A 71,514-nucleotide genomic window follows, 5' to 3' on the forward strand; every position below is an offset into this window, starting at 1 on the left:
TTTAGCTGGTGGTGATTTAATGGACTCTGTCTTGATGTGCTAAAGTCACTTATTTACTCAGGTATTTGATTTTTAATATTTCTTCTTTGAGTGTCATTTTTATAAGGGTCTTGGGAGTCTTTTCCTAATTATATGCACCATTTTTTCTCAGTTTCTTTGATTTTGTGAAGTAGATTATTTGAGCACTGAGTTGGCTCTGATTTGTCTCTTTGATTTATTTATATGTGCTTTTAGCTGAGTTTGAAGGTGGGGAACATCTAGTCATGGTTGACTAAAGTTGGCTTTTAGTTTTATTTTTGTTCTACTTTAATGATTTTGATCAATGGTTACCCAGAATTGTGGAGCAGTTTCTGAATCCTCAAATCCGTTTCTAAGACCCAAAAGGAAATAGCATTATTTTATCCTGTTCACAAATCTGCCTGGTTCCATGCTGTATTATTCAGTATGTTTATTTGCATTATTGTTGTTACCAAGTACAAAGGTGTATTTCTCATTTTTAATCACTGTTTTTAATACCAGTGCTGTTATATTTTCTGTAGTTAGTGCAGGCATGTTCATCTGCTGTTCCCTTTATTGTGCCAAATTGTTTTCTCCTCCTTTTTGCCTCAGTCCTCCAGGGAAGTTGCCAAGTTGGCTGGTGTGATATTTTCAGTCTCTTGAACTGTTGGCAGGACAAAGTCAACAAACTCTAAACACCTCCTGCCACAGGCCTGGGTACGTAGAGGTGCCTCTCCCACACCCTTCACTCGCTGCCAAATCTTCCCAAAGCAGTGAAACCGCACCTTGCTTGTCACTAAGCGGATGCAGTTAAACAGCCTTTTTCCACGTGGGTGGCCACAGAAACACACCTGGCTTCGCAGCCTCCCGCAAGCCACATGATTGGATTTGTTCCGTTTAAAAGTTCAGTTCTGCCTTTGTTTTTTCTTTCTCTGTCCTGGTGCATCCCCTCCAAAAAGGTGCAGGAGGCGCTCCAGTACTGCCAGCGAGATGTTAGAGAGAATGTTTAGTCTGTGTTCCACAAGGTGATGCTGAAGACCTCTCCTTGAGTTCTGTTTCAGCAGAAATGAGAAGAGAGGGAGTCCCCCTTTCCTCTAGAAAAGTGTCCTAGGCAGATGAAGATACATTTTAGAGAGGAACTAGCAGGTGGTTTGTGCATGCATGGTTGGCTGAATTCCTTCAGTCCTTGCTGAAAGGTCTACACTGCTTCTTTTCAGAAGAAACTATCCAGGCCCTTCCAGCATAATTCTTGGTCACCAGAAAATCTCCATTTGTACTTTAACACAATTTCCTTTTTTGGGGAACAGCTCACTCTGAGCCTAGCTCCCAGGATGTCCACCTGATTTCATCACACAGTTATAGGAGGCTGTCTCCATAGCAAGGAGAGCTGGTTCCAGGAAACATCTGTCAAGAAGGTGACTTTTCTCTTAAAGGATGCGGTGGGCATCATGTTCTTCTGTGGACAGAACCATCCCATTCAACCCTTCTATCAAGACAGAAATGTTACTGGTTGTGTCTTCCCTAGAGACATTATAGATGATCTTAGGAAACGAGATATTTAAGACCAAACAGTAAGTCACAACCTTCACTATGGAGATGACAGCTAAAAGTAGTGATTTAAAAAGAGATCCATAATATCTGCTTGGGAAGAAAGGAAGGTACTAAGACAAGAAATAAAGTAGCATTTTATTTGTATTTATAGCCTTTGCAAGACATCTGACATTAGCCTGACAGGCAGTCTACTGTATTGAATGGCTCTTAGATTAATCCACTACAGTGATTCTTCCATAGAGCCAAATGTGGTAATCAGGGAAACTTTGGGGATAACTGACCTCCCATGTATCTCTAGCTCTTGTATAGGACACACAGGGCGTTAGACTTTTGCACTGGCCATATGGGACTGTTAAAGGGTGAGCAAGTCTTGCTGATCACTCCTTGGCTCTCCAGTCAATGAATCAGCTTGCGAAAGTCTAATGGAGAGTGGAAACTAACAGTAGACTATCGCGGCCTGAACAAAGTCACGCCACCACTGACTGCTGCCACGCCAGATGCGCTAGAACTTCAATACGAACTGGAGTCAAAGGCAGCCAAGTGGTAAGCCACCATTGATATCACTAATGCGTTTTTCTCGATCGCTTTGGCAGCAGAGTGGAGGCCACCATTTGCTTTTCAGTTGGAGGGGCGTCCAGCACACCTGGAATCGACTGCCCCAGGGGTGGAGGCACAGCCCTACCATTTGCCATGGACTGATCCAGACTGCATTGGAACAGGGTGAAGCTCCAGAACACCTGCAAGGCATTGATGACATCATTGTATGGGGCAACACAGCAGAAGAGGTTTTTGAGGAAGGGAGGAAAATAGTCCAAATCCTCCTGAAGGCCAGTAACACAAAGTAAGGTCAAGGGACCTGCACGGGAGATCCAGTTCTTTGGAATAAAATGGCAAGATGGACATTGTCAGATCCCAATGGCTGTGATCAACAAAATAACAGTCATGTCTCCACCAACCAGCAAAAAGGAAACACAAGCTTTCTTGGGTGTTGTGGGTTTTTGGAGAATGCATATTCCAAACTACAGTCTCATTGTAAGCCCTCTCTATCAAGTGACCCAGAAGAAGAATGATTTCAAATGGGGCACGGAGCAACGACAAGCCTTTGAACAAATTATAGAGCAGATAGTCCCTGCAGTAGCCCTGGGGCCAGTCTGGGCAGGGCAAGATGTAAAAAATGTGCTCTACACCACAGCCGGGGAGAATGGCCCTACCTGGAGCCTCTGGCAGAAAGCACCAGGGGAGACTCAAGGTCGACTCCTAGGGTTTTGGAGTTGGGGATACAGAGGATCCGAGGCCCACTATGCTCCAACTGAGAAAGAGACATTGGCAGCATATGAAGACGTTTGAGCTGCTTTGGAAGTGGCTGATAGTGAAGCACAGCTCTTCCTGGCACCTGCACTGCCAGTGCTGGGCTGGATGTTCAAAGGGAGGGTCCCCTCTACACATCGTGCAACTGATGCTACGTGGAGGAAGTGGGTCGCATTTATCAACCACACAACGGGCTCAAATAGGAAACCCCAGTTGCCCAGGAATCTTGGAAGTGATCATGGACTGGCCAGAAGACAAAGATTTCAGAATATTGCCAGAGGAGGAGGTGATGCATGCTGAGGAGGCCCCACTGCATAATAAACTACCAGAAAAGGAGAAGCAATATGCCCCGTTCACTGATGGGTCCTGCCATCTTGTGGGAAAGCATCAGAGGTGGAAAGCTGCTCTGTGCAGTCCTATACGGCAAATCGCAGAAACTGCTGAAGGAGAAGGTGAATCGAGTCAGTTTGCAGAGGTGAAAGCCATCCAGCTGTCTTTAGATATTGCTGAACGAGGAAAGTGGCCAGTGCTCTATCTCTATACTGACTCATGGATGGTGGCAAATGCCCCGTGGGGGTGGTTGCAGCAATGGAAGCAGAGCAACTGGCAGCGCAGAGGTAAACCCATCTGGGCTGCCGCACTGTGGCAAGATATTGCTGCCCGGGTAGAGAGCCTGGTTGTAAAAGTACGTCACATGGATGCTCATGTACCCAAGAGTTGGGCCACTGAAGAACATCAAAACAACCAGCAGGTGGATCAGGCTGCTAAGACTGAAGTGGCTCAGGTGGATCTGGACTGGCAACAGAAGGGTGAATTATTTCTAGCTCAGTGGGCCCCTGACACCTCAGGCCATCAAGGAAGAGATGCAACATATAGATGCGCTTGTGATTGAGGGGTGGACTTGACCATGGACACCATTGCACAGATTACCCATGAACATGAAACATGCTCTGCAATCAAGGAAGCCAAGCTGTTAAAGCCTCTCTTGTATGGAGGACGATGGCTGAAATATAAATATGGGGACTTTGTCCTGTTTAGGAATCTGGTTGAGAGAGTCCTTCCAAGGAGGACTCCCAAGGAGGCAGTCCTGAAGGGCAAAGGAGTCCAGAAAGGCTGGACATTTTTCAAGAAGAAAGTCTTAAAGGCACAGGAGCAGGCCATCCCATGTGCCGAAAGACGAGGTGGCAGGGGAGAAGATTGGCCTGACTAAACAGAGAGCTTGGGCTGGGACTCAGGAAAAAAAAGAGAGTTTACCATCTTTGGAAGAAGGGGCAGACAGCTCAGGAAGACTACAAGGTTATGCAGGGAAAAAATCAGAAAGGCAAAAGCCCAGGTAGAACTTAAACTGGCCACTGCAGTTAAAGATAACAAAAAATGTTTTTACAAATATATCAGTAACAACAGGAGGGCCAAAAAGAATCTCCATCCTTTATTGGATGTGGAGGGAAACATCGCACAAAGGATGAGGAGAAGCCTGAGGTACTTAATGCCTTCTTTGCCTCAGTCTTTAATAGTCAGGCTAGGTATTCTCAGGGTATACAGCCCCCTGAGCTGGGAGATGGAGATGGGATGCAGAATGAAGCCCCAATAATCCAAGAGGTAACAGTTAGTGACCTGCTCCTCCACCTAGATGCCCACAAGTCTATGGGGCCAGATGGGATCCACCAAAGGATACTGAGGGAGCTGGTGGAGGAGCTCGCCAAGCCACTTTCCATCATTTACCAGCCGTCCTGGTCAACCAGGGAGGTCCCTGCTGCCTCGAAGTCAGCAAATGTGACACCCATCTACAAGAAGGGTCGGAAGGAGGATCCGGGGAACTACAGGCCTGTCAGCCTCACCTCGGTGCCAGGAATGGTCATGGAGCAGATCGTCTTGAGAGCCATCACACGGCACGTGCAGGACAGTCGGGGGATCAGGCCCAGCCCGCATGGGTTCATGAAGGGAAGGTCCTGCTTGACCAACCTGGTTTCCTTCTATGACAAGGTGACCTGCTTAGTGGATGAGGGGAAGGCTGTGGATGTTGTCTCCTTGGACTTTAGTAAGGCCTTTGACACTGTCTCCAACAGCATCCTCCTGGAGAAGCTGGCTGCTCATGGCTTCGATAAGTACATTCTTCGCTGGGTAAAAAACTGGCTGGACGGCCGAGCCCAGAGAGTGGTGGTGAATGGAGTCAAATCCAGGTGGTGACCATCATGATTGGTGTTCCCCAGGGCTCAGTGTTGGGGACAGTTCTGTTCAATATCTTTATCGATGATCTTGACAAGGGGATTGAGTGCACCCTCTGTAAGTTTGCAGACGACACCAAGTTGGGTGGAAGTGTTGATCTGCTGGAGGGTAGGAAGGCCCTACAGAGGGACCTGGACAGGCTGGATCGATGGGCCGGGGCCAACTGTATGAGATTCAACAAGGCTAAGTGCCGGGTCCTGCACTTGGGTCACAACAACCCCATACAACGCTACAGGCTTGGGGAAGAGTGGCTGGAGAGCTGCCTGGCAGAAAAGGACCTGGGGGCGTTGGTTGACAGCCGCCTGAACATGAGCCAGCAGTGTGCCCAGGTGGCCAAGAGGGACAAATGGCATCCTGGCTTGTATCAGGAATAGTGTGGCCAGCAGGACCAGGGAGGTGATAGTGCCCCTGTACTCAGCACTGGTGAGGCCGCACCTCGAATCCTGTGTTCAGTTTTGGGCCCCTCAGTACAGGAAGAACATTGAGGTGCTGGAGCATGTCCAAAGAAGGGCAACAAAGCTGGTGAATGGTCTAGAGAACAAGTCTTGTGAGGAGAGACTGAGGGAGCTGGGGTTGTTTAGATTAGAGAAGAGGAGACCTGATCGCTCTCTACAACTACCTGAAAGGAGGTTGTAGCGAGGTTGTAGCGAGGTGGGGGCTGGTCTCTCCTCCCAGGTAGCAAGCAACAGGATGAGAGGAAATGGCCTCAAGTTGTGCAAGAGGAGATTTAGATTAGATATTAGGAAAAATTTCTTCACGGAGAGAGTGGTTAGGCATTGGAACAGACTGCCCAGGGAAGCAGTGTAATCATGGTCCCTGGAAGTATTCAAAAAACGTGTGGATGTGGTGCTTAGGGACACGGTTTAGAGGTGGACCTGGCAGTTAGGTTAATGGTTGGAGTTGATGATCTCAGAGGTCTTTTCCAACCTTAATGATTCTATGATTCTATGATTCTGTGATTGATTATATCGCACTCCCAAAAACCCACCAAGGCAAGTGCTATGTGCTTACAATGGTGGAAGAGCCGCCAGATGGCTGGAAACATATCCCATGCCCCATGCCACAGCCCGGAACACTCCTGGGCCTTGAAAAGCAAGTCCTGTGGTGACATGGTTCCCCAGAAAGAATCAAGACAGACAATGGGACTCATTTCAGAAAGAGCCTCATAGACACCTGCCCCAAGGAGCTGAGTGGGTATTTCAAATCCCCTATCATTCACTAGCCTCCAGGAAAATTGAACAATACAATGGACTCTTAAAAGACTACACTGAGAGCAGTGGGTGCTGGGACATTCAAACATTGGGATACACATTTAGCAAAGGCCACCTGGTTAGTCAACACTAGGGGATCTGCCAATCGAGCTGGCCCTGCCCAGTCAAAACTTTCACATACTGTAGAGGGGGATAAAGTCCCTGTAGGGACTTCCTGCTGGGGAAGACAGTCTGGGTTATTCCTGCCTCGGGAAAAGGCAAACCCATTTGTCTGGTTGCTTTTGCTGAAGGACCTGGGTGCACTTGGTGGGTGATGTGGGTGGATGGGGGAAGTCCAATGTCCACCTCAAGGGGATTTGATTTTGGGTGAAAATAGCCAATGAACTGAATTATGTGATGTTAATTACTGTGCGATACTGTATATCATCACTTCTATGGTGGCTATATGCCATATCAATGGTATTACAGTAAGAATCACCCAGATTAATGAAGAAGGAACTTTGATGAAACTGAGCAAAGTGCAGAAGTGATGGAACCCGAACTGGCTTCAGCATATAACAGCCCAACACCACACACCGTCTCTCCTGCCCTGAAGGACTGTTATGACAGGTGGAGCCCAAAGTCATGGACTGAATGAACTCAATGGACGTTTTAGAGGCATGGCCCATACACTAAGGGAATGATATCTGTGTGTACATGTGAAAAGACAGGAAAAGTGGTGGTGATTAATTGGAATATATTGGAAAGTGTTGGACCTGGGCATGACACAGATGGTGTAGAATAAGGGGTGGATACTGTCCTGGTTTTGGCCAGGATAGAGTTAATTTTCTTCTTAGTAGCTGGTATAGTGCTGTGTTTTGGATTTAGTATAAGAATAATGTTGGTAACACACTGATGTTTTAGTTGTTGCTAAGTAGTGCTCACACCAGTCAAGGACTTTTCAGCTTCCCCTGCTCTGCCAGGTGCACAAGAAGCTGGGAGGGGGCACAGCCAGGACATCTGACCCAGACTGGCCAAAGGGCTATTCCATACCATATGACGTCATGCTCAGTATATAAACTGGGGGGAATTGGCTGGGGTGCAGCGATCACTGCTCAGGGACAGGCTGGACATCGGTCAGCAGGTGGTGAGCAACTGCATTGTGCATCACTTGTTTTGTATATTCTTTTATCATTATCATTATTATTATTTCCTCTTCCTCTGCTGTCCCATTAAAACTGTCTCTATCTCAACCCACGGATTTTACTTTTTTTTCCCCAATTCTCTCCCCCATCCCACTGGGGGGAGAGGAGGGAGGGGGACCAATTAGCTGTGTGGTGCTTAGTTGCCAACTGGGGGTTAAACTGCAACAGGAGACATTTATGCAAATGCACTTCCATAAAAATCTACACTTCCAAACACAGAAATGAATGCTCAGTCCTTAGAATAAGAACATACATGTTTATTCACATGGAGCCAAAGCTAGGACTGCAGAGAAGAAATTTTTCATCATATCCTGGGAAAAATCATCTTGGCAGTGCAGCTCCTGGTACAGTGCCACTCTCTTCTCAAGTACAATTGATTGACTATTGTTATGTGCTGCTGCAGCATTGCTCTGAGACTCCCTGAACAATATGAGGTATCCAAATGCAATTGAGTTCTGTCTTTCCATGTTAAAATTTTAATTTATTCAATGCTCATTGTGCTTCCTCAAAAAAAACCAAAAAAACCCAAATGTCTTTCCCTGTCCCCTTCTGCCTGTGGGAGAGACCGAGAAGGAAGGAAGAAGGTTAACAACATGTTCATGGTTTGGTGTGTGCTGGTGGGAGACTCTGCTGCTGCTGCTGCTGCTGCTGCTACTGCTGCTGCTGCAGCACCTCTGTGCCTGCTTCTGGGAAAAGCCGGCCCAGTCTAGTCTTGAGAAGTCTCGGAAGAGACTTGCCTTGCAGCAACCACAAAAGACTGGACTGGATTTAATCCCTCTCCTTCCAGTTCCACCCTGGCCCTTCTGGTGTTTCAAGCATGGTGCCCTTTTCCAGCTCACTGGTGCTGCAGAAATAGGTGGCCCTGTCTGCAGCTGTGGGCAACAGCACCTCCAGTGACAGCTGGTTCCTGGAGGGGTCTGCAGAGCTGGTGACTCGCGTCTGCAAGGATGAAGCAATGTGCTGGAGTCCTGTGAAAGGATACTGCAACGCTATCTGCTGCAGCTCTCTGCCAGGAGCCTGCCGGATCCAGTCCCAAGCGTAGCTGCTGTCGCTGATGGGGACACCAGAGATGTGGCAGGTAAGCGTGAGAGACTCTAAGACCTTCCCTACCGTGGGGCCTCAGGCCTCTGTCTGCACCTGAGAAAGGGTACCTGCGACCCCAGAAGACAAGGAAGAAAAGGCAGGAACAGCTCAAGCAATCACTTCATCTACTCCACCACTTCCCTGGGCTTCTGCTTGTGATCTCCCGGATCCAGCAGCTGCAAACACATGCTCACAAGCTCTTGCTCCCATTATAGTCTCAGAGCTGGGAGAGAAGTGCACAAAAAGAAACAAACAACTCAGAACTTGACCATGGGAAAAAGGAAGGCAGATTGGCTGGAAAGTAGATTTGCTACTTACACCTCAGGAGGAATAATTCCACACACCAGTATAGGCTGGAGGACTGCTGGCTGGGAAGCAACAGTTCAGGAAACAGCCTGGGCATTCTGGTGGACACTGAGTTAGCCAGCATGTGCCCCCGTGGACTAGAAGACTAATGTTTTCCTGGTTTACCTCTGTTAGGAGTAGTTTTGTCATCTGGTCAAAGGGATAATCCTTCCCCTCTACTCAGCACTGGTGATGTCATAACTGGAGTACTGGCTCCATTTCTAGGATCCTCACTACAAGAGAGACATAGACATACTGGGGAGAATCCGGCAAGGGGCCATGAAGATTATAAAAGGAATTGGAGCATCTCTCATACGAAAGAAGGCTGAGAGAGCTGGGACTGTTTATCTTCAAGAAAAGAAGGCACAGGGAGGGTCTCATCAATGTACAGAAATATCTGATGCGATGGTGCAAAGACAGTGGGACCAGGCTCTTTTCAGTGGTGCCTACTGACAAGAAAAGAGGCAATAAGCACAAACTGCAACACAGGAGGATTCATCTGAAAATCAGGAAACACTTTTTCACTCTCACGATGACCAAGCACTGGCACAGTTCACCCAGCTTATAAAGTCTCCCTCCTTGGAATATTCAAAAGCCATCTGGATGCAGGCCTGGGCCACCAGCTCTAGGTGGCCCTGCTTGGGCAGGCAGGTTGGACCTTCCCGATGAGTTCCATAAACAGCTTTTTACAAGAGTGTTGAGGAAAACTCACTTTCCTCTTTTGGCTTCCGGTTTCAATGCTGGAACTCAAGAGAAATACGCAAGTGATACAAAAGTAATATGGGTGGGTGAAAAAGAAGCACACAAAGGACTCAGGAAAGCTATTCAGCATGACTGGTTGCTGTATTTATGGGGTCTGCTGCATTTATGGTGTGTGGTCCTCTGTTAGATCTTATGGCATATTCTTCTTCTGTAAAATTCAGATACAGGTACGTTCTTATGCGATGAGGTTGCACAACTGCTTACACAAAAACAGAGCCTGGCTTTGGAAGGATGGGGAATTCATTCCCATTTGACCAGCTGACTTCCTGGAGCCTGAGAGGCCTACTGCTGGCCACAGCTTGTTGCTGGAGCCAGGGATCCTGGAGACAGTGGAAGGGAGGGAATTCATTTGGGAAATGATTGGTAGAGGTTCTCCTTTTCCCACTCACAGCCACCCAGAGGTCACTGCTTCAGGACTGCAGGGGGTACATGGCAGTATGTTGGTAGCACCTGAGGTCAGGAGGAAAGGCTAGAGGTCCTCTAGATTCAGAAACCCAAGGACGCAAGAGTACTCTGAGACCCCAAAGCTGTCTCTTCAAAGCTCTGGCTGGCCATCAGGCCTGATGCTGTCCTTTCAGGCTCCCCAGAAAGGGTATCAGAAAAGGGGGGCAGAAGAGGTGCCAGTTTTGCTCAAAGAATGGTAGAAGAGTTGAGGCTTACGGACCTCTGGAAAAGGTCTAGTTTAACCCTCCTGCTCGAAACAGGGTCAACTAGCGTAGGTGTGCAGGGTCTGCTTGGGATGGAGTTAATTTGCTTCACAGCAGCCTGTATGGGCAGCTGCTATGTTTTGGGACCAAAACCATGTTGATAACACACTGATGTTTTAGCTACTACTGAGCAGTGTTTACACAGCGGCAAGGCCTTCTTTGTTTCTCACATTGCCTCACAAGCTACACAGTCGATCACAACTGCCCAAAGTGATATTCCATACTGCATGGTGTCATGCAAAGCTGTCGTGGTTTAACCCCAGCTGGCAACTAGGCACCACAGAGCCACTCACTCACTCCACCCCCAGTGGGATGGGGGAGAGACTCGGAAGGGTAAAAGTGAAAAAAATCATGGGTTGGGATAAAGACAGTTTAATTGGTAAAGAAAAAGCCGCACACGCAAGCAAAGCAAAATAAGGAATTCATTCATGACTTCCTATCATCAGGCAGGTGTTCAGCCATCTCCAGGAAAGCAGGCTTCAATCACACATAACACTTACTTGGAAAGACAAAACCCATAACTCCAAACATTCCCCCTTCCTTCTTCTTCCCCCAGCTTTTTTTATGGCTGAGCATGATGTCATATGGTTTGGAACATCCCTTTGGTCAGTTGGCATCAGCTGTCCCAGCTGTGTCCCCTCCCAGCTTCTTGGGCACCCTCAGCCTACTAGTATGAGAAGCAGAAGAGGCCTTGACTCTGTGTAAACACTGCTCAGGAATAACGAAAGCATCCCTGTATTATCACCACTGTTTTCAGCACAAATCCAAAACGTAACCCCATACCAGCTACTATGAAGGCAAATTATCTTTATCTCAGCTAAAATCAGCACAAAACCAATAAAAGCTCAGGGAAAGCAGGAGGAAAGGGGGATATTTGGAGTTATGGCATTTGTCTTCCTAAGTAGCTGTTACATGTGATGAAGTCCTGCTTTCTTGGAAATAGCTAAACATCTGCCGGCTGATGGGAAGTAGGGAATATTTTCCTTGGTTTGTGCATGCAGCTTTTGCTGTAGTTATTATACTGCATTTATCTCAACATACAAGTTTTCCATTCTCTCACCTATCCCACTGTGGGTGAGTAAGCGAGCGGCTTTGTGGAGATTAGCTGCCAGCCAGGGTAGAGCCACCACAATAGGCTGTCCAGAGCCTTGGCCAGTTTGGTTTTGAATATTTCCATGAATGGAGACTACCCAGCCTCTCTGTACAACCTGTTGCAGACTTAAATCACCTCAACAGTAAAAAAATACCAGGAGGCCTGCATGGATAAACAAGCCTAGGGAAAATACAGAGACCCACTGCCGAAAGGGGCACAGGACCTGGTGATACAGGACATGGAAAAGGGCTGAGGTACTGAATGCCTTATTCACCTCAGTCTTTACTAGTAAGAGCGGCCTTCAGGAGTCCCAGGTGCCAGAGACTGCAGGGAAAAGCTGAAGCAAGAAAGACCTCTTGGTGGAAGAGGATCAGATCAGGGAATGCTTCATCAATCTGGACATATGTAAGTCCATGGGCCCTGATGGAATACACCCATTCACGTCACTGCAAGGCCACTCTCAATAATCTTGATGGGGCAAAACTTCATGTGTCATGCAAGGTCTTCAAGAATCCTAGGTCCCACAGACCAAGGGGAAAGTCTGGACCAAGGTCATTGCCAGACTACTCTCAATAATCTTTAAATGACCACAGTGATTGGGAGAGATGGCTGAGGACTGCAGGAAAGCAAACGTCACTTCTGTCTTCAAGAAGGGCGAGAAGTGTACGATCAAGAGAACAACAGGCTCGTCAACCTCACCCATTTCCTGGAAAGATGATGGAACAACTAGTTGTGGGAAACATTTCCACGCACATGAAGGACGATAAAGTCTTCAGGAGTGGTCAGCATGGATTCACCAAGGGGAAGACATGCTTGACCAACTTAATAAATTTCTGCAATGAAATGACTGGCATGGTAGATGAGGGGAGAGCAGTGGGTATTCTGTACCTGGACTTCAGGAAGGCTTTCAACGCTGTCTCCCATAAGACCATCACAGAGAAGCTGATAAAGCAGAGAGTAAGGTGGATTGAAAACTGGCTTAATGGCCAGGCACCGGGGGTGATAATCGGTGGCAAGAATTTACTAGAGGCCAGTAATTTGCAGTGTATTCCAGGGGTCAATACCAGGTCCAATCCTGTTTAACATCTTCATTAACGATCTGGATGGGTCAGAGCAAGTTTGCAGTCGACATGAAACTGGGAGGAGTGGCTGATATTCCAGATGGATCAGCCATCAAGAGGCACCTCAACAGGCTGGAGAAATGAGCTGACAGGAACTTCATGAAGTTCAACAAAGGAAATACAAAGTCCTGCACCTGGGAAGGAACACGCCAAGCACCAGTATGTGTTGGGAGCCAACCAGCTGGAAATCAACTTTTTAGGAAGCAGCCCTGGGGTCCCTGAACACATCAAATTGACCATAAGCCAGCAATGTGCCTTCGTGGCAAAGGTGACTAAGGGTGACCTGGGTTGCATCAGAAGTCATGTTGCCAGCACACAGTGCTGAAAGTGCAACAAAATTCAGAACACACAACATCCACTGCTCTCTCTTCATCCATCAAGACCATCATCTCATTGTAGAAGGCTTTAAAGTTGGTTAAGCATGATTTCCACTTCACAAACCATGCTGACTCTTCCCAATCACCTTTTTGGCCTTCATATGTTTGGCAATGGTTTCCAGAACTATCTGCCCCATCACCTTTGGAGGATGTCGGGGTTTAACCCCAGCCAGCAACTATGCACCACACAGCCACTCACTCACTCCCCCCCGGTGGGGTGGGGGAGAAAATTGGAAGGGTGAAAGTCAGAAAAACTCGTGGGTTGAGATAAGAACAGTTTAATAATTGAAGTAAAATGAAATAGAATAGTAGTAGTAGTAATAATAATAATAATATAATACAATAATAATATACAAAGCAAGTGATATACGACACAATTGCTCACCACCCACCGACGATGCCCAGCCTGTTCCCGAGCAGTGATTGCTTCCTCCCCGGCCAGCTCGCCCCAGTTTATATACTGAGCATGATGTCATATGGTATGGAATAGCCCTTTGGCCAGTCTGGGTCAGATGTCCTGGCTGTGCCCCCTCCCAGCTTCTTGTGCACCTGGCAGAGCAGGGGAAGCTGAAAAGTCCTTGACTGGTGTGAGCACTACTTAGCAACAACTAAAACATCAGTGTGTTACCAACATTATTCTCATACTAAATCCAAAACACAGCACTATACCAGCTACTAAGAAGAAAATTAACTCTATCCCACCTGAAACCAGGACAAGGAACTTAGATGAGGCTGAGAGGCCTGGACATCCTCAGATCCTCCCTCTTGACAACGGGACTGTTCTTTTCTTTCTTTCAGTCCATAGAAACCTCTCCCAATCTCCCAGTTTTTGAGAGCGGCCTCACAGTGGCATCAGCCAGCTCCCTCAGCACTCATGGGTGCACCCCATCAGTTCCCATAGGGTCATGTCCCTCCAGGTTCTTTAGCTATGCCTTGGCATTATCCTCCTCCACTGACATAAGTCTTCCCAGCTCTGGACACTCTGAATGGGGTCAGAGACCTGGGGTTCCTGAAAGCCAGTATTACCAGTACAGACTGAGTCAAAGAAGGCCCTGAGTGCCTCAGTTGTCTCAGTGTCTTTTGTCTCCAGCTCCCCGGCCCCAGTCAGCACTGGGCTCACATTTTCCCTAGTCCTTCTTTGCCTAATAATGTACCTCTTGAAGCCTTTTCTGTTGCCATTCACTTGCCTCACCACAATCAGCTCCAGATGGGCCCTGGCTTTCCTAAACCTAATCCTGCATAATCAGACAGGGTCTCCAGATCCCTCCCAGACCACCATTGCTTAACTTTCTGTTTTGACACGAAGAACCAGTCTGGAGATTGAAGAAGGTGATCTCTGAAATCAAGCAGCTCTCCTAGACCCCTCTTCTGTCCAGGACCATAACCCATGGGATTCTTCCAAGCAGATCCCTGACGGGCCCAAATTCTGCTCTCCTGAAATCCAGGGCTTCTGTCCTGCCAGCAGACATTTGGCATGGTTCAAGTCCCCCATGAGGACCAGGGCCAGTGAACGTGAGGCTTCTTCCAGTTTTCTGAAGAGGGCCTTATCTACTTTTTCTTCCTGGTCAGGTGATCTCTAGTAGCCACACACCACAATGTCACCCATGCTGATCTGTCTCTAATCCTGACCCATACACAACCAGTTGGCTCATTGTGCATCCCAAAGCAGAGCTCCATGCATTCCAGCTGCTCTCTCACAGAAAGGGCTGTTCTCTCACAGAAAAGACCTCCTCACCTTCCCAGCCTGTCTTTCCTAAACAGCCTGGCTCCATCCACTACAGTACTCCTGTAAGCTACTGCACTGCATCTCCATGATCCCAGAGCTCTGCAACCAGCCATGAAGGAAAAACTGAGCTACGCTGGAGAGGAACCCAGACAATGTGCACTAACCTGCACTTCACCTTACAGCCCCTGAAGTCCCCAGAATAGAAACATAGAATCATAGAACAGCCCTGGTTGGAACGGACTGCCAAAGATCATCTCATCCAATCTTTCATAGGGAAGAGCTTATCTTGCACCTTGTCCATTTGCATCTTGAAAAACCTCCAGTGATGGGGATTCTACTAAGCCCCTGTCCCGGTTTCAGCTGGGATAGAGTTAATTTTCGTCTTGGTAGCCGGTATGGGGCTGTGTTTTGGGTTTAGGATGAGAACAATGTCGATGGTACACTGATGCTTTGGTTCTTGCTAAGTAGTGCTAAACTGTTGCTAAATAGGTGCTAAGTGGCGCTCACACCGGTCAGGGACTTTTCAGCTTCCCCTGCTCTGCCGGGTGCACAAGAAGCTGGGAGGGGGCACAGCCGGGAGGGTGCTGACCCAGACTGGCCAAAGGGCTGTTCCATACCATATGACGTCATGCTCAGTATATAAGCTGGGGGAAGAAGAAGGAAGGGGGGACATTGGGCGTGATGGCGTTTGTCTTCCCAAGTAACCGTTACGCATGATGGAGCCCTGCTTTCCTGGAGATGGCTGAACACCTGCCTGCCGATGGGAAGTAGTGAATGAATGCCTTGTTTTGCTTTGTTTGCGTGCACGGTTTTTGCTTTGCCTGTTTAACTGTTCTAATTTATTTTACTTCAATTATTAAACTGTTCTTATCTCAACCCACTAGTTTTCTCCCTTTTACCCTTCTAATTCTCTCCCCCATCCCACTGGTGGGGAGTGAGCGAGCGGCTGCGTGGTGCTTAGTTGCTGGCTGGGGTTAAACCACGACAGCCCCTGAGGAGGTTGTTCCAGTGAATGATTATTCTCACTGTAAAAAGTTTCTTTCTTATATCAGAATGAACCTCTCCCAGCACAACTTGTAGCTGCTGTCCCTTGTCTTCTCCATGTGGCTCCTTGTAAAGAGAGAGCCTCTGTCCTCTTTGTAGCTGCCCTTTAAGTACTGAATATTGTGATGATGTTCCCCCTGAGCCTTCTCTTCTCCAGGGAGAAAAGACTTAACGTCTTCCATCTTTCCTCATAGGGCAGGTTCTCCAGCCCTTTGATTATCTTCGTGGCCCTTCTTTGGACCCTCCCCAGTCTGTCCATGTCTGAATCAAATTGTGGGGACCAGAACTGGACACAGTACTCCAAGTGCAGCCTGACAAGTGCTGAGTAGAGTGGGATGATCACAACTCATCTCTGCTAGTAATGCCCCTGCAGATGCAAACCAGGATCTGACTTGTCTTTGCTGCTGTAGCAGCACACCACTGACTCATGTTCAGCTTGTTGTCCACCAGGACCCCCAGGTGCCCTTCAGCAAGGCTGCTCCCCAGCAACACAGATCTTAGTCTGAACTGGGCTCTTTGGTTATTTCATCCCAGGTGCAGGACTTTGCACTTGTCTTTGTTAAGCTTCATACTATTCTTGCTAGACTACTCTTCCAGCCTGTCCAGGGCACTCTGTAAGATGGCTCTCCCTTCTGATGTGTCCACCTCACCATCCATTTTAGTTTCATCAGGAAACTTGGTGAGGGTGCTTTCAAGTCCATCATCCAGATCATTTATGAAGATGTGGAACAGTGTGGGGCCCATTATCAATCTCTGGAGGACCCCACTTGTGACAGGCTGCCAGCCTGACTAAAACCATTGATCACCACTCACTGAATGCAGCCTGTTAGCCAGTTTCCTATCCATCTCACCGACCACCCATCCAATCTGTATCTTGCCAGTTTGTCCAGAAGGAGCCTGTGGGAAATAGTGTTGAACACTTTGCTGAAGTCCAGGTAAACAACATCCACTGCTTCTGTCCCCATGTTGACAGAAAATGTTATTTTGTTATAGAAGGTGATCAGGTTAGTTTGGCATGATTTGCCCTTGGTAATTCTGTGCTGGCGTTTCCCAATCACCTGCTTCATTTGAGTAACAGTAGTTTCTAGGAGAACTCATTCCATTACTTTGCCAGGGATTGAAGTAAGATTAATAGGCCTATAGTTTCCTGGGTCCTCTTCTGGGCCCTTCTTGTAGTTAGGTATGACATCTGCCCTCTTCCAGTCATCAGGGATATCCCCTGACCTCCACAACTTTTCAAATATGATGGACAGTGACCTTGCAACAATGTGAGCCACTTCTCTTAACACCCCGGGGGCGGATTCCAGCCGGGCACATAGATTTATGTGGGTTGAACCCTTGCAAGATGCTGCAGACCAGCCCTTCCTCCGCTACTGGTGGGCCGACCCATGTGTTGTTGTACATACTTCATCCTGTGATCTGGGGCCCAGCTATGCTGGTAGAGACAGAGGCAAAGAAGGTATTGCAAACCTTTTCCTTGTCAGCATTATTAGTAACTAGCTTCCCTGCCCTGATTAGCAATGGGCCTATGTCTTCCTGAAGCAATGGGCTTCTGCTTACTGCTCATGTATCTGAAGTATCCTTCATTGTTGTTGTTGTCATCTGTGACTAATTTCAGTCCCAGCTGAGCCTTAGCCTTCCTGACTGCATCTCTGCATGCTCTAGCAAAGTTCTTGTAGTCCTTGATGGCTATTTGGCCACCCTTCCATAGCCGGTATGCTGCTGCTTTGCTTTTAAACACACCCAAAAGCTCACTGTTAAGCCAGGGTGGTCTCTTGTTCTGCCTTCCTCCTTTCCCTTTGTAGGGAAATGGCTGTTCTTGTGCTTCTAGGAGGCTGTTCTGGAATAACTCCCAGCACTCATAAGCTCCTTTGCCCTCCATGGATTCTTCTCATGGAAGCCCTCACAACTGGGCTCTGAGCATGCTGAAGTTGTCACTTCTAAAATCCAGGGTCTTTGTCCTATTACTGGTCTTTAGTATGCTCAGCAGGATCTTAAACTCCAAAATGTTGTGATTGTTGTGTCTTCTAAGTCTTGTTGGGTTGTAAACAGTAAATCTAGCAATGTGCTGTTCCTAGTCAGCACGTCCAGCATCTGTAGCAGGAAGCAGTCCTCCATGCATTCCAGGAACCTGATGGATGACTTGTGCACTGCTATGTTGTTTTCCCAACAAATGTCCGGGTAACTTAAGTCACTCATGAGGACGAAGTTCTGTTGGCCTGAGACTTCCCTGAGCAGCCAAACTACAGTTTCATCAGCCTCGTCATCCTGATTGGGATATCAGTAACAGATACCTAACATAAGATGCTCCTTGGTGATGATCCCTTTAATCTTGATCCAAAAGCATTTGGTAGAACTTTTGTGGTGTCCATAGCTCACCTCCATACACTCAAATTTCTCTTTTACCTAAAGTGCAACTCCGCCTCCTCTTCTTCCCTATCTTTCCAAACGAGTTTGTAGCCATCCATTGTGCTCTTCCAGTCATGTGAGACTTTCTACCAAGTTTCTGTGATTCTTATGAAATCATTACTCTCAGACAGCTCCAGTTCCCCTTGTTTGTTTCCCAGATGACATGCATTTGTATACATGCACTTGAGGTTGCTGAACTTAGGATTCCTGGCGTTGGAAACGGTTGGGGAGCATTCCTCACTACTCTGGTAGGTGTGCTTATCCATCCTGCTTGAAGTTGCCCAGGTTTTGCGTTACCACATGGAAAAGAAGTAGGGGATAGGAGTCTGTGCTTTTTACCAGTGGAGGCAGTCCCTCTAAGACACCCTTGGCTCACTTCTCTTGAGTGTATACCAGGCCAACAGATGGATGCCTTAGTGCCTCTCAGCAGAGAGTGACCCACTACCAGCACTTGCCGCTTCCTTTAGTACCTTTTAGGATGTGCTGATGGTGCCGTTTCTCCCCATGAATCTTGGTCACTGGTTTTGTCCTCTACCAAGGTGTCCTGCTTTCAGAGCACACCTAGTGCAGCTGTGCAAGCTCCTGTTGGATCATAAATGGTCTCAGCCCTTCAACCACACTTCTCTCCACTGCAAGCATGCCAAAAATCTGTTTCCTCCACCTGCCATTGCATGACACCAACCTCTCATTAGCAGCTGCTAGAAAGAAATGCTGAGAGATCTGTATTCTCTGTCAGTCGGGTTTTGGTCCACTCTGCTGCAGAGATGCTCCAAGGTGAGCCTAGCACCACACTAATACCCTTGCTTTGCTGCCTGCATCTGCAGCGTGAATCTGTTCTGGGAGCTCTCCACTGATCCCTTAAAGCCATCCTGGAAACCTTCTCCATAGTAATCACCCTCCCAGTAAATCCAGTCCAGAGAGCCACGTGGCCCCTGCTGGTACCAGAACATAAAGTAGCTACTCATTCTCTCTCCACTCCTGCTGCACTGGAAGATGACTCCGTCTACCTCTCGCATGGCCAGTTCCCTGACGTGTTGCTCCAAGGCCACCTGGCCAGTGACTGCAGAGAGGAAGAAGAAGCCGTTTTGACTCCAAGGCTCAGCAAAGGTCAGCACAACATTGGTGGAGGCATTGCGATGGCACTAGACTAGTGGAATAAATCCTTCTCTTTGAATCCAGCTGGCAAAGGTGGGCAGAGGAACACAGCTGGCAGCATGATCAGGGCTCACAAGGAGGGAGACACCACGTTCCCCTCCCTCCTTTTCCCTGACAGACAAGGAACTTTTTCTGATTTTCCCATTCAAAGCGGAAGGTTTTGCACCATGGGGCAAAAATCCCTTTGTCTTTGCCAAGATGCAGTGGCGATGAACCCACTCTCTTGTCCCTGAAACTGCTCTGAATGAGCAAAAGACCTTTCACAGGCAAGTGGGGCATGGGCCCTATGTTACCATCCTCAACCTGGTCACAGCTAGAAGAAGAGGAGGGCTGCTCCCACTGTGCTCTGCAGGGATGGGTGCGGAGGTCAAGCCAGAGGCACCTCAGGCTGCAAGCAGCCAGCACAGCTCCACAGACCTGTGTAAAGCACAGGGCCATGCACACTTCCTGAGCGGGGGCATCACCCCTTCCTTCCACTTACCTGCGATGGGCAATAACCCCATACAAAGGGCAGTCCACATGGCCAGGCGCGCTCTGGCTCACCTCTTGCCACCTTCACTCTGCCTGCAGAACAGCTCTGCCCACATCTCCCCTGGCTGTGCCTCTGTCACTGCAGGCAGTCCTCATCCCTCCTAGTCACTCCCTCAGTCTATGACAACAGTGAGGGCGAGAGGCGGGGGCTGGAGGAGCGGAAGAGGTTGAAGCTGCTGGCACACTCCCGGGTGTCTCTCACCCTTCAGGGTGCAATAACAGAGCGCTCGCTTGGCAGGAAAGCCTCTGGTGGGCAAAAGGTGATGTGTGGCTCTAGAGCCACCCACAGCCTTCCTCTGAGGAAGGACAGCAGGGTGCTGCTGGGACTGTGGACCTGGCCCTGGGGGTGGCAGGTTGTCCTCCCAGTGGCCCCCTGTCCCTTGGTGCTGCTGAGATGCTGCTCCTGGATGGGTCTCCCATGAGCCCAGCTCCGCTTGGACAGGACACTCCACTGGAGATGTGCTCCCCACCCTGCTCCCTCCACTCCAGCCCACCACCCTACTCCATTTCCTCCCTCGTGTTGACACTTCTCCACCTGCTTCTTCTTTGGCAAGAGCCTCACACACCCTCCAAGCAGAAAAGGCCCTACAGGCCTCTAGGCAAATGAGATCCGAGTTGCCCTTGGTGATGAAGGTCTGGGATCAATGTGCAGGCTCAAGCCTCCCAACTTATCTACCAAAACTCATGTGCACAGGACTCAGCAGGGACCAGGCTGTTGGGGCTGCTCAGCAGCGCAGGGACAATCCTTTCCCTGTGTCCCGATCCAGTGTCAGGGGAGGTTTTGATACGATCCCAAGGACGAGATTAAGACGCTGGAATCGGTCAGATGTCGTACAACCTTTCACTTTTATTTGAGGGGAGAAGAGAACGGAGGGAGGAGGGAGGGCAAGGGAGGAGACGAAAAGAATAGGGGAGAGAAGGAGAAGGAGGAGTTTATCACTACCACTTCGAGTCCGATGATCTTCCGCAGGGTCTTCAGTGGCCTCAGGCTTCATCAGGGACCAAAGCGGGGGGGTGGGGCCTTGAGGGTGCAGGAATGGAAGGAGTGGTCTCGCGCGCACCACCACCACCGCCCCGAGGGGCACGTGTGCTCCTTATATAGGGGCTCCCACGCACGCGCGGATCACAAATGTGTACGTGCGGTTCGCCACGGACGTGCTGCCCCCACCTCGGCTCTTTTCGCGCCTTTTTGTCCCCGCCTCGGCTCTTTTCGCGCCTTTAGTCCCTGCGCAGGCGCATGAGGTTGTTTTTCTCAAAACTGTGGAGAAGATGGTCTTTTCGAAGCGCGACGCTGGATGCCGCTACAGCGGCAATGTCGAGACAAAACCACATTTGGTACCAGTTCTCTACACCACCCAGTGGCTCGACGTTGCAGCTTGGTGGCATAAGGGAGAGAGAGAGAGAGAGAAAACAAGGGAGAAAGAAAGAAAACGCGGAGTTGAGAGAGTTGGGGATAAGGGTGGAGGAAAATTGTGGGAAGGAAAAAGGGAATAACATTGTTTCAGGTGAAGGAATGTGTTAACACAGATTAACTGAGGTTGGTTGTGGCTGATGGATGGTACAGATTTTTGTTACACCATCAGGTGGAGTGTTAGGAACAAATTGCATATTTGACACAACGTGTCGAATTAACTGAATAAAACCTGGAATTATACAGCATAGGAACAGTAAGGTGGCAGTTGCACATAGCAAATACAATATTAATTGTTTGACCCATGGTGCCCCTGGTAACCAGGACCACAAATCGCCGTTCCAACCACTCCAGGTTTGAACAGGGACATGGGCTATTTTCCTGGTATCTTGGATCAATTGGAGAACTACTTCTCCCACGTCATCATTTTTAGACAGCAGTTAGAGATATTTAATTTTCCACACACCTCTCCCTCCTCGGCCAACAAACAATCTAAAACCATACGGTGTTGAAGGATTGCCGCGCGCACCCGCTGAGACCATCAAGTTAATAGGTATGGCATCAGCGGCCCTGTTGGTGATAATTTCTAGGGCCGCTTGTAGTCCAATTATTCCATTTAGATTATAGATTGGTTCTCTTGCCCCTGCAATGGGCTCATTCGGATTCCAGGTTGCTGGCCCATAATGTTCAATTATTCGCTCGGGGGGCCATTCGTCACTTCCCCACTTTTGTGTCCCACCTAAATTTACCTTGGTAGACCGCGTCTTATGGGCAATACTTCTATCCCTGAGGTTATCATACACTTTTATGCCTAGTTGGGGTCCACCAGTTTCCGGCAAGAGGAAAAATAGGGGCCTTATGATTCCTATATAACAAACTCCTGACCACCCCGCGGGTAAGAATTTGTATGCCATATTCCCACAGATCCAATAATGCCGTTTTTTGGCTTTATTTCCCTGAGCAAATGGCCCATCTTTCCCTGGTGGAAATTGAAAATAAGTTGTGTCTTTGTCACCCAGAGGGCTGAAAAATGTGGTTGCCCCATCCCTTATTCGGCCGGTACAATACCAAGCCCCATAAGTACTGAACATTCAATATTTACTTTTTGCAAAGAAAACTAAACAATTACATTTTCTAAGCAAGTACAACATTTCATGTTACTTGGCTATTAAGTTTTCCTATATACAGGACTATTTAATGATGAAAATAGAGGAAGATCAAAAAAACTAAGAATTATATATATAGTAAATCATAGGTTGAAATCCTTGAGATGTCCAACATAAACAGGTATCATTGGAAAGTTATTGTGTATTTTTTCTTAAATAAGCACACATACATATATATGCTTAAATATGCACCAGATAATTAGATGTCTTTGTACTTTTGCATAAAGACTGTAGTGCACTGAAACATCTAATATTTAGCCTGTTTGCCATAAATATTAAATCTTGATTTATTCATAGAGCTGCAATTAAGTACAAACATGTATGCACACATATGGACCACCAATTATAAAAACTGATATACACAGTGGAATATTCTAATGGGTTGGTGTCCCTGAGTTAAAATGATCCAAAGTAGCAGGTGCATCATGGTCATATCACCGCCCTTAAAAAACAAATAGGAACAAACTCGGTCCTTGGGTTAGAAGGAGGGAATAACCCATTTGGTGTGGATTTTGTCGGTTCTCCCACTGGTATCTTTTGCTTTCCATGTATATTTGTTTAGGGGGGTATCTAATATGAGAGGCACAGCTCCCACGGTGGGAACCTCAACCAGAACCGGCTGGCTGGGGGAGTAAGATGATGCACCAGGGCAACTGGGGCTTCGAGAGACATGCACCATGGTTGGCCCCTGTGGACAAAATGCCGCAATTTTCGGGCACCTGTTTGTACCCCAGCGATTGGCCACTGCCTCCCCCACCCGCTCAGCCCATCCCGGTTGGTGGGGTTTAGTAGGTCTCCTTTATTATTGCAGGTGAGTTGTCTGACAAACATCCACCCTCCGCCTTCCTCCTCACCCTGAGGGGGTGGAGGTTTTAGTTTCCCGCCACTCTTTTCGTCCTTCTTAAACACTTCCTCCCTGTCCAAAGCTGGCGCAGAAGGTGGGTTCGGTTTGGGAGGGGGTCCTTGCCTGGACCACCTCCGCACCAGAAGCTTCAACTTTTTGGTGGGGAGCCCATCCATCAAGTCTCGGGGCACACCCTTTTGCAGTCCCATTTGCCACAATCCTTGTCAGAATGGGGGTTTCTCCCTTTTTGTTAGGTCGGGGCTCCCCCCGAAAAAGCCAGCGATTTATTTGCCAGCCTCGCTGCCCGCACGGCCCTAGTTTCTACCTTTTGGTAAGTCCTGCCTACCGGCCCATATTTCTTACCGTAGTTTATTAGTTCCTGAGCTATCTGCCCTCAGGTCCACACCTTCCTCCCCCACTGCCGCTGTTTGGGGGTTACCGTTCCCTCCAGGGCAGCTGCGATTCACTCCTCGCGAGGCACATTTTGGATTCTCCCCTGTAATTGGATCCTGATAGGTTTTATCGAGTTGGGGAGTCCTCTTATTAGCGGTGTCAGCCGCTCGGGGTCTACCGGTAGTAACATTGGAGAGCTTAGATTTGGTTTAAGTTCCCGGTCATACATCATTTGCAGGCATGCCGCCTTCTGTACGTTTTCTAGTAGTTGATCGACCGAACCAGTTATAGCCAGAGGATCCCCCCTCTCTAATGGGTTCAGCCCCCCTGCCCAATATGCAGCCCTCTGGGTCAGAGACCATGGGGCTCGGCGATCGCCCGTGGTGAGGAAGACGCCGGGGCCCCAATACCCCTCGGCTTCCTTTTCTGATAGCATGATCCCGTCCCCCCCCGGCAGGGATACCCTCCACACATATTCGATTTCGGACTCCCTCGCCGTCCTAGCAAAATCCTTTCGGAGTTTAGCCAATTCGGTGGCAGTAAAAGGGATTTCTTTGGTTACAACTTGGGGACGGTTGTCGCTATCGTCCTCATGTATGTATTCTGTCTTTACCAGCAGGCCCATATGAGGGGGGGTTATCCACAGTCTCCCTTAATCGCTTTAAATCTTTCTGGGGGTAGATTTGGCGTACCCCTTTCTCCTCCAGCATTACCTCCGCCTCAGCGGGGGTGTCTGCCTCCCTCAAGAGCTGAACCCTCAGCTCCTCCTTCATAATCATATTTTGGCGCTTCTCCTCCTCTAGCGCCCGTTTGGTCTCTAGTAGTTGCTCTCGCTGCAGTGCTATCGCCGCTTGCAACGAAGCGGCCACAGCCTCCGATTGGCAGGGTGCTCGTTTCTTGTCCTCCACCGCTGCTGCCAGACTCGCTCCTAGCACAGCACAAATGATGGCTTTCCCTTTCCCCTTCTTCACTCTAGCTTCTTTATGCAAAACCGCTATTCGGTCCATAAAACTTTGCAGTTGGAACCAATGGTCCCGTGCCCAATCTCGTCCCGGGGGTGAGGGGCGAGAGCGGTATGTTTCTAAAAACTCATATAATTTCTCTGTCTCTTCACAAAAATCGCCTGCCTTTTGGGCGGCCATATCCTACAAAGGGGAGTTCGTCCCGGGAGGGTCAAACCTTAGAAAAAACAAGTTTCCCCTATACGCTCCCAGGAGGCCAATCCGCACACTACTACAAGACAGAGACGAGCCTACAAAGGGGATATCATCCTGAGGGGGTCACACCGTACAATTCAAACTTCCCCTATACTCCCCCAGGAGGCCAGACCATAAACTAGTATGAGACAGAGGAGAGCCTACAAAGGAGATATCATCCTGAGGGGGGTCACATTATAAAATTCAAGTTTCCCCTATACGCCCTCAGGAGCTCAAATCACAAACTACTACGCACGTTTCAGTGCAAAGGTCTCAACACCCACTCCTTCCTTGCGCTTTGTTCGTCTCCAGCTGCTTCCCTCGTGGGAGAGCAGAACCGCGGATCGGAACTCCGTACTTCCTTCGTACTTGCTCGTATGTCTCGTTCACCCACAATCGCTCAGCACACCGTAAGGTTGTATGACACTCTCATCTCAAGGGATCCTGTCCGTGACGCCAATTAAATGTCCCGATCCAATGTCAGGGGAGGTTTCAATACGATCCCAAGGACGAGATTAAGACGCTGGAATCGGTCAGATGTCGTACAACCTTTCACTTTTATTTGAGGGGAGAAGAGAACGGAGGGAGGAGGGAGGGCAAGGGAGGAGACGAAAAGAATAGGGGAGAGAAGGAGAAGGAGGAGTTTATGACTACCACTTCGAGTCCGATGATCTTCCGCAGGGTCTTCAGTGGCCTCAGGCTTCATCAGGGACCAAAGCGGGGGGGTGGGGCCTTGAGGGTGCAGGAACGGAAGGGGTGGTCTCGCGCGTGCCGCCGCCGCCCCTGCCGAGGGGCACGTGTGCTCCTTATATAGGGGCTCCCACGCACGCGCGGATCACAAATGTGTACGTGCGGTTCGCCACGGACGTGCTGCCCCCACCTCGGCTCTTTTCGCGCCTTTTTATCCCCGCCTCGGCTCTTTTCGCGCCTTTAGTCCCTGCGCAGGCGCACGAGGTTGTTTTTCTCAAAACTGTGGAGAAGACGGTCTTTTCGAAGCGCGACGCTGGATGCCGCTACAGCGGCAATGTCGAGACATAACCACATTTGGTACCGGTTCTCTACACCCTGTGCTCATCCTGCTCAGCAGGAACCCAGAGCTCCCCCTAGGGCCTTTGCAGCCACAGGATGAGACACCTACTGAGCCCTGACACAGTGTCACCATCTTGGCTGGGACCACCAGTTAGGGGAACACTGCCCACTCCACACTGGCCCTCCACAGACTGTCTGAATCCTTCCCCTCCCCTCGCTTTTCCTGGGAGCCCCAACATGGCTCCCTGAGGAGGGGATCCAGGGCAGGCGTGGGAAGGGGAGTTGCTGAGGGTAGAGGAGCCCACTGAAACTGGAGGCCTGAGGATGGGAAAGGCACCAGGGGGGTGCAGGACCGGGGTGGCCTAAGGTGCATGGGGACACTTGCAGCTGGCCCAGCATGGTAAGACATGCCGGGTTCCCTATGGCTCCAAGCCCATGGAGGGCTGGAGCTGTGGCCCCGGCCACCCTCCACATCCTTCTTGTTGGGATTCCCCTACAACATTCCCTGCTGGATCTCATTGCACACACATGAGCATATATGCACATGGAGCCAACACTAACAACACAACAAAGAGACTGTTCATCATGTCCAGGGGAAAAGACGCTCTGCAGCTCAGCTCCTGCTGTGGCACTGCTCTGGGGCTCCACAAACAACATCAGGTTTCAAAACTCAATTCAACTCTAGTTTTCCATGTTCACATTTGAGTTCTTCAATGCTTGCTCTGCTTCTTCCCAAAACAACCTCTTTCTCTCTCCCTTTCTGCCTGTGGGAGAGACCAACAAGGAAGGAAGAAGGTTAACAACACATTCATGGTTTGGTGTGTGCTGGTGGGAGACTCTGCTGCTGCTGCTGCTACTGCTGCTGCTGCTGCTGCAGCACCTCTGTGACTGTTTCTGGGAAAAGCCAGCCCAGTCTAGTCTTGAGAAGCCTTCTTGCGGCCAATCACAAATGACCTGGCTGGATTTAAAACCCCTCCTTCCAGTTCTGCCCTGGCCCTTCTGGTGTTTCAAGCATGGTGCCCTTTTCCATCTCGCTGGTGCTGCAGAAATAGGTGGCCCTGTCTGCAGCTGTGGGCGAGAGCACCTCCAGTGACAGCTGGTTCCTGGAGGGGTCTGCAGAGCTGGTGACTCGTGTCTGCAAGGATGAAGCAATGTGCTGGAGTCCCGTGAAAGGATACTGCAACGGAATCTGCTGCAGCTCTCTGCCAGGAGCCTGCCAGATCCAGTCCCAAGCGTAGCTGCTGTCGCTGATGGAGACACCAGAGATGGTGGCAGGTAAGCGTGAGAGACTCTGAGACCTTCCCTACCGTGGGGCCTCAGGCCTCTGTCTGCACCTGAGAAAGGGCACCTGCGACCACAGGAGACAAGGATGAACCAGCAACAAGAGATCAATCTATTGCTTCACCTACTCCACCACTTACCTGGGCTTCTGCTTGTCACCCCCAAGATCCAGCAGCTGCAAACACACAAGATCACAAGCTCTTGCTCCCATTGTAATGTCAGATCTGGGAGAGAAAGACAGACTTCCTACTACCTGAAGAGAAGGTGCACATAAAGACAGGGCCAGGCTCTTCCCAGTGGTTCCCAAGTGACAGCACAAGGGGCAATGGGCACAAAGTAAACCACAGGAGGGTCCCTCTCAACATCAGGAAACACTTTTGCACTGTCAGGGTGACTCAACACTGGCACAGGTTGTGCACAGAGGTTGTGGAGTCTCTATGCTCGGAGGTATTCCATAGCTGCCTGGGCATGGTACTGATGAACCAGCTGTAGGGGGCCCTGCTTGAGCAGGGGCGTTGCACCAGGTGACCTCTGGAGGTTCCTTCAACCCTAAACCATTCTGTGAAAACAGGGTTGCAAGAGCCTTTGGGCACAGAGATGGGCTGTGACCCTCCTGCACTGGGTTTCCACTGCAAGGTTTTGGTAGCCGGGCGCTGCAGCGATGGCCTCTGTGATGAGGCCAGGGACTGCCTCATGCCCGACACAGCCTGTTCCAGCCAGCTCGGCAGCAGACCCGTCGCTGGCATAAGCTGAGCCCAGCAGCAAAGATGGCAGTGCCTATGGGACAACAGAGCTAAGAGTGGTCCAAAGAGGGTGCAGCAGTGTGAGAAGTGAGGAAGAAAGTGTGAGAAACGATCCTGCAAACACCAAGTCAGTGAAGGAGTGGGAGACCCTCCACGTGCCAGAGCACAGATCGGCCAGCAGCCCGCGGAAGAGACCACAGTGGAACAGGGATTTCCCTGCAGCCTGTGCAAGATCCCATGCCAGAGCATGCGAAAATGCCCTGACTGGAACTGGGGCCTGTGGAGAGCCCAGGCTGGAGCAGGTTTACTCTGAAGGACTACGGCCCTTCGGAAGGAGCCACCCTGGAGCCATTGGTGAAGGACTGCAGACCATGGGAAGGAGGAAGGAGCAGGAGAGATGACGTGTTGTGGACTGACCCCACACCCCATTCCCCCCACGCACTTTGGGGACAGGACGGAGAGAAGTCAGGAATGAAGGACTGAAGTTGAGCCTGGGAAGCGGCAGGGATTCAGTGGGGGGGCAAGGTGTTTTAAGGAGGCATTTTTGTTGTTGCTCACAATTGTGCTCTAATTTAAGTGGCAATAAATTAGAATTCCCAAAGTGTGCAGTGAAGGCCAGGAACACCTGCGGTGCACAGTGGTGGCACCTGACTCCTTGGGAACAGCCCTGAGACTGCTCCCTCCTCACCCATGGCAACATTCACTTTCCCCACATCTAATGCACTCTGAGCTGGGCCCCAGCACCTTTCTGTTCAAGCTCAGCTGGATTTCCTGCCTCCGTGGGAACAGCACAGAAGTAGCGGGCAGAGTCCCGGGGGTGCAGGGCACGCAGGGACAGAGACGACTTGGACTGGGAATTGTCCCGGGACACCGTGGCTCGACCCTCCACTGCTGCCCCGTAATTCTTGGTACTACCCCAAATGTCGATGAAGGACACCCACTCGAGTGTGCCACCGGGTGCCTGACGGTACCACAGAACTGCATAATTCTGGAAGCTGAAGCCAGATCCTCGGCAGGAGAGGATCACGGAGTCCCCGGGCGCTCGCAGCCCTCCGCCGGCCTCCACCAGCCTCAGCTGCGCCCACACCCCTGCGGACGGAGAGCGCAGGCAGCCGGGCAGGGCGCGCCCACGGCCCGAGGACCTTCACCCGCCGCCCCGCCGCCCCCCGCCCCGGCACAGCCCCAGCCGCCACCCCCCTCTCTCCCGCCAAAGCCCCGCGCCCGGGGCAGTGCCCCGCCTGCCCTCCTCGGGGCTGAGCCGCGCCTGCTCCCGACACTGCGGCCCGACCCGCTGCCCGACAGCCTCCCCCTGCCCCGGACCCTGCCCCTACCTCTCCCGCCCACGCCACCCGCTCCCCGCTCCCCCGCTCAGGAAGGCGAGCGCCAGGCGACAGCGCGCCCGCCGCGGGAGCAGCCGCAGCCCCGCGGCCCCGCGGCCCCGGCACGGGCAGGGCCGCCCGCGGGCAGCCCCAGCCCCGGGCCCAGCCCCGGCCTCGCTGCCCTCCCCGCCCGCCTCTCACCTGCCGGCCCCGCGGCCAAGGACAAGGCCAGGAGCCACGGCCCCAGCCCGGGCGCCATCGCGCCCTGCCGCGCCGGGGACGGACGGGGCCCAAGGGCCCGGCCCCAGCCGCACAGGAGCCCAGCGGACCCGCGCTCCGCACCCAGCCTCAGCCTCAGCCTCAGCCTCATCCTGCTCATGCCCCTGCCCCTGCTCCTGCCCGCCCCGCCGCCTCGGCCCCTCGCCGGGGCGGCGCCGACGCCTCTGCCCGCCCCCAACTCACCCGGCCCGGCCCCCCGGGGCCGCGGCCCCTCCGGGCCAGGAGAAGGGCGGGCGCGGGGAGGGACGCGGGCCAGGGGCGTGGGCAGAGCAGGAGCGCGGCGCCCCGCCACCCCAAGGCTCCTGGCGCCTGGCTCCCAGCGCGGCTCCCACGCTCTCCCGGCTTCTCGCCCAGCGCCAGCGCCAGCGCCAGGGCCGGGCTGTCGGCCCGCGGCGGCCCCTCGCAGGACCCTCCCCGTGCCCCGCACCCCCAGCCCGCCCTGGCCTCACTCCCGTCCCCTGCCCGCGGCGACCAAGACACGCCGAGCCCTGGGCTGCCCCCCACAGGCACCTCCACAGCCTGCAGACATGGGCTGACAGGAACGGCCTGCCCTTCAACGAGGGCAACAGCAAAGCCCTGCACCTGGGGAGCAACACCCCCATGCACCAGGGCAGGCTGGGGGCCACCCAGCTGGAAATCGCATTCTCACAAAAGCACCCAGGGGTTCTGGTGGACCACAACTTGGTCTTGAGCCACAACTGTGTGCTTGCAGGAACGGTGGCTAATGATGTCCTGCCCTGTACCAGAAAAGGTGTTTCCAACAGGTCACGGATGTGAGCCTTCCCCTGTACTCAGCACTGCTGAAGTCACACCTGCAATACTGGGAGTAATTCTGGACCTCCATGCATAAGGGAGATGCGGACATTGAGTCTAGTGAAGGGCCACGAAGATGATTAGGAGACAGGAGTACCTCTCCATGAAGAAAGGCTGAGAGAGCTCGGACAGTTTACCCTGGAGAAACAAAGGCTCACGGGGGATCTCATCCACATACAAAACCATATGAAGGGAGGGTGCAAAGAAGGCAGGGCCGGGCTCTTTTCAGTGGTGCTCAGTGACAAGTCAAGAGGCCAGGCACACCAACAGAAACACGGCAGGATCCATCTAAACATCAGGAAACACTTTTTCACTGTCAGGGTGAGCGAGCACTGGCCCAGGTTGCCCACAGAGGCTGTGGAGTCTCCAGGCTTGCAGATATTCCAAAGCTGCCTGGGCATGGTCCTGGGCACCTGGCTCCAGCTGGCCCTGCTTGAGCAGGCGGGATGGACCAGATGCCCTCCTGAGGTGCCTTCCAACTTCATCCTTCCACATTCATGACTTTGCAGGTGACACGTGCCAGGGCAAAGGGGAAAAGTGAAACTCAGACTTTGCTACGTAAAGTCTGTTCTTTGCTGGCCAAGGTGGGGGGGAAGGACATTTAGCACAGGAATTTATTGTTCTATATTTTAGCTATGCCCATAGCGGTGCCCCAGCCTAATGCATGTTGGACCCCAACAGAGAGGAAACCACGGTTTATACCTGTGGCTGAGCAGTAACTATTGCTCAGGTAATTGGTATGTACTTGTGCTATGCTGGATCAGTACATGCTTGTCCCGTGCAGGTGGTACAGACGTATGGCCAGTGGCGTGTGAATCTTCATTGTTCTAAACCCATGTCCCGTGCAGGCGGGGGGCTTTATCCTGGATTTGGGTCGATTGCAGTTCTGGCTGTGGTTACATGCCGGGTTTCATTGAAGGCTAAATCTTCTATTATTTTATCATCGGTACTGGGTGTTCTGAGTCGGGAAGTGCTGGCTTTGGTTGGGTCATCAGGTCGCATCGATCCTGAGGTAAAAGCTCACAGTCTCAGGATGTGTTCGTTCTTCTAAGCCAGTGGTATTGCAGTGAGCATGTTGCCTTTCAGAGCTAGGGCCCTGATGACTGCCAGAAACAGGTTTTTACAGGAGTGCTGAGGAAAAAATCACTTTCCTCTTCTGGCTACAAGTTTCAAAGCTGGAACTCAAGAGAGAAATATGCCAGTGATACACAAGTAATATGGGTGGGTAAAACAGTAGCACACAGAGGACTGGGGAGAGCTATTCAGCGTGGTTGTGTTTGCTGTATTTCTGGCATCTGCTGTATTTCTGGTGTGTGGTCTTCTGTTAGAGTCTGGCTTCAGAAGCATGGGCAATAACATGCATCCCCATTTGACCGGCTGACTGGCTGCTTCCTGGAGCCTGAGAGGCCGACTGCAGGCCACAACTTGTTGCTGGAGGCAGAGTTCTTGGACAGAGTGGAGGGCAGGGAATTCAACCACAGCCAAAGGCCACTGCCAGAGGATTGCAGGGGGTCCATGGCAGAATGTTGGCCGTGCAGGAGGTCAGGAGGAAAGACTAGAGGTCTTCCCCCCAGTCAGAAACCCAAGGACGCAAGAGTACTCCCAAAGCATTTCCAGCTCCCACAGCTGTCTCTTCAAAGCTCTGGCTGGCCATCAGGCCTTAGACTGGAAGCTGTGTACTTTCACCCAGATACGCTGACCGTATGCTGAACTCCTACCTAGCTACGTGAGGGAAGGCCCTGAAACCAGTGCAAACAATGAAGATAAGGTAGCCGAAACCATCGGCAGAAGCTGCAGCTATTCTTCAGGATAAGAAAAGGAATGTCCTGCCTGGAGACAGGGAAAGGATCCAATGAGGAACAAGAAGACCCCAGACCCAAATATTACTATTGGACCCAACCGTCGCATGATGGGAGGGGAACTTAGACTGTAAGGGTATAATTGCCCAGGCATCTCTGTTTGGGGTCACTCTCCGGAGGCACACAGCTCGAGCTGCTCTTCACCGCTGTACCACTCAAGAAATTCACCTGGCGTATGCCATGGCGGAGACTCTGCTTCGGGGAAACCTAGGGTCGAGCCTGATGGGAGAGGAAGCGCCCGAGGGTGAGTGTGTGCGTGTGAGCGAGGAGTCGAAAAGGGGCACCCGTCAGCTCAGTGGAGCTGCCCGCTGCGAAGGGACTCCGGTCGTAGCAGTCTCGGGTGGTGTGTATGTGGCTCCCAGGATGGTGTGTGAATGCTCGGGCGGCTGCTGCTCCCTTAACAGTCTGGCACCCCAGATGGGACCCTAGGCCAGCACCCTCCGATCCTCCTACCTCCAAACATCCAACTGCAGGCAGCAGGTGAATTTACCTGGGACCTTTGGAGAGGGAGGCTCCAAAAGGTGAGTGTTAAAAATTCCCTGAGCAGCCTTGAGACTAGTGATTTAGGGGGTGCGTGGCCTGATCAGCGTAAATCGCACAGAAGGAAAATAAAAAAAAGAAAACAAGAGAAAAAAAAAGGGGGGGGAAAGGGGAAAAAAAAAAGGGGAAAAGAAAAAACAAAAAAACAAAACCCAAAGGTGGTGCGTGGCCGGATCAGCGTAAATCGCACATAATTCAGGAAAAGAAATGGGAAATGTACCCAGCGTAGAAAGGGCGACACCCTTAGCTGAGGTTTTACAGAACTGGGAAAAAATTTATGGTACAGCGGAATTATCTAAGAAGTGCACAACCAAATTATGCCAAGATGAATGGCCGTTTATTACAAGAATGGCAGGAGGGAGCTTCCTGCAGTCATGACCAGGGAGACATTGGAGACTGGAGCATAGGTACCCACACCAGATGGATTACTGGTATGATGTATGGCATGCATGACCTGGGGAGACAAAAGTCAAAAAAGAAAAAGGGGGTAATTGTAGCAGTAGCAGAAGCTACCACACAAGAAACTCCTGGAAGTAGTTCAACCCCACCTTATGTCCTCTCTCTCTTCTGATTCTCCTCCTGTTTACCCACCGGCTGCCGGGCTCTTTCCTATCACTATGAGTCATGTTCCTAATCCTACTGCTGTACAACCTGGGGCCTGGCGGAGACTGGGCCAGTGCTAACCTTTTATAGGCACCAGCCTTGGAAACCTAGTGATGTAGTGGTGTGGGGAAGTACGATGCCCCGCCTAAGGGAGGATGCCAAGAGGTGAGCCCAGCTACTCTCGAAAATACGTGCAGAGTGTAATGTGAATTGAAGTGACACCTGAGTACCATCAAGGGAACTCTTTCACCCTTATGAAAGAGAATAAATAATCACTAAGGATGCTGAATTGCCTCAACAGGCAGGAGGAAACAGAACCCCCTGGACAGCAACTGATCCAAACGGGGACTATAATCATGCAGGAGACCTGATGAGCCTCCTAGTGATTTCTGGGGACAACTCCGGCAAGCTCTGCTAACATACGGAGGAATGATGCCGCAGAATTTTAATGATGCGCTCACGATTAGCATCTTTATGGGCCAGGTGGTGCCTGATATAGGGGTTACTTTAAAGAACACATGCCTGGGTGGCAGGGAGAGAATTTGTAAAAGATTTTGAGTATTGCTGTGTTTGTATATGATTGAGGAAAGGCAAAAAGCTGAGGAGATTAAAGGGAAAAAAAAAAGAAAAAAAAAAGAAAAAAGGCATAAGAACAGGTGGCAAGTTTACTGGATGCGGCTTTAGTCATGAATTTGCAAGTGAGAGATGGGGGCTGAGAGGGGAAAAAGACCCTTTAGCAAGGAATTTGCAAGTGAGAGATGGGAGCTGGGGGGAAGAAGAGCGGATAGGAGGTCTGAGCTAAGACCAGGAAAAGAAGAAAGAGGAACGGGAAGGAATGCTGGAAAGGAGTGCTATTATTGTGGGAACTTCGGGCATAGAGAGTGGGAATGCCCACTCTGGCCGCGGGAAAGGACGAAAGAAGGAAATGGTCACCGGGAAGAATTCCTCAGGAAGATTCGCAATCACAATGACTGCAAGAAAGAGACACTGCGGATCTTGAATCAGAAAGATTAGAAATTTTTAATATATGGGTAACCCAATGTGGGTAACCCAAGAGACATATTATAGGTAAAGCTGAAGGTCGTGAAGTTGAAGTCTTGGTGGATACGGGAGCCACATTATCCCTTTTGAATTTTACCCCGAGACGGTCTCAGAATTCTGTCTCCACAGACAGAATTTTAATATGTGGAGCCACAGGACAAAGATAGCAGAATTGGAGTAAACCCCATCAGTAATTATGAGAAACAAGAGTATATGAGGGTGATTTGTATGGGCGGGGGACTCCCCAGCATGCCTGTTTGTTAGGGAGAGATCTCTTACAGACTCTAGATGTAGAATTACACTTGTCACCTGAAGGTACAGATTTAATAATCATGGGAATGACTGTAGTCACTGGAAGCCCAAATAATGAGCTAAAAATACCGGAGGTATTGAAACCGGTACCAACAAAGCTGTAGAGGAAAACTAGCACTGATGTAGGACTACTAGCTTCAGCTTAACCCGTAAACAAAGAAACAAACAAAAAAAACCCAAAGGGAGGAGACCCCCTTCCGGCTGTGAAACAGTATCCGATTCCTCAAGAAGCTGAGAAGAGCATTCAAAAGCAAATAGACCGGTATTCAGCCAAAGAGATTCTGAAAGTGTGTGTGTCTCACCGTATAATACTCCTAGACTCCTCGGAAAAAAAAAAAAAAAAAAACATTAGGTGAAGCTGGGGACCTGGAACATCATTTTGTACAAGATGTACGGGTGGTTAATCAGTACGTAGTGACTCCTCATCCAGCAGTGCCCCATCCCTCTACCATACTTTTACAAATATCGCATTGGGCAAGAGATTTTACAGTGATTGATCTAACTGCTGCCTCCTTTCACATCCCCTTAGGTGAGAACAGCCAACTTTTGTTTGCCTTTACATGGGAAGAGCAACAATTAACCTGGACTCCTCTCCCACAAGGCTTTGGAGGGTCTCCTACAACTTTTTTGTGAACACTGACAAATTATTTGAGAGATATAAAATTACCGGGCAAAGTGGCTCTTGTACCATATGTAGACGATTTGCTAATAGCGAGTAAAGATGAGGATGCCTGTATAAAAGACACTATACATCTATGTACTGCCTTAGCAGAGAAAGGTCATTGTGCATCTCCATCCAAACTTCAGCTGTGTCAGAAGGAAGTTAAATCTTTAGGGTTTATCCTAAGGGAAGAGCAGTGAGTAATAGACTCAGAAAAGAGCAGAAGCTGTAATAAAGCTTCCGTGTCCAGACACAAAGAAACAGCTGCGAGGCTTCCTTGGAGCTGTGGGATTTTGTTGACCATGGATTCCGGGGTTGGGAGAATTAACAAGATCACTGACAAAAGTAACAAGTAACGAGTAGGTAGAACCTATTGCATAGGGTCGGGAAAAGGAGCAAGCTTTTAAAACAACCAAAGGAGATATGGCATCAGCTCCCGCTCTTGGACTCTCAGACTATACTTTAACTTGTATGTACATGAGCGAAAAGGGATAGCCAGTGGAGTAATAACGTAACAAAGGAATGTCCTGCCCAGAGACTGGGAAAGGATCCAATGAGGAACAAGAAGACCCCAGACCCAAATATTACTACTGGACCCAACCGTTGCATGACGGGAGGGGAACTTAGACTGGGTCTAAGGGTCTAATTGCCCAGGGATCTCTGTTCGGGGTCACTCTCCGGAGGCACACAGCTCGAGCTGCTCTTCACTGCTGTACCACTCAAGAAATTCACCTGGCGTATGCCATGGCGGGGACTCTGCTTCGGGGAAACCTAGGGTCGAGCCTGATGGGAGAGGAAGCGCCCGAGGGTGAGTGTGTGCGTGTGAGCGAGGAGTCGAAAAGGGGCACCCGTCAGCTCAGTGGAGCTGCCCGCTGTGAAGGGACTCCGGCCCTAGCAGTTAAAGTCTCGGGTGGGGTGTGTGTGACTCCCGGGATGGTGTGTGAATGCTCAGGCAGCTGCTGCTCCCTTAACAGTCTGGCACCCCAGATGGGAACCTAGGCCAGCACCCTCCGGTCCTCCTACCTCCAAACATCCAACTGCAGGCAGCAGGTGAATTTACCTGGGACCTTTGGAGAGGGAGGCTCCAAAAGGTGAGTGTTAAAAATTCCCTGAGCAGCCTTGAGACTAGTGATTAAGGGGGTGCGTGGCCTGATCAGCATAAATCGCACAGAAGGAAAAGATAAAAAAGAAAAAAAGAGGAAAAAAAAAGGGGGGGAAAGGGGAAAAAAAAAGGGGAAAAGAAAAAACAAAAAAACAAACCCCAAAGGTGGTGCGTGGCCGGATCAGTGTAAATCGCACATAATTCAGGAAAAGAAATGGGAAATGTACCCAGCGTAGAAAGGGCGACACCCTTAGCTGAGGTTTTACAGCATTGGGAAAAAATTTATGGTACAGCGGAATTATCTAAGAAGTGCGCAACCAAATTATGCCAAGATGAATGGCCGTTTATTACAAGAATGGCAGGAGGGACCTCCCTGCAGTGAGGTGGGGGTCATTCTCTTCTCCCTAGTAACAAGTGATAGGATGAGAGGAAACGGCCTCAAGCTGCGCCAGGGGAAGTTTAGGTTAGATACTACGAAAAACTTCTACACTGAAAGGGTGGTCAAGCATTGGAACAGGCTGCCCAGGGAAGTGGTTGAGTCTCCATCCCTGGAGGTATTTAAAGGACGGATAGATGTGGTGCTTGAGGACATGGTATAGTGATGGACTTGGAAGTGTTAGGTTAACGTTTGGACTCAATGATCTCAGAGGTCATTTCCAACTTTAATGATACTATGATTCTATGATTTTACAATTCTATAATGACTTCTATGGTGTCGATATGCCATATTAATGGTATTACAGTAAGAATCACCCAGATTAATGAAGAAGGAACTTTGATGAAACTGAGCAAAGTGCAGCAATGGTAGAACTGGACAAGTGCAGCGATAATGGAATCAGAACTGGCTTCAGCATGCAACTGCCCAACACCACACACCATCTCTCCTGCCCTGAAGGACTGTTATGACAGGTGGAGCCCAAAGTCATGGACTGAATGAACTCAGTGGATGTTTTAGAGGGATGGCCCATACACTAAGGCAATGATATCTGTATGTACATGTGACAAGACAGGAAAAGTGGTGGTGATTAATTGGAATATATTGGAAAGTGTTGGACCTGGGCATGACGCAGATGGTATAGAACAAGGGCTGGATACTGCCCTGGTTTCATCTGGAGTAGAATTAGTTTTCTTCCTAGTCACTGGTATAGTGCTGTGTTTTGGATTCAGGATGAGAATAACGTTGATAACACTCTGACGATTTAGTTGTTGCTAAGCACATCACCATGTACCAGTACTTAAAGGGTAGTTACGGAGAAGATGGAGACTCCCTTTTTCTAAGGAGTCACATGGTGAGGACAAGGGGTAATGGGTACCAGTTACTCCCAGGGAGATTCTGATTAGACATGAGGGGAAAATTTTCCACAATGAGAACAGTCAGCCATTGGAATAATCTCCCCAGGGAAGTGGTTGACTCCGCTACACTGAACACGTTTAAGACTCAGCTGGACAGGGTGCTGGGCCATCTCGTCTAGACTGGGCTCTTGCCTAGAAAGGCTGGACCAGATGATCCTTGAGGTCCCTTCCAACCTGGTATTCTATGATTCTATGATTCTAGTGCTTACACTAAGTCAAGGACTTTTCAGCTTCCCATGCTCTGCCAGGGGCACAAGAAGCTGGGAGGGAGCACAGGCAGGACAGCTGACCCAGACAGGCCAACGGGCTGTCCCATACCATATGACGTCATGCTCGGTATAGAAGCTGGGGGGAGTTGGCTGGGGGGCAGTGACCACTGCTCGGGAACTGGCTGGACATCAGCTGGCAGGTGGTGAGCAATTGCATTGGGCATCATTTGCTTTGTAGATTCTGCTATTCTTATTATTACTACTACTACTCTTTTACTTTATTTTATTTCAGTTATTAAACTGCTCTTATCTCAACCCACGAGTTTTCTCACTTTTATTCTTCCAAGTCTCTCCCCCAGCCCACCGGGGCACGGGGAATGAGCGAGTGGCTCTGTGGTGCTTAGTTGCTGGCTAGGGTTAAACCATGACACTATATTACACACAGTGACCTGCTGTGACCACAAGAGAACCATTACTTAGAAAGAGACTAGTAATAACAATAGAAAAATAGAACCTTTACTGGGAATAAAAGTAGAATAACAGCCATTAAATACAAATCAAACCATGAAAAATACGATAGTGCAACCAATTAATTAAGCAATTATGGACCTTCCTCCCAATATTGGGAACTGGAGGCTTCCTAAACAATCTTCTGCAGTTTACTGCAGATTTGGACCATGAAATACTGTCCTTGCTGGACTCTGATGAACAATGCAATCAAGTAGAGGTAGTCAGCCTACTGAATGAGCAGCTAGCACTGCTGTTGCTACGTGGTGGGACATCTCTGGTGGTTTTACCTCCAACACCGCTGCCGTTCTAGGCCTGTTCTCATGCCCATTATTCGTTTCCCTTGCCACTATACTAGTATTGATTGCTCTGTACAGAAAAGACCTTCTGACTGCCAGGCTGCCTTGTGAAGGTGATGGTGCAACTAATCCTCAGAACCATTTCCAGGCAGGTGAAGGACAAGAATCCTTCGGCTGGGGCTGCACGGCTAGAAGGCGCGTCCCCTGGGTGGTGGATAGGGGATCCCTCTCTGGAGGGTGCACCAGATAAAATTGAAGAAGGTGCCGCGAACCAACGCAGCCTAAGGGAAGGCCACCCTGACAGAAAAACCACTGGCCCTCCAAGTCATGGGGGTTGGGCAGGAGGCCAACTACCTCCTCCCGGAAAAAAAAATAAAAAGTTGCAGAAATGACGAGCATCAACTGTCAAAAAAAACAGGGATGGAGAAAATCAGTAACGAAGTGAGGAGGAGGAGATGGAACTGGATCGGTCATGTCCTGAGGAAAAAAACGACAGAAGACTGCGCTGTGGCCCTTGGGTAGACTCCAGAGGGAAGAAGAAAGCTGGGTCGCCCAAAAACGACCTGGCGTCGGATGGTGGAGGTTGAGAGGAATGGTGCAGGCTGGAACTCTTGGGAAGCGGCACGGCATGCAGCCGCAGACCGATTGAAGTGGAAGAACAATGTTCGCGCCTTGTGTGCCTCCTGGCACTGAGAGAATTCAGATTCAGATCAGAAGGACAAGAATGTCATCAGGATTCACCTAGGGGAATTCACACATGACCAACATGACAACCAACTTCCGCGATGGAATGTCTGGCTTTGTAGATGGTGATATTGGCTACTGTGACTTCAGGAACCCTTTCAAGACTGTCTTCTGTAAGATCCGCCTAGAGAAGCTGTCCTGTCTTCGTAAGCTTCTCCTAGAGAAGCTAAACAAGTCTGGCCTGGATGAGCAGACAGCGAGGTGGATCAAAAACTGTCCAAATGCCTGGGACCAGATGGTGGTGATCAGTGGCACACAGCCTAGTTGGAGGCCGGCCACTAGCGGTGTACCCCAGGGGTCAATACTGGCTCCAGTCCTGTTCGACATCTTCCTTAATGATCTGGACGATGGGACACAGTGCACTCTCGCCAAATGTGCAGATGACACCAGCCTGGGTGGAGTGGCTGATATACCAGAGGGTTGTGCTGCCATCCAGAGGGACCTCGACAGGCTGGAGAAATGGGCTGACAGGAACCTCACGCAGTCCAACAAGAGGAAGGACAAAGTCCTTCGACTGAGAAGGAACAACCCAAGGCACCATGGAAGGCTGGGGGCTACTCAGCCATAAAGGATCTGAAAGTTCTGGTGGACAGCAACCTGAGCGTCACCCAGGAATGTGCCCTTGAGTCAAAGGCAGCTAATGGCATCTTGGGCCACACCAGGAGGTGTGTTGCCGGCAGGCTGAGGGAGGTCATCCTTCCCTCCCTCTTCAACACTGGAGAGCTCATATGTGTAGTACCGGCTCCACGTCCTGGCTCTCCAGTACAAGGGAGACATGAACGTACTGGAGAGAGTCCAGTGAAGGGCCACAAAGCTGATTATGGGACTGGAGAGAGAGAGCTGGTACGGTTTACCACGGAAAAAGGAAGGCTGAGGGGGGAATCTCATCAATGCTTAGAAATACCTGAAGAGAGGGTACAGAGAAGGCAGGGCCAGGCTCTTTTTAGTTGTGGCCAACGATGGGTCAAGAGGCAGTGCAGTCAAATTGAAACACAGGAGGCTGCTTCTGAAAAATCAGGAAACATTTTTTCACGCTGAGGGTGACTACCAGGCACATTCACGACTTTGTAGGTGATACGTGGCAGGGCAAAGGGGAAAACTGAAACTTGGACTTTGCTACTCCCCTTCCAGGGAGGATGACTTCCAGAAACAGCTTTTTACAGGAGCATTGAGGAAAAAACACACTTTCCTCTTTTGGCTACAAGTTCCAAAGCTGGAACTCAAGAGAGAAACATGCAAGTGATACAAAAGTAATATGGGCAGGTAAAACAGTAGCACACAGAGGACTACGGGGAGCTATGCAGCACGGTTATGTTAGCTGTATTTCTGGCATCTGCTGTATTGATGTTGTTTGATCTTCTGTTAGATCTTATGGTTCTTCTGTGAAGTTGCAGACACAGCTACATATGCATGTGACAGGGTTGTACTGCTCCGTACACAAACTCAGAGCCCGGCTTCACAAGGAATGAGAATAACATGCATCCCCATTTGACTGGTTGACTGGCTGCTTCCTGGAGCCTGAGACACCCACTGCTGGCCACAGCTTGTTGCTGGAGGCAGGGTTCCTGGAGACAGTGGAGGGGAAGGAAATCAATTGGGCAATGATGGGTAGAGGCTTTCTCACTCTCAGGGCTGGCAGCTTCTGCAGGCAGCCTGCAAATTACAGTATTGGTGAAAAATGGTCAACAGTATGTGGGTCAAGGGGCAGAGCGTAGTGGTGCTAACAGGAGGAGTCTTGCCCATCAGAGACCTAGGGATCCACATCACAAGACTCCCGGGATGGTGTGTGAATGCTCGGGCGGCTGCTGCTCCCTTAACACGGACACAGCTGATTCCAGCCAGGTCCAAACAGGATCCACCACTGGCCAAAGCTGAGCCCATCAGCTCAGCTGATGGCGCCTCTGTGAAAGCATATTTACAAGAGAGGTAAAAACCACTGCACAGTGGCTGTGAGAGAGAAAAGTATGAAGAGCTGTGAGATAAAAAACTCTGCAGACACTAAGGTCAGTGAAGAAGGAGGGGGAGGAGGTGCTCCAGGTGCCAGAGCAGAGATTCCCTGGAGACCATGGTGAAACAGGTTGTCCCCCTGCAGCCCACAGAGGCCTACGTCAGAGCAGACAGCCACACTGCAGCCCATGCAAGACCCCACGCCACAGCAGTCAGATGTGCCCTGAAGGAAGCTGGTGCACACAGAGAGCCCATGCAGGAGCAACTCTTCAGGCAGCAACTGTGGCCCGTGGGAGCCCGCACTGCACCACTCTGTTCCTGAAGGACTGTCCTCTGGGGAGAGACCCCACACTGGAGCAGTTCATGAAGGACTGTCTGCTGGGGGAGGGACCTCAGGCCAGAGCAGGGGCAAAATGGGAGGAGAAAGGAGTGGCAGAGAACAAGTGTTATGAACTGACCCCAACCCATATTCCCCAACTCCCTGCACTGTTTGGGCTGCGGAGGAGGTAGAAGACTCAGGGATGAAGGAGCGAAGTAGAGCCTGGGCATAAGAGGTGGCTGGGGGAAGGTGTTCTTGTCATTGCTTCTCCTTAGCCTACTCTAGTTTTTATGGGCAATACATTCATTTTCCCAAAGTCCGCTGTGCCTGGGATTGGTAAGCAGCCTACCTGTCTTTATTTTGACTCATGAGCATGTTCATCTTATTTTCTCCCCTTGTCCATTGCGAAAGGGGAGTGAGAGAGCAGCTTGGTGGGCATCTGGCTGCCACCCAAGGTTAACCCACCAGAATGGCAAAGGCAGGTAATGGCATCCTGGGTGGCACCAGGAGGAGTGTTGCCAGCAGGGCGAGGGAGGTCATGCTTCCACGCTACTCAACACCGGTGAGGCTCCACCTGCAGTATTGCGACTGGTTCCGGGCTCCACAGGACAACAGAGACATGGACCAACTTGGGAGAGTCTGGCAGAGGGCCACCAAGATGCCAAAGGGACTGCAGCAGCTCTCCTATTAAAAAAGGCTGGGAGCTGGGACTGTTTACCCCAGAGAAATGAAGGCTCGTCAGGGGATCTCAAATGTACAGAGATACCTGAAGAGAGGGTGCAAAGAGGACGGGGCCAGGCTCTTCCCAGTGGTTCCCAAGTGACAGCACAAGGGGCAATGGGCACAAAGTAAACCACAGGAGGGTCCCTCTCAACATCAGGAAACACTTTTGCACTGTCAGGGTGACTCAACACTGGCACAGGTTGTGCACAGAGGTTGTGGAGTCTCTATGCTTGGAGGTATTCCATAGCTGCCTGGGCATGGCACTGATCAACCAGCTGTAGGGGGCCCTGCTTGAGCAGGGGCGTTGCACCAGGTGACCTCTGGAGGTTCCTTCAATCCTAAACCATTCTGTGAAAACAGGGTTGCAAGAGCCTTTGGGCACAGAGATGGGCTGTGACCCTCCTGCACTGGGTTTCCACTGCAAGGTTTTGGTAGCCGGGCGCTGCAGCGATGGCCTCTGTGATGAGGCCAGGGACTGCCTCATGCCCGACACAGCCTGTTCCAGCCAGCTCGGCAGCAGACCCGTCGCTGGCATAAGCTGAGCCCAGCAGCAAAGATGGCAGTGCCTATGAGACAATGTATTTAAAGAGTTGTCAAAATTGGGTGCAGCAATGTGAGAAGTGAGGAAGAAAGTGTGAGAAACAATCCTGCAAACACCAAGTCAGTGAAGGAGTGGGAGACCCTCCACATGCCAGAGCACAGATCGGCCAGCAGCCCGCGGAAGAGACCCCAGTGGAACAGGGATTTCCCTGCAGCCTGTGCAAGATCCCATGCCAGAGCATGTGAATATGCCCTGACTGGAACTGGGGCCTGTGGAGAGCCCAGGCTGGAGCAGGTTTACTCTGAAGGACTACGGCCCTTGGGAAGGAGCCACCCTGGAGCCATTGGTGAAGGACTGCAGACCATGGGAGGGAGGAAGGAGCAGGAGAGATGACGTGTTGTGGACTGACCCCACACCCCATTCCCCCCACGCACTTTGGGGACAGGACGGAGAGAAGTCAGGAATGAAGGACTGAACTTCAGCCTGGGAAGCGGCGGGGATTCAGGGGGGGCAAGGTGTTTTAAGGAGGCTTTTTGTTGTTACTCACAATTCTGCTCTAATTTAAGTGGCAATAAATTAGAATTCCCAAAGTGTGCAGTGAAGGCCAGGAACACCTGCGGTGCACAGTGGTGGCACCTGACTCCTTGGGAACAGCCCTGAAACCTGCCCCCTCCTCGCCCCTGGCAACATTCACTTTCCCCACATCTAATGCACTCTGAGCTGGGCCCCAGCACCTTTCTGTTCAAGCTCAGCTGGATTTCCTGCCTCCGTGGGAACGGCACAGAAGTAGCGGGCAGAGTCCCGGGGGTGCAGGGCATGCAGGGACAGAGACGACTTGGACTGGGAATTGTCCCGGGATGCCATGGCTCGACCCTCCACTGCTGCCCCATAATTCTTGGTACTACCCAAGATGTCGATGAAGGACACCCACTCGAGTGTGCCACCGGGTGCCTGACGGTACCACAGAACATGGAAATCCTGGAAGGTGAAGCCGTACCCGCGGCAGGAGAGGAGCACGGAGTCCCCGGGCGCTCGCAGCCCTCCGCCGGCCTCCACCAGCCTCAGCTGCGCCCACACCCCTGCGGACGGAGAGCGCGGGCAGCCGGGCAGGGCGCGCCCACGGCCCGAGGACCTTCACCCGCCGCCCCGCCGCCCCCCGCCCCGGCACAGCCCCAGCCGCCACCCCCCTCTCTCCCGCCAAAGCCCCGCGCCTGCCCTCCTCGGGGCTGAGCCGCGCCTGCTCCCGACGCTGCGGCCCGACCCGCTGCCCGACAGCCTCCCCCTGCCCCTGCCCCTGCCCCTACACCTGCCCCTACCTCTCCCGCCCACGCCACCCGCTCCCCGCTCCCCCGCTCAGGAAGGCGAGCGCCAGGCGACAGCGCGCCCGCCGCGGGAGCAGCCGCAGCCCCGCGGCCCCGGCACGGGCAGGGCCGCCCGCGGGCAGCCCCAGCCCCGGGCCCAGCCCCGGCCTCGCTGCCCTCCCCGCCCGCCTCTCACCTGCCGGCCCCGCGGCCAAGGACAAGGCCAGGAGCCACGGCCCCAGCCCGGGCGCCATCACGCCCTGCCGCGCCGGGGACGGACGGGGCCCAAGGGCCCGGCCCCAGCCGCACAGGAGCCCGGCGGACCCGCGCTCCGCACCCAGCCTCAGCCTCAGCCTCATCCTGCTCATGCCCCTGCCCCTGCCCCTGCCCCTGCCCCTGCCCGCCCCGCCGCCTCGGCCCCTCGCCGGGGCAGCGCCGACGCCTCTGCCCGCCCCCAACCCACCCGGCCCGGCCCCCGGGGCCGCGGCCCCTCCGGGCCAGGAGAAGGGCGGGCGCGGGGAGGGACGCGGGCCAGGGGCGTGGGCAGAGCAGGAGCGCGACGCCCCGCCACCCCAAGGCTCCTGGCCCCTGGCTCCCAGCGCGGCTCCCACGCTCTCCCGGCTTCTCGCCCTGCGGAAGTGGGCTGCTGCCTCGGCCCGGCGCAGCTGGGACATTTCTGGCTTCAGGAAGCGAGTAGGGTGGGGGTGGGCAAAAAGCTGTGAGGTGACACTGCCACTACAGACGGCCCGAAATGAGCGAAGGCATATTCCATAGCATATGGTATCATGCTCAGCAGTGAAAGCCAGCTGACAGGAAGTAGTACATTAATTCCTTAGTTTGCTTGGCTTTTGCATGCAACTTTGCTTTACCTATTAAAATGTCTTTACATCAACCCAAGTTTTCTCTCGCTTTTCTTCTTCTGATTCTCAGCCCCATCCTGCTGAGGTGCTAGTGATTGAGCAGCCTGTGGGGCTTAGCTGCCTGCCAGGGTTAACCCACCACAAGGAAGGACTTAGCCAGCTACTCCTAGCAGAAGAGCCTCGAATCCACAACAACCTGGCAGCAGCAATGATGTCACTGGAACAGCTTTGGCTTTCTTTTCAAATGAAGCAACATGCTTTCCCTCTACAACACCGTGCTCCTAACAGATTTCTGCACAGTTTCTGAACACTACAATAGTGGCAAAGATCACCAGGGTAGGGGATCGGTGCAATGTGCCGTGCAATGTGCGATAAGGAGTGGCTCACCTGATGCTGCACCAGCACGGCGTTCCCAGCATCAGATCAGATGGAGGATTTTATAACTTCCTTCCCCTTTTTCTGGGATGTTCATAAAACAGCTCTCTGTTCTCCACCAGGGAACTACAGGCTGCTCAACCTCACCTTGAGCCCTGGGAAGGTGATGGAGCAACTAGTCCTGGAAACCATTTCCAGGAATTTGAAGGACAAGAATGTCATCAGCATTCACAAGGGGCTAGTCATGCTTGACCAAGATGATAAACTTCCAGAAGGAAATGACCGGTTTTGTAGATGAGGGGAGAGCAGGACATTTACTTTTACCTCAGGAATGCTTTCAACACTGTTTCACCTAAAATCCTCCTAGAGAAGCTGATGAACTGGATGAGCAGACAGGGAGGGGGATCAAAAACTGTCCAAATGCCTGGGACCAGATGGTGGTGATTAGTCGCACACAGTCTAGTTGGAGGCTGGCACCTAGCGGTGTACCCCAGGGGTCAATACTGGCTCCAATCCTGTTTGACATCTTCATGATGATCTGGAGGACTGGACAGCATGTGCTCTCAGCAAATGTGCAGCTGTCACCAAGCTGGGAGGACTGGCTGATACAGCAGAGGTTTGTGCTGCCATCCAGAGGGACCTCGACAGGCTGGAGAAATGGGCTGCCAGGAACCTCTGAGAGTTCAACAAGTGGTAAGGCAAATTGCTGCACCTGGAGAGGAACAACCCTAAGCACCAGGACAGGCTATGGTCACCCAGCTGGAAAGCAGCTTTGCAGAAAAAGACCTTGGGGTTGTGATAGAGACCAAGTTGGCCATGAGCCAGCAATGTGCCCTTGCAGTAAAGGCGGCTAATGGTATCCTGGGCTGCATTAGACAAACTGTTGCCAGCATGTCAAGGGAGGTGATCCTTCCCCTCATCCATGTGGTGTCAACCCTGATGCATGTTCTTATCTTCATACAGCTCCAGGTGCTGGGTAACTGTTATGTTGCTGCAATAGCTGGCTAATTGAACTGTTGTTACACCTCTTGCTCAGCCCAGAAGGATAGCTTCAAACTGGATGTGGAAGGGCGATGAGAGACTTCTGCATCATTGCTCAGCAGAGAGATATCTGACTGATGACACAAAGTATGAATAGGTTTTTCTAGACCCTGCTTACATTGGGATACGATTAAGCATGCACGGGAGTCCACATAATCCCCAGAATCAGAATACTTGTATGCCATCCGTAGTGCCTCATCATGCTATGGCTGCCAAGTTCACATGGGAAAGTCCTTGAAAAGGAATCGAATATCATCTCTCTTGCAGTTGCAGTGTACATGCCCTTGATTACCCCAAACAGCTAAGAATTACAGCTAGCAGTTCACTCAGAGCATGCAAAACATTGCATGAAGTAAGAAGTGTCTGGAGCGCTATGATTGGGAGGGGGAACCCTCTAGGGACTGTCCCTTGGGCAGTCAGATTCTGAAAGCCCACTCAGAAACTGGTCGGTCCGCTGGTGGCAAAGCAAGTCCACACATTGGCACCCACAGAGCTCAGACTGCAAACAGCTGCCTTAGCAGCATTGGCCAGCATGTAGACCACGGGATGCGGGGCTGGCATGGGCACATGCCAGAGCATGTGGCCTAAATAATACTACACAGCCTCCTTACATCGAAGCAGGCCACTAGCTGCTATGAAACAAGAACGGCCAAGTTGTGAAAGTCACAGCTGCTCCGTATCTCCAGGATTAATTATTCCATGGGTAGACCCCTCTACATCTACTTATAACATCAACATTGAAGAATGTCGGGAATGGGCTGTGACTATACGGGTGTCTCTCTGTAAACTGCCATGGAAATCCAATGCACACCCTGAGCCTCTTTTGTCCTCTGCACATCAGCAGACTTGTACCTTAAAAGCTGCGCAGGATCAAGTAACATCCCATGAAATGGGAAAACTGCTCTTGTAGTCTACCAGCAGTCCATGAACCTCATGGTAATATTCGTCTAGAGATAGTGGGACTTCACACGTTACACACAGTAACTTCATGTGACCACGACAGAACCATTACATGTTGAGAGAATGGTATCATTAATAGAATAATAGAACCACTAGAATCATAGAATACCTCAAGTTGGAAGGGACCCATAAGGATCACCGAGTCCAGCTCCCTGCGCCACACTACCTAAAACTAAACCATACGACTAAGAGCATCGTCCAGACACTCCTTGCACTTTCACAGCCTTCGTGCCCTGGCCACTTCCCTTGGGACACTGTTCCAGTCACTGACCACCCTCTCAGTGAAGAACCTTTTCTTGATGTCCAGTCTGAAACTTCCCTGATGCAGCTTCATTCCATTTCCTCGTGTCCTATCGCGGGTCACCAGAGAGAGGAGATTGGCACCTCCCCCTCTGCTGCCTGCCTTGAGGAACTTGTGGACTGTGATGAGGTCACCCCTGGGCGATGAGGTCACCCCTCAGCCTTCTCTTCTCCAAGCTGAGCAAACCAAGTGACCTCAGACACTCCTTTTAAGTCTTCCCCTTGAGGCCTCTCCTGGTTTCAGCTCGGATAGAGTTAATTTTCTTCTTAGTAGCTGGTACAGTGTTGTGTTTTGGGTTTAGGATGAGAACAATGTCAATAACACACTGATGGGGTCACCCCTCAGCCTCCTCTTCTCCAAGCTGAACAAACCAAGTGACCTCAGCTGGTCCTTGTAAGTCTTGCCCTTGAGGTCTTTCACCATCTTGGCCACCCTCCTCTGGACACACTCTCATAGTCTGATGTCCTTCTTATATTGAGGTGCCCAAAACTGCAGAGAGTACTCGAGGTGGGGCCACACCAGTGCAGTACAGAGGGGGACAATCACCTCCCTCAACCACCTAGCTAGGCAGGGCTTAATGCACCCCAAGACACGGTTGGCTCTTTTGGCTGCCAGGGCACACTGTTGACTCATTCAACTTGCCATCAACCCCAATCCCCAGATCTCTCTCTGAGGGGCTGCTCTCCAGCCTCTCATTCCCCAATTTGTACATTTAACCAGGATTGCCCTGTCCCAGGTGGAGAATCCAGCACTTGCTCTTGTTAAATTTCATACAGCTGGTGACTGCCCAGCTCTCCAGTCTAGCCAGATCTCTCTGTAAGGCCTCTCTACCCTCGAGGGAGTCTACAGCTCCTCCCAGTTTACTATCATCGGCAAACTTACTTCACGTACATTCGATTCCTACGTCCAGATCATTTATAAAAACATTAAAGAGCACTGGCCCTAAAATTGAGCCCCGGGGAACCCCACCGGTGACTGGCCACCAGCTGGATGTATAACCCCATTTCCTACAACTCTTTGAGCTCGACCCATCAGCCAATTGTTCACCCAACGTATTACGGACTTGTCTAGCTGCGTGCTGGACACTTTGTCCAGAAGGACACGCTGAGAGACAGTTTCAAAAGCTTTGCTAAAATCCAAAAAAACCCCACGTCTAACAGCTTCCCTCGGTCAACTAGATGGGTGACCTGGTCATAAAAAGACATGAAGTTAAGCAGGACCTTCCCCTCATGAACCTGTGCTGGCTATGACCAGTGACTGCGCTGTCTCTCGAGCATTTTTCAGTAACTCCTGGAATAACCTTCTCCATCCTTTTACCAGGCACTGAAGCGAGACTGACAGGCCTGTAATTACCAGGGGCTTCCTTCTTTCCCTTCTTGAAACTTGGGACAACATTTGCCAGCTTCCAGTCGTCTGGGACCTCTCCAGACTCCAAAGACCATTGAGAAATAAGGGAGATAGGTGCTGTGATAACATTGGCCAGCTCTTTCAGTACCCTCGGATGAATGCCAGTGGGCCCCGTAGATTTATGTGCATCCAGCTGGAGCAATGCAGATGAAATGTTATGAACTGACCCCAAATCCCATTTCCCATTGCACCCTGTGCCTCTCGGGGAAAGGAAAGGAATGAAGGAGTAAACTTGAGCCTGGGAAGAAGGAGGGCAGAGAGGAAGGAAGGTTCCTTTAGGCTTGGGATATTTTCATTCTCACCATTTCATTCTAATTTAATTGGCAATAAATTAGAATTCCTGCAGAGTGCAGGAAAGGCCAGGAACACCTGCGGTGCACAGTGATGACCCCTCACCCTCTGGGAACAGCCCGGAGGCCCCTTGGAACCAGCACTCTCCTGCCCTGCATCTCCCACACCCTGAGCTGGGCCCCAGCACCTTTCTGTTCAAGCTCAGCTGGATTTCCTGTCCTTGTGTGAACGGCACAGAAGTAGCGGGCAGAGTCCCGGGGGTGCAGGGCACGCAGGGACAGAGACGACTCGGACTGGGAATTGTCCCGGGACACCGTGGCTCGACCCTCCACTGCTGCCCCGTAATTCTTGGTACTACCCTCGTAGTTGCTGATGTAGGACACCCACTCGAGTGTGCCACCGGGTGCCTGACGGTACCACAGAACATCATAATACTCGAAGGTGAAGCCTGATCCGCGGCAGGAGAGGATCACGGAGTCCCCGGGCGCTCGCAGCCCTCCGCCGGCCTCCACCAGCCTCAGCTGCGCCCACACCCCTGCGGACGGAGAGCGCGGGCAGCCGGGCAGGGCGCGCCCACGGCCCGAGGACCTTCACCCGCCGCCCCGCCGCCCCCCGCCCCGGCACAGCCCCAGCCGCCACCCCCCTCTCTCCCGCCAAAGCCCCGCGCCCGGGGCAGTGCCCCGCCTGCCCTCCTCGGGGCTGAGCCGCGCCTGCTCCCGACACTGCGGCCCGACCCGCTGCCCGACAGCCTCCCCCTGCCCCGGACCCTGCCCCTGCCTCTCCCCCGCCCACGCCACCCGCTCCCCGCTCCCCCGCTCAGGAAGGCGAGCGCCAGGCGACAGCGCGCCCGCCGCGGGAGCAGCCGCAGCCCCGCAGCCCCGGCACGGGCAGGGCCGCCCGCGGGCAGCCCCAGCCCCGGGCCCAGCCCCGGCCTCGCTGCCCTCCCCGCCCGCCTCTCACCTGCCGGCCCCGCGGCCAAGGACAAGGCCAGGAGCCACGGCCCCAGCCCGGGCGCCATCGCGCCCTGCCGCGCCGGGGACGGACGGGGCCCAAGGGCCCGGCCCCAGCCGCACAGGAGCCCAGCGGACCCGCGCTCCGCACTCATCCTCATCCTCAGCCTCAGCCTCATCCTGCTCATGCCCCTGCCCCTGCCCCTGCCCCTGCTCCTGCTCCTGCCCGCCCCGCCGCCTCGGCCCCTCGCCGGGGCAGCGCCGACGCCTCTGCCCGCCCCCAACCCACCCGGCCCGGCCCCCCGGGGCCGCGGCCCCTCCGGGCCAGGAGAAGGGCGGGCGCGGGGAGGGACGCGGGCCAGGGGCGTGGGCAGAGCAGGAGCGCGGCGCCCCGCCACCCCAAGGCTCCTGGCCCCTGGCTCCCAGCGCGGCTCCCACGCTCTCCCGGCTTCTCGCCCAGCGCCAGCGCCAGCGCCAGGGCCGGGCTGTCGGCCCGCAGCGGCCCCTCGCAGGACCCTCCCCGTGCCCCGCACCCCTAGCCCGCCCTGGCCTCACTCCCGTCCCCTGCCCGCGGCGACCAAGACACGCCGAGCCCTGGGCTGCCCCCCACAGGCACCTCCACAGCCTGCAGACATGGGCTGACAGGAACGGCCTGCACTTCAACGAGGGCAACAGCAAAGCCCTGCACCTGGGGAGCAACACCCCCATGCACCAGGGCAGGCTGGGGGCCACCCAGCTGGAAATCGCGTTCTCACAAAAGCACCCAAGGGTTCTGGTGGGGCACAACTTGACCAGGAATGTGCCCTTGTGGCAGAGAAGGTCCATGGTATCCTGGGCTGCATTAGACAAGGTATGGCCAGCAGGTCGGGGAGGTGATCCTTCCCCTCTGCTCTGCACTGCTGAGGTCACACCGGCAGTACTGGCTCCACTTCTCTGCTCCCCAGTACAGGAGAGACTTGGGCATACAGGAGAGAGGCCAGTGAGGGCCAAGAAGGTGACAATGGGACTGGAGCTCCTCTTACCTGAGGAAAGGCTAAGAGAGCTGGCACTGTTTACCCTGGAGAAGAGAAGGCTCAGGGGGGATCTCATCAATACATAAAACCATATGAAGGGAGGGTGCAGGGAAGGCAGGGCCAAACTCTTTGCAGCGGTGCTCAGTGAGAGGTCAAGAGGCAATTTGCAGCCTAATGTGACTCTTTTCCACTGACCGAGCACTGGCACAGATTGCCCGGAGAGGTTTTTGGGTCTCCAGGCTTGGAGATATTCACAAGCTGTCTGGACATGGTCCTGGGCACCTGGCCCCAGGTGGCCCTGCTTGAGCAGGGGGCTTGGTCCAGATGACCTCCTGAAGTGCCTTCCACCTTCAACCCTTCTGTCATTCTGTGAAAGACTCACAGGCGCTTTCCTCTTTTGGCTACAAGTTTCAAAGCTGGAACTCAAGAGAGAAATATGCAAATGAGACAAAACTAATATGGCTGGGTAAACGAGTAGCACACAGAGGACTGGGGAGAGCTATTCAGCATGCTTGTGTTTGCTGTATTTATGGTGTTTAGTCTTCTGTTTGATCTTATGGTTGTTCTGTAAAGCGTACACAGGTACACGCAGGTTGTTCTGTAAAGCGTACACAGGTACACGCAAATGTGACAGGGTTGTACAACCACGTGCACACAGGAATGCAATGGGCTGCACATAGCTAAGGAGCTTCTGCAATGCTCTGTGTTGCACATTCCCCTGTCACAGGATGAACTCGGGTGTCAAATCATAGTGGAAGAGCCTGGAGTTGCCAGCCATGTGGTGTCAGCCTTGATGCATGTTCTTATCTTTACTACAACTCCAGGTGCTGGGTAACTGCTACGTTACTGCACTAGGTAGCTAATCAAACTGTTGTTACTGTTTCACCTCTCGCTCAGCCTAGAAGGATAGCTTCAAACTGGATGTGGAAGAGCGATGAGACACTTCCGTGCCTGCTCAGGACAGAGATACCTGACTGATGACATATAGTAGGAACAGGTCTTTCTAGACCCTGGTAAAACTTACGCATATAATTAGGCATGTGCGGGAGTCCACATAGTCCCCAGAATACTTGCATTGTACTTGTATGCCATCTGGAGTGCCTGGTCATGCTATGGCTGCTCTGTTCACATGGAAAAGTCCTGTAAAAGGAGAAACGGGTGTCAGCTCTCTTGGGATTGCAATGTAGGTGCCCTTAATTCTTCATATACTCCAAAGCTTTTACAGCTAGCAGTTCACCCAGAGCATGCATAAAGTTGCATGAAGTGAGACAGATCGGCACCCACAGCAGTCAGACTGCAAACAGCTCTCTTAGCCGCATTGGCCAGCGTGTAGACCACGGGATGCTGGGCACACAGAGCGTGTGGCCTAAATAATAGTACAAAAGCTCCTTACATCAAAGTAGGCAACTGGCTGCTATGAAACAAGAATGGCCAAGCTGTGAAAGTCATCACTGCCCAGTATCTCCAGGATTTGGAAAAGGTCGGCCATGCCTGTAGATCATGCCCTGCTAAGCCAAGTCTTTTTGCCAACACAACTGCAATACCGGGAGTCCAAGGGACTGATAAGCTCCCATGGACACACAGTAGGGGTGAGCAATTGTCCTACAGGTGAAATACAGCATGAAGAGTTTGTAGGCATGCATTAATTATTCCATGCATAGAACCCTCTACATCTGCTCACGCCATCCCACTAGACATTCAAGAACGTTGGGAATGGGCTGGGGCTAAATGGTGGCTAAATGGTGCCCCAGAAGACCCATGTATATCCACAGCTGATCAGCAGACATGTACCTTAAAAGCCTCAAGGGATGGAGTAACATCCCACAAAATAGCATAACTGCTCTTGGAGTCTACCACCAGCCCATGAACCTCATGTTCGTCTCGAGATAGTGGGACTTCACACATATTCCACACAATCACTTTGTTTGACCACAACAGAACCATTAGATATACACAGAGATTAGTGCTATTAGTAGAACAATGGAACCACTAATAGTAATAGCTATAGAATAACAGTCTGCCATTATAAAGAGAAACAGAAAAAATACCATGGTACCACCAATTAATTAAGCAATAATGGACCCTACCCTCCCCCTGCCAATATTGGGAACTGGAGGCTTCCTAAACAATCTTCTTCAGTTTACTGCAAATTTGGACCACGAAATACTCTCCTTGCTGGAATCTGATGAACAATGCAATAAAGTAGAGGTAGTCAGTCTGCTGAATGAGCAGCTAGCACTGCTGTTGTTGCCAGATGGTGGGACAGCTCTGGTGGTTTTACCTCCAACACCACTGCCATTCGACACCTGTTCTCATGCCCATTATTTGTTTCACTTGCCACTATACTGGCATTAATAATTATAGTAATTGCTCTCTGTCGTGGTTTAACCTCAGCCAGCAACTAAACACCACACAGCTGCTCACTCACTCCCCCCGGCTGGGATAGGGGAGAGAATCAAAAGGGTAAAAGTGTGAAAGCTCACGGGTTGAGACAGTTTAATAAGCAAAGAAAACGCTGCACACGCAAGCAAAGCAAAATAAGGAATCCATTCATGGTTGTTCAGCCATCTCCAGGAAAGCAGGGCTCCATCACGCATAACAGTTACCTGGAGAAACAAAAACCATAACTCAGAACGTTCCCCCTTCCTTCTTCTTCCCCCAGCTTTCCTTGCTGAGCATGATGTCATATGGTATAGAATAGCCCTTTGGTCAGTTGGGATCAGCTGTCCCAGCTGTGTCCCCTCCCAGCTTCTTGGGCACCCCCAGCCTACTTGCTGGTGGGGCAGCATGAGAAACAGAAAAGGCCTCAACTCTGCATGAGCACTGCTCAGCAATACCTAAAACATCCCTATATTATCAACACTGTTTTCAGCACAAATCCAAAACACAGCCCCATACCAGCTACTATGAAGAAAAGTAATTTTATCCTAGCCCAAACCAGTACACTCTGTATCGAAAAGGCTTTCTGGCTTCCAAGAAGGGCTGGTAGCTTCTGCATCTAACCTGCAAATCACGATATCATTAAGAAAGTTCAACAGTATGCGGATCAGTGCTGTGGAGAGGTGCTAGCGGGAAGACCCTTGCCCATCAAGAATGCAATCATCACAAATGCTCTGGAGCTGATGCAGGCATGTTCTGTGCCCAGCTGTACTGCCCATATCACCTGATGCATGCTCGATGCTGCAGCAGCATGGGCTTCCCAGCATTGGAACAGATGTAAGATTTCAAAACTTCCTATCGCCTTTCCTGAGATGTTAATAAAAGAGTTCTCTAATCTCAAGGGTGTTTATGCCTTTTCTTCTAGGTTCAGGAAGACCCAGCACCTCCTGGGGCAAAAAATCCTGCATCATGCAGGGTTTTCAGGGACAAAGACCGGGGCGACAGTCTGGAGCAAGGTCATTGCCAGGCCACTCTCAATCATCTTGGAATGATCACGGTGTTTGGGAGAGGTGCCTGAGGACTGGAGGAAAGCAAATGACACTGCTATCTTCAAGAGGGGCAAGAAGGAAGTCCCAGAGAACTACAGGCCGGTTAACCTCACCTTGAGTCCTGGGAAGGTGATGGTGCAACTAGGCCTGGAAAACATTTCCAGGCTCATAAAGGACAAGAAAGTCATCAGGAAAGTCAGCAGGAGGGCAAGTTATGCTTGACCAACTTGATAACCAACTTCTGTGATGAAAGGATGGGCTTTGTAGAGGAGGGGAGAGAAGTGCGAATTGTTTGCCTTGACTTCAGGAAGGCTTTCAACTCTGTCCTCCAACATAAGGTCCTCAGAGAGAAGCTGATGAAGTCTGGGCTGGATGAGCAGAAGGTGAGCTGGACTGAATACTGGACACACAGTCAGTCCCCGAGTGTGGTGACCAGTGGCATGAAGTCCAGTTGCAGGCCAGTATCTAGCAGTGTACCCCAGGGGTCAGTACTGGGTCCAGTCCTGTTTGACATCTTCAGCCGTGATCAAGAGGATGGAATAAAGAGCATCCCCAGCAAATTTCTTGATGAAACAAAACTGGGAGGAGGGGCTGCTACACCAGAGGGTTGCGCTGCCATCCAGAGGGAATTCAGCAGGCTGGAGAAACGGGCTGACAGGAACCTCAGGCAATTCAACAACGTGTACTGCTTTGGGCTCGGGTAGAGTTCGTTTTCTTCATAGTAGCTCTCATGGTGCTATGCTTTGAATCTGTGTGCAAAATGGTGTTGATGACACAGGGATGTTTTAGCTATTGCTGAACAGCACTCACACGGTCTCAATGCCTTCTCTGACTTGCATGCTGCCCTGACAGTGAGTAGGCTGGGGATGCACAAGATGCTGAGAGGGGACAGAGCCAAGAGAGTTGATGTCAACTGAGCAAAGCAGTTTTCCACACCATATGATGTGGGGCTCAGCAACAAAAACTCAGGGACAGATGGTTGAAAGGGGGACATACGGCGTTATGGCATTTGTCTTCCCAAGCAACTGTTCGGCACGATGAAGGCCTGCTTTCCTGGAAATGGCTAAACACCTGCCTGCCAATGGAAAGCAGGGAATGAATTTTGTATTTTGCTTGGCTTGTGCGTGCACTTTTTTTTCACCTATTAAACTGTTAATTTCAACCCGTGAGTTTTCTCTCTTTTCCACTTCCGACTCACTCTACCATCCTGCTGAGGGGGCATTGAGCAAGCGCCTCTGTGGTTGTTGCAGGCCAAGAAGGTGACAGGGAGACTGGAGCTCCTCTTACCTGAGGAAAGGCTGAGAGAGCTGGCACTGTTTACCCTGGAGAAGAGAAGGCTCAGGGGGGATCTCATCAATACATGAAACCATATGAAGGGAGGGTGCAGGGAAGGCAGGGCCAAACTCTTTGCAGCGGTGCTCAGTGAGAGGTCAAGAGGCAATTTGCAGCCTAATGTAACTCTCTTTCACTGTCAGGGTGACCGAGCACTGGCACAGGTTGCCCGGAGAGGTTTTTGGGTCTCCAGGCTTGGAGATATTCACAAGCTGTCTGGACATGGTCCTGGGCACCTGGCCCCAGGTGGCCCTGCTTGAGCAGGGGGCTTGGTCCAGATGACCTCCTGAAGTGCCTTCCACCTTCAACCCTTCTGTCATTCTGTGAAAGACTCACAGGCGCTTTCCTCTTTTGGCTACAAGTTTCAAAGCTGGAACTCAAGAGAGAAATATGCAAATGAGACAAAACTAATATGGCTGGGTAAACGAGTAGCACACAGAGGACTGGGGAGAGCTATTCAGCATGCTTGTGTTTGCTGTATTTATGGTGTTTAGTCTTCTCTTAGTTCTTATGGTTGTTCTGTAAAGCTGCAGACACAGGTACATGCAGATGTGACAGGGTTGTACAACCACGTACACAAACCCAGGGCCTGGCTTCAGAAGGATGGGCAATAACATGCATCCCCATTTGACCGGTTGACTGGCTGCTTCCTGGAGCCTGAGAGGCCGACTGGGGGCCACAGATGGTTGCTGTGTCCAAGGTACCTGGACAGAGTGGAGGGGAGGGAATTCAATCAGGAAATGATTGGCAGAGGCTCTCCCTTTCTCCCTCACAGCCACCCAAAGGCCACTGCCAGAGGATTGCAGGGGGTACATGGCGGCATGTTGGCAGCGCACGAGGAAAGGAGGAGAGACGAGTGGTCTTCCCCCCCGTCAGGATGGAAGAGTACTCCCAAAGCATTTGCAGCCCCCAAAGCTGCTTCAAAGCTCTGGCTGGCCATCAGGCCTGATGCTGTCTTTTCAAGCTCTCAACAAAGAGCATGAGAAAGGGGAGCAGAAGGGGTGCCAGCTTTGCTCACACGATGGCAGAAGATTTCTCGTGGTTCAATCCCAGCCAGCAACAAAGCACCACACAGCCGCTCACTCAGTGCCCCTCGGTAGGACTGGGGAGAGAACTGAAAGAGTAAAAGTGAGAAAACTCGGGGGTCAAGACAAAGACATTTTAATAGGTAAAGCAAAAGGCGCACACACAAGCAAAGCAAAACAAGGAATTCATTCACTACTTCCCATTGGCAGGCAGGTGTTCAGCCATCCCCAGGAAAGCAGGGCTCCATCATGCGTAATGGTTTCTTGGGAAGACAAACGCCATCACATTGAACGTCCCCCCCTTCCTTCTTCTTCCCCCAGCTTTATATACCAAGCATGACGTCATATGGTATGGAGTAGCCCTTTGGCCAGTCTGGGTCAGCTGTCCTGGCTGTGCTCCCTCTCAGCTTCTTGTGCACCTGGCAGAGCATGGGAAGCTGAAAAGTCCTGGACTACTGTAAGCACTGCTTAGCAAACTAAAACATCAGTGTGTGATCAATATTATTCTCACCATAAACCCAAAACACAGCACTCTACCAGCTACTCGGAAGAAAATTAACTCTATCCCAGCTGAAACCAGGACAAGAGTTGAGGCTGTAATGGACCTCTGGAAAAGATCTAGTTTAACCCTTCTGCTTGAAGTAGGGCCAACTACAGTAGGTGTACAGGGTCTGCTTGGGATGCCCTAGCCTTTCAGAGCTAGGGCCCTGATGACTGCCAGAAACAGCTTTTTACAGGAGTGCTGAGGAAAAATCACTTTCCTCTTTCGGCTACAAGTTTCAAAGCTGGAACTCAAGAGAGAAACATGCAAGCGATACACAAGTAATATGGGTGGGTAAAGAAGTAGCACACAGAGGACGGGTGAGAGCTATTCAGCGTGGTTGTGTTTGCTGTATTTCTGGCGTCAGCTGTATTTCTGGTGTGTGGTCTTCTGTTAGACCTTATGGTGTGGGGTTCTTTTGTAAAGTTGCAGATACAGCTACGTACGCATGTGACGAGCTTGTACAACCACGTACACAAATCCAGACCCTGGCTTCAGAAGGATGGGCAATAACATGCATCCCCATTTGACCGGCTGACTGGCTGCTCCAGGGAGCCTGAGAAGCCAACTGTGGGCCACAACTTGTTGCTGGCGGCAGAGTTCCTGGACAGCATGGAGGGCAGGGAATTGAACCACAGCCAAAGGCCACTGCCAGAGGATTGCAGGGGGTCCCAGGCGGCATGTTGGCCGTGCAGGAGGTCAGGAGGAAAGACTAGAGGTCTTCCCCCCAGTCAGAAACCCAAGGACGCAAGAGTACTCCCAAGGCATTTCCAGCTCCCACAGCTGTCTCTTCAAAGCTCTGGCTGGCCATCAGGCCTGATGCAGTCCTTTCAGGCTCCCCAGAAAGGGCATAAGAAAGTGGAGCAGAAGAGGAGCCAGCTTTGCTCCCAGAATGGTAGAAGAGCTGAGGCTGTCATGGACCTCTGGAAAAGACCTAGTTTAACCCTCCTGCTCAAAGCAGGTTCAACTGCTGTTGAGTAGGTGTACAGGGTCTGCTTGGGATGGAGTTAATTTGCTTCATGGAAGCCTGTATGGGCAGCTGCGATGTTTTGTGACCAAAACCGTGTTGATATCACACCAATGTTTTAGCTGTTGCTGAACAGTGCTCACACAGCATCAAGGCCTCCTTATACAGCTCACCACAACCGGCCAAAGGGATATTCCATACCACATAAAGCCACGTGAAGCAATAAACCTGGGGGACATAAGGAGCACACGGGGATATTGGGAGTTAGGACATTTGTCTTTCCCAAGTAACCACTATGCGTGATGAAGCCCTGCTTTCCTGGAAATACCCAAACATCTGCCTGCCATGTGGATGTCGGGAATGAATTCCTTATTTTCCTTGGTTTCTGCATGCAGCTTTTGCTTTGCTTATTAAACTCTCTCTATCGCAACACAAAAGTCTTCTCACTTTTACCCTTCCGATTCTCTCCCCGCATCCCACTGTGGTTGACTAAGCGAGCAGCGGTGTGGGACTGAGCTGCTTAGCGGGGTTAGGGACGGCAGGCTGCCCACAACCTTGTGCTGTTCAGTTTTGAATACCTCCAAGAATGGAGGCTACACCGCCTCAGGTATCTACACACACTGACAAATCCCCCCCTAGCATTTCCTTCTCCACGCTAAACAAACCCAGTTCTCTCAGGCTCTCCTTGTATGTCAGATGCTGCCTTCCTCATCTTCATGGCCTTTCATTGCATTTGCTCTGGTGTGTCCACTTCTTTCCTGTGCTGGGGAGCCCAGGACTGGACGCAGTAGTCCACAGTCTCACCAGTGCCGAGTTCAAGAGCAGTCCATCCCAACAAGCAGCTACAATTGCCAGGAGGCCTGCATGGATAAGCAAGGCAAGGCAAAATGCAGGCCCACTGCTGAATGGGGTGCGGACCTGGTGACACAGGACATGGAAAACGCCTGAGGTCCTGAATGCCTTATTCCCCACGGTCTTTACTGGCAAGAGTGGCCGTCAGGAATCCCAGGTCCCAGAGTCCAGGGGGAAAGGCTGGAGCAAGGAAAATGCCACAGCCCACTTATCTAATCCAGAATCAGTAGCTTTGTCTCTGATGTTTCCAGGGAGGTCAGTGCTGAAAGCAGAACTAAATTCAGAATACACAACATCCACTCGCTCCTCATCCACCAAGACTCATCATTTTATTGTAGAAGGCTTGAACTTTGGTCAAGCATTGTTTCCACTTCACAAACCCATTCTGACTGTCAGTGAGGAAGGAGAGGGGGAGAGGAGCTCCAGGCAGCAGAGCACAGATTCCCCTGCAGCCCATGGTGAAGACCATGGTGACACACGTTATCCCCCTGCAGCCCATGGAGGTCCACGGTGGAGCCGATACCCACCCTGCAGCCCATGGAGGACCCCATTCAGAAGTAGGTGGGTGTGTCTTGAAGGAAGCTGTGACCCTGTGGAGAGCTCACACTGGAACAGGCTCCTGGCAGGAACGGCGGTCCTGGGGAGAGGAGCCCATGCTGGAGCCGGATTTCTGGTAGGACCTTTGCCTCGCAAGGGACCCGTGCTGGAGCAGTCTGTTCCTGAAGGACTGCAGCCCATGGAAAGCACCCATGCTGGAGGAGTTTGGGAAGAACTGCAGCCCACGGAAAGGACCTGCATTGGAGAAGTTGATGAAGAACTCTGTCCCGTGGGAGGGACCCCCACGCTGGAGCAGGGGAACAGCATGAGGAGGAAGCAGCAGCAGAGACAACATGTGATGAACTGGCTGCAACCCCCATTCCCAGTTCCCCTGCACTGCTCAGGGGGAAGCTGGTAGGTAGAGAAGTTGGTAGAGAAGGTACTTCTCTCAGGTAGAGAAGTTGGGAGTGAAGTTGAGTACGGGAAGAAGGAAAGGAGGGCGGGAAGGTGTTTTTAGATTTGTTGTGTTTTCTCATTCTCCTACTCTGATTTGATTGGCAACAAATTTAATTAATTTCCCCAAGTCAAGTCTGTTTTTCCTGTGACGGTAACATGCCTGTGGGAAACATCCCGACAAAGGATGAGGAGAAGCCTGAGGTACTTAATGACTTCTTTGCCTCAGTCTTTAATAGTCAGGCTAGGTATCCTCAGGGTATACAGCCCCCTGAGCTGGGAAATGGAGATGGGATGCAGAATAAAGCCCCAGTAATCCAAGAGGTAACAGTTAGTGACCTGCTCCTCCACCTGGATGCCCACAAGTCTATGGGACCAGATGGGATCCACCCAAAGATACTGAGGGAGCTGGTGGAGGAGCTCGCCAAGCCACTTTCCATCATTTACCAGCCGTCCTGGTCAACCAGGGAGGTCCCTGCTGCCTCAAAGTTAGCAAATGTGACACCCATCTACAAGAAGGGTCGGAAGGAGGATCCGGGGAACTACAGGCCTGTCAGCCTCACCTCGGTGCCAGGAATGGTCATGGAGCAGATCGTCTTGAGAGCCATCACACGGCACGTGCAGGACAGTCGGGGGATCAGGCCCAGCCCGCATGGGTTCATGAAGGGAAGGTCCTGCTTGACCAACCTGGTCTCCTTCTATGACAAGGTGACCCGCTTGGTGGATGAGGGGAAGGCTGTGGATGTTGTCTACTTGGACTTCAGTAAGGCCTTTGACACTGTCTCCCACAGCATTCTCCTGGAGAAGCTGGCTGCTCACGGTTTGCATAAGTGCACTCTGCGCTGGCTTAAAAACTGGCTGAATGGGTGAGCCCAGAGAGTGGTGTTGAATGGAGTCAAATCCAGTTGGCGGCCGGTCAAAAGTGGTGTTCCCCAGGGCTTAGTTTTGGGGCCAGTGCTATTCAATACTTTTATCGATGATCTGCATGAGGGGATTGAGTGCACCCTCTGTAAGTTTGCAGACGACACCAAGTTGGGTGGAAGTGTTGATCCGCCTGAAGGTAGGAAGGCTCTGCAGAGGGATCTGGACAGGCTGGACTGATGGGCTGAGGCCAACTCTATGAGGTTCAACAAGGCTAATTGCTGGGTCCTGCACTTGGGTCACAACAACCCCATACAACACTACAGGCTTGGGGAAGAGTGGCTGGAGAGCTGCCTGGCAGAAAAGGACCTGGGGGTGTTGGTTGACAGCCACCTGAACATGAGCCAGCAGTGTGCTCAGATGGCCAAGAGGGACAACGGCATCCTGGCCTGTATCAGGAACAGTGTAGCCAGCAGGACCAGGGAGGTGATCGTGCCCCTGTACTCAGCACTGGTGAGGCCACACCTCAAATGCTGTGTTCGGTTTTGGGCCCCTCACTCCAAGAAAGACATTGAGGTGCTGGAGTGTGTCCAAAGAAGGGCAACGAAGCTGGTGAAGGGTCTGGAGAACAAGTCTTACAAGCAACAGCTGAGGGAGCTGGGGTGGTTTAGTTTGAAAAAGATGAGGCTGAGAGGAGATCTTATTGCTCTCTACAACTACCTGAAAGGAGGTTGTAGTGAGGTGGGGGTCGGTCCCTTCTCTCAGGTAGTAAGCAATAGGATAAGAGGAAATGGCCTCAAGTTGTGCAAGAGGAGATTTAGATCAGATATTAGGAAAAATTTCCTCACGGAGAGAGTGGTTAGGCATTGGAACAGACTGCCCAGGGAAGCTGTGTAATCATGGTCCCTGGAAGTATTCAAAAAACGTGTGGATGTGGTGCTTAGGGACACGGTTTAGAGGTGGACCTGGCAGTTAGGTTAATGGTTGGAGTTGATGATCTCAGAGGTCTTTTCCAACCTTACTGATTCTATGATTCTGACTGATGGCTCAACTCCCTGTCCTTATGTCGACCCATGAGCCTTTCACTGTATTTTTTCCCCCTGTCCAGTTGAGGAGGGGAACTGAGGGAGTGGCTTGGTGGGCAGCTGGTGGCCAGCCAAGGTCAACCCACCACACCTGGTCTACTTCTTCTTCCTGATCAGGTGGAGATCAGGTGAAGCAGCCACCCACCACAATGTCACTCATACTGATCTGCCCCCTGTCTTTCCTAAACAGCCTGGCTCCATCCACTACAGCACTCCTGTAAGCTACCGCGCTGCATCGCCAGGATCCCAGAGCTCTACAGCCAAGCCAGGGAGCAAAAACTGGGCCATGCTGGACAGGAGCCCAGGCAAAGTGCACTAACCTGCACTTCACCACACAGCCTCCGAAGTTCCCACAGTAGATCCTCCTGCATCAGAAGTGCTCTCAGCCCTTCAACCACACTTCCCTTCACCACCTTCTACTGCAAGCATGCAGACATCCCCTTCCTGCACCTGCCGTTGCGTGACACCAACCTCTCATTAGCAGCTGCTAGAAAGAAATGCTGAGAGATCTGTATTCTCTGTCAGTTGGGTTTTGGTCCACTCTGCTGCTGAGCCGCTCCAGGGTGAGCCTAGCACCACAGTAATACACTGCTTCATCCCCTTGCTTTGCTGCCTGGATCTGCAGCGTGAATCTGTTCTGGGAGCTCTCCACTGATCCCTTAAAGGGGTCCTGGAAACCTTCTCCATAGTAACCACCCACCCCGTAAATCCAGTCCAGAGAGCCACATGGCCCCTGCCAGTACCAGAACATGTAGTAGCTGCTCATGCTGTCTCCACTCCTGCTGCACTGGAAGGTGACTCCATCTCCCTCTCGCACTGCCAGTTCCCTGACGTGTTGCTCCAAGGCCACCTGGCCAGTGACTGCAGAGAGTGAGAACAAGCTATGATCACACCAAGATTCAGCAAAGGTCAGGGTAACACTCGTCGGGACATTGTGATGCCACTGGACTAGTGGGAGGAGTAAATCCTTCTCTTTGAATCCAGCTGACAAAGATGGGCAGGAAAATAGAGCTGGTACCAGGAATCGGGGAGTGGGACACCATGTTCCCCTCCCTCCTTTTCCCTCTCAGACAACGAACTTTTTCTGATTTTCCCATTCAAAGCAGGAAGGTTTTGCACCATGGGGGACAAATCCCTTTGTCTTTGGCAAGATGCAATGGTGAGGAACCCACTCTCCTGTCCCTGAAACTGCTCTACAAGCACACAGCACGTCTCACAGGCAACTGGGGCTTGGGCCCAATGCTGCCAGCCTCAGCTTTGAAAGGTCTTTGCATGGACGGGTGGAAGTCAAGCCAGAGGCACCTCAGGCTGCAAGCGGCCAGCACAGCTCCACAGAGCTGTGCAGAGCACAGGGCTATGCTAAGTTCCTGAGCAGGGGCATCACCCCTTCCTTGCACTTACCTGCGATGGGCAATAACCCCCAGCACAGGGCAGTCCACATGGCCAGGCGCGCTCTGGCTCGCCTCTCGCCACCTTCACTCTGCCTGCAGAACAGCTCTGCCCACATCTCCCCTGGCTGTGCCTCTGTCACTGCAGGCAGTCCTCATCCCTCCTAGTCACTCCCTCAGTCTATGACAACAGTGAGGGCGAGAGGCGGGGGCTGGAGGAGCAGAAGAGGTTGAAGCTGCTGGCACACTCCCGGGTGTCTCTCACCCTTCAGGGTGCAATAACAGAGCACTCGCTTGGCAGGAAAGCCTCTGGTGGGCAAATGGTGATGTGTGGCTCTAGAGCCACCCACAGCCTTCCTCTGAGGAAGGACAGCAGGGTGCTGCTGGGACTGTGGACCTGGCCCTGGGGGTGGCAGGTTGTCCTCCCAGTGGCCCCCTGTCCCTTGGTGCTGCTGAGATGCTGCTCCTGGATGGGTCTCCCATGAGCCCAGCTCCACTTGGACAGGACACTCCACTGGAGATGTGCTCCCCACCCTGCTCCCTCCACTCCAGCCCACCACCCTACTCCATTTCCTCCCTCGTGTTGACACTTCTCCACCTGCTTCTTCTTTGGCAAGAGCCTCACACACCCTCCAAGCAGAAAAGGCCCTACAGGGCTCTGGGCAAATGAGATCCGAGTTGCCCTTGGTGATGAAGGTCTGGGATCAATGTGCAGGCTCAAGTCTCCCAACTTATCTACCAAAACTCATGTGCACAGGACTCAGCGGGGACCAGGCTGTTGGGGCTGCTCAGCAGCACAGGGACACTCCTTTCGCTGTGCTCATCCTGCTCAGCAGGAACCCAGAGCTCCCCCTAGGGCCTTTGCAGCCACAGGATGAGACACCTACTGAGCACTGACACAGTGTCACCATCTTGACTGGGACCACCAGTTAGGGGAACACCGCCCACTCCACACTGGCCCTCCACAGACTGTCTGAATCCTTCCCCTCCCCTCGCTTTTCCTGTCACCCTGGACCCTTTGGGAGGGGATCCAGGACAGGCATGGGAAGGGGAGTTGCAGAGGGTAGAGGAGCCCACTGAAACTGGAGGCTTGAGGATGGGAAAAGCACCAGGGGGATGCAGGGCCGGGGTGGCCTATGGTGCACAGGGACACTTGCAGCTGCCCCAGCATGGTGGGATATGCCAGGTTCCCTATGGCTCCAAGCCCATGGAGGGCTGGAGCTGTGGCCCTGGCCACCCTCCACATCCTTCTTGTTGGGATTCCCCTACAACATTCCATGCTGGATCTCATTGTACACGCATGAGCATATATGCACATGGAGCCAACATTAACAACACAACAAAGAGACTGTTCATCATGTCCAGGGGAAAAGATCCTCTGCAGCTCAGCTCCTTCTGTGGCACTGCTCTGGGGCTCCCTCAACAACATCAGGTTTCAAAACTCAATTCAACTCTAGTTTTCCATGTTCACATTTGAGTTCTTCAATGCTTGCTCTGCTTCTTCCCAAAACAACCTCTTTCCCTCTCCCTTTCTGCCTGTGAGAGAGACCAAGAAGGAAGGAAGATGGTTAACTGCTGCTGCTGCTGCTGCTGAGCCTGTTTCTGGGAAAAGCCAGCCCTGTCTACTCTTGAGAAGTCTCGGAAGAGACTTGCCTTGCAGCAACCACAAAAGACCGGGCTGGATTTAATCCCCCTCCTTCCAGTTCTGCCCTGGCCCTGCCGGTGTTTCAAGCACAGTGCCCTTTTCCAGCTCACTGGTGCTGCAGAAATAGGTGGCCCTGTCTGCAGCTGTGGGCGAGAGCACCTCCAGCGACAGCTGGTTCCTGGAGGGGTCTGCAGAGCTGGTGACTCGCGTCTGCAAGGATGAAGTAATGTGCTGGAGGCCCGTGAAAGGATACTGCAACGCTATCTGCTGCAGCTCTCTGCCAGGAGCCTGCCGGATCCAGTCCCAAGCGTAGCTGCTGTCGCTGATGGGGACACCAGAGATGTGGCAGGTAAGCGTGAGAGACTCTGAGACCTTCCCTACCGTGGGGCCTCAGGCCTCTGTCTGCACCTGAGAAAGGGCACCTGCGACCCCGGGACACAAGGACAAACAGGCAGCGATAGCTCAGGCTGACATACTTGGGAGAATCCAGCAAAGGGCCATGAAGATGACAAAGGGTCTGGAGCATCTCTCCTGTAAAAAAAGCTGTGAAAGGTGGGACCGTTTACCCTGGAGAAACAAAGAGTCGTGGAGGATCTCATAAATGTACAGAAATACCTGAAGAGAAGGTGCAAAGAAGACTGGGTGTCCTGGTTTCAGCTGGGATGGAGTTAATTTTCTTCCGAGTAGCTGGTAGAGTGCTGTGGTTTGGATTGCGTGTGAGAATAATGTTGATAACACACTGATGTTTTACTTGTTGCTAAGCAGTGCTTACACTGGTCAAGGACTCTTCAGCTTCCCACACTCTGCTGGGTGCACAAGAAGCTGCGAGGGAGCACAGCCAGGACAGCTGACCCAGACTGGCCAAAGGGCTACTCCATACCATATGACATCATGCTCACTATATAAAGCTGGGGGAAGAAGAAGGAAGGGGGGGACATTTAGAGTGATGGCGTTTGTCTTCCCAAGAAACGGTTACGCGTGATGGAGCCCTGCTTTCCTGCAGATGGCTGAACACCTGCCTGCCAATGGGAAGTAGTGAATGAATTCCTTGTTTTGCTTTGCTTGTGTGTGCGCCTTTTGCTTTACCTGTTAAACTGTCTTTGTCTCAACCCACAACTTTTCTCCCTTTTACTCTTCCGATTCTCTCCCCCTTCCCACCAGGGGGGACTGAGTGAGCGGCTGCATGGCGCTTAGTTGCTGGCTGGGGTTCAACCACGACACTGGGCCAGGCTCTTCTCAGTGGTGCCCCGTGACAGGACAAGGGGCAATGGCCACAAAAAAACCACAGGAGAGTCCCTCTGAGCATCAGAAAAAACTTCTTCAGGGTGAGAGAGAGCAAGCACTGGTGCAGGTTGACCATGCAGCTTGTGGAGTCTCCATGCTTGGAGATATTCCAAAGCTGTCTGGACACAGCCCTGGGCAACCGGCTCTAGGTGGCCTTGCTTGTGCAGGGATGTTGCACCAGGTGACACCCAGAGGTCCCTTCCAACCTCAACCATTCTGTGAAACAGGGCTGCAAGACCATGCTAACCTCTCCTGTGTGGCACCCTCATACGCCTCCACCACACCTGTCCACTCTAGCTGCGACAGGCAATGGCCTCGTGCATATGTGATCCCACATGGCCAGTGCAGTTCCTGCTCACCTCTCCCCAGCTCCTCTCCGCCCACACAGCTGCCCTGCTCAGGTTTCCCACATCTCTCGACCACTGACTGCACCCAGCCACCATGAGACCCCTTCTCCCTGACCCCAGGAACGGTCCAATTGCTGACTCGCCCCTGAGATGGGCTGTGACCCCCGTGAACATGCACCAGGGGAGAGCAGGAGAGGAGGAAGCTGATGTTGTTGGGGCACCCCGCAGGTGTCTCTCACTGTGGTCCCTGCAGGGTGCAGTAGTAGAGGGCACTGTCCCCCAGCTCCAGCCCAGTGATGGTCAGCGTCCCGGAGCTCTTGTCAGCCTGGCAGGAAAACCTCTTGCGGGCAAAAGGGGCCGTGTGGCTGTAGGAGCCTCCCCGGCCCTTGCTCTGCAGCAAGTACTGCAGGGGCCCACCGGGACGCTGCCGATACCAGGCCACATAAATATAGGAGGCGTTGGAGCTGTAAGCGCATCGTAAAGGTCCCGGTATTCCCTGCTCGCCACCACACTGCAGACCTCGTCGCTTGGATCTCATCACCCTGAAATGCACCTGAAACAAAAGCAGGGCTGGTCCCCCACTGCTTTGCTCTCACTGGCACCAGGAAACGGCCTACGAGGGGGGCCATGGGAGCAGACTTTGGTGTTGACGAAGCCCAAGCTTTTTCAGTGCCCCAGGGAAGAAGAGGGCCAAGGGAAGGCAGAGAGGGGCTGCAGGCAGGCAGAGCGGCCAGCCTGGTTGGGTGACAGAAACACACAGAATCACCTCCACAGAATAAAACTCTGCATTTGGGACTCAGGAGATGGAAATTAGAAGTGCTGGCAAAGGAGCTCCTGCAGACAGGCCAGGACCACCTGCGGTGTGCAGTGATGGCACCTGACTCCTTGGGAACAGTCCTGAGCTGCCCCAGCACTCGCCTGCCCTGCAGATTGTGCACCCTGGGCCAGGCCCCAGCACCTTTCCGTTCAAGCTCGGCTGGATTTCCTGTCCCTGTGCGAACGGCACAGTAGTGGACAAAGTCCCGGGGGTGCAGGGCACACACGGACAGGGATGCCTTGGACCAGAAATTGCCCGAGAGGCTGCAGCTCAATCCTCCACTGCTACCCCATACTTCTTTGTACCCCAGCAGCTGACAAAAGACACCCACTCGGGTCTCCCATTGGGTGCCTGACGGTACCAGCGAATTGCAGAGCTCCCGAAGCTGAAGCTGTACCCGCGGCAGGAGAGGAGCACGGAGTCCCCGGGCGCTCGCAGCCCTCCGCCGGCCTCCACCAGCCTCAGCTGCGCCCACACCCCTGCGGACGGAGAGTGCAGGCAGCCGGGCAGGGCGCGCCCACGGCCCGAGGACCTTCACCCGCCGCCCCGCCGCCCCGGCACAGCCCCAGCCGCCACCCCCCTCTCTCCCGCCCAAGCCCCGCGCCCGGGGCAATGCCCCGCCTGCCCTCCTCGGGGCTGAGCTGCGCCTGCTCCCGACACTGCGGCCCGACCCGCTGCCCGACAGCCTCCCCCTGCCCCTGCCTCTCCCTCTCCCGCCCATGCCATCTGCTCCCCGCTTCTATGACTAAGAGCATCGTCCAGACACTCCTTGCACTTTGACAGCCTTCGTGCCCTGGCCACTTCCCTTGGGACACTCTTAGAGTCACTGACCACCCTCTCAGTAAAGAACCTTTTCCTAATTCCCAGTCTGATCTTCCCGTGATACAGCTTCATTCCATTTCCTCGTGTCCTATCGCGGGTCACCAGAGAGAGGAGATTGGCACCTCCCCCTCTGCTGCCTGCCTTGAGGAACTTGTGGACTGTGATGAGGTCACCCCTCTCCAGACTCCAAAGACCATTGAGAAATAAGGGAGATAGGTGCTGTGATAACATTGGCCAGCTCTTTCAGTACCCTCGGATGAATGCCAGTGGGCCCCGTAGATTTATGTGCATCCAGCTGGAGCAATGCAGATGAAATGTTATGAACTGACCCCAAACCCCATTTCCCATTGCACCCTGTGCCTCTCGGGGAAAGGAAAGGAATGAAGGAGTAAAGTTGAGCCTGGGAAGAAGGAGGGCAGAGAGGAAGGAAGATTCCTTTAGGCCTGGGATGTTTTCATTCTCACCATTTCACTCTAATTTAATTGGCAATAAATTAGAATTCCTGCAGAGTGCAGGAAAGGCCAGGAACACCTGCGGTGCACAGTGATGACCCCTCACCCTCTGGGAACAGCCCGGAGGCCTCTTGGAACCAGCACTCTCCTGCCCTGCATCTCCCGCACCCCGGGCTGGGCCCCAGCACCTTTCTGTTCAAGCTCAGCTGGATTTCCTGTCTCCGTGGGAACAGCACAGAAGTAGCAGGCAGAGTCCCGGGGGTGCAGGGCACGCAGGGACAGAGATGATTCAGACCGGGAATTGTCCCGGGAGACCGTGGCTGGACCGTTCACTACTGTCCCATATGTCTTTATACGACCAGCGAAGTTGATGTAGGACACCCACTCGAGTGTGCCACCGGGTGCCTGACGGTACCACAGAACTACATAACTGCCGAAGCTGAAGCCGTACCCGCGGCAGGAGAGGATCACGGAGTCCCCGGGCGCTCGCAGCCCTCCGCCGGCCTCCACCAGCCTCAGCTGCGCCCACACCCCTGCGGACGGAGAGCGCAGGCAGCCGGGCAGGGCGCGCCCACGGCCCGAGGACCTTCACCCGCCGCCCCGCCGCCCCCCGCCCCGGCACAGCCCCAGCCGCCACCCCCCTCTCTCCCGCCAAAGCCCCGCGCCCGGGGCAGTGCCCCGCCTGCCCTCCTCGGGGCTGAGCCGCGCCTGCTCCCGACACTGCGGCCCGACCCGCTGCCCGACAGCCTCCCCCTGCCCCGGACCCTGCCTCTCCCCCGCCCACGCCACCCGCTCCCCGCTCCCCCGCTCAGGAAGGCGAGCGCCAGGCGACAGCGCGCCCGCCGCGGGAGCAGCCGCAGCCCCGCGGCCCCGGCACGGGCAGGGCCGCCCGCGGGCAGCCCCAGCCCCGGGCCCAGCCCCGGCCTCGCTGCCCTCCCCGCCCGCCTCTCACCTGCCGGCCCCGCGGCCAAGGACAAGGCCAGGAGCCACGGCCCCAGCCCGGGCGCCATCACGCCCTGCCGCGCCGGGGACGGACGGGGCCCAAGGGCCCGGCCCCAGCCGCACAGGAGCCCAGCGGACCCGCGCTCCGCACCCAGCCTCAGCCTCAGCCTCAGCCTCATCCTGCTCATGCCCCTGCCCCCGTCCCTGCCCCTGCTCCTGCCCCTGTTCCTGCTCCTGCCCGCCCCGCCGCCTCGGCCCCTCGCCGGGGCAGCGCCGACGCCTCTGCCCGCCCCCAACCCACCCGGCCCGGCCCCCCGGGGCCGCGGCCCCTCCGGGCCAGGAGAAGGGCGGGCGCGGGGAGGGACGCGGGCCAGGGGCGTGGGCAGAGCAGGAGCGCGGCGCCCCGCCACCCCAAGGCTCCTGGCGCCTGGCTCCCAGCGCGGCTCCCACGCTCTCCCGGCTTCTCGCCCAGCCCCAGCGCTATACGCCAGCGCCAGCGCCAGGGCCGGGCTGTCGGCCCGCAGCGGCCCCTCGCAGGACCCTCCCCGTGCCCCGCACCCCCAGCCCGCCCTGGCCTCACTCCCGTCCCCTGCCCGCGGCGACCAAGACACGCCGAGCCCTGGGCTGCCCCCCACAGGCACCTCCACAGCCTGCAGACATGGGCTGACAGGAACGGCCTGCACTTCAACGAGGGCAACAGCAAAGCCCTGCACCTGGGGAGCAACACCCCCATGCACCAGGGCAGGCTGGGGGCCACCCAGCTGGAAATCGCATTCTCACAAAAGCACCCAAGGGTTCTGGTGGACCACAACTTGGTCTTGAGCCACAACTGTGTGCTTGCAGGAACGGTGGCTAATGATATCCTGCCCTGTACCAGAAAAGGTGTTTCCAGCAGGTCACGGATGTGATCCTTCCCCTGTACTCAGCACTGCTGAAGTCACACCTGCAATACTGGGAATAATTCTGGACCTCCATGCATAAGGGAGATGCGGACATTGAGTCTAGTGAAGGGCCACGAAGATGATTAGGAGGCAGGAGTACCTCTTCCATGAGGAAAGCCTGAGAGAGCTGGGACAGTTTACCCTGGAGAAACAAAGGCTCACGGGGGATCTCATCCACATACAAAACCATATGAAGGGAGGGTGCAAAGAAGGCAGGGCCGGGCTCTTTTCA

The 71,514-nt window shown here is 52.5% G+C and overlaps 1 protein-coding gene across 1 annotated transcript; it reads right to left on the bottom strand.

Moving 5' to 3' along the window:
• Positions 1-43,769: 43,769 nt before the first annotated feature.
• On the bottom strand, positions 43,770-50,634 carry LOC309599919 (uncharacterized protein; the record flags this gene model as incomplete). Its single annotated transcript, XM_082331822.1, has 3 exons — positions 50,561-50,634; positions 49,788-50,135; positions 43,770-44,143 (listed from the first exon to the last, which is right to left on the bottom strand). The coding sequence occupies exons 1-3, from the start codon at positions 50,616-50,618 to the stop codon at positions 43,770-43,772; spliced, it is 780 nt and encodes a 259-aa protein (XP_082187948.1). The 5' UTR covers positions 50,619-50,634.
• Positions 50,635-71,514: the final 20,880 nt, after the last annotated feature.

Source organism: Platalea leucorodia (assembly GCF_965183815.1).
Source record: "Platalea leucorodia genome assembly, chromosome: 22".
Taxonomy (NCBI): Eukaryota; Metazoa; Chordata; class Aves; order Pelecaniformes; family Threskiornithidae; genus Platalea; species Platalea leucorodia.